The sequence below is a fragment of the Engraulis encrasicolus genome, chromosome 18, assembly GCF_034702125.1.
Source record: "Engraulis encrasicolus isolate BLACKSEA-1 chromosome 18, IST_EnEncr_1.0, whole genome shotgun sequence".
Taxonomy (NCBI): Eukaryota; Metazoa; Chordata; class Actinopteri; order Clupeiformes; family Engraulidae; genus Engraulis; species Engraulis encrasicolus.
The window spans coordinates 21924129-21995188 of NC_085874.1; the positions used below are offsets into that span (position 1 = coordinate 21924129).

The window sequence follows — 71060 nt, forward strand, 5'->3', positions numbered from 1 at the left end:
ACATGCGCATCCTCACACCATCGCTTATTCACAAACATACACACACCACCACCCTTAGTCTTGCCTGATTCAGGTGTTCTGTCCTGGCGAAAAACTGCGAATCCCTCTGGTAGAATAGCCGAGTCCTTCACAGTGGGTTCCAGCCACGTCTCAGTGAAAGCGATGACATGACAGTCTCTGACTTCGCGGTGAAATCGCAGTCTAGCTCTGAATTCGTCCAGTTTATTCTCTAGCGACTGCACATTGGCCAGTAATATAGATGGAAGCGGAGGGCGATGTTGTCTGGATCGATGCTTCACTAGAATTCCAGCTCTTTTCCCTCTTTTCCTCCGACGCCTCGGTAACCAAGGTAAACAAATAGGAAAACAGCTCTGCTCTCGGTGAAAACTGGTATGTTCCATGCTTATTCCCATATTTTGGCAAATGTCCATAAGGGCCTGTCTTCCATACGAGATTATAGCCATAGGCATGGTGGAAAAAAAATTGAAACTATTGCAAAGTGATTAAAAATAATTAAAAAGTAAACTTTCTTTGGGAGCAGTGAGCAGAGGCAGCCATACACTCCGGCGCCATGGCAACACCTACACAGCATTTGATCTGACAATCATGTACAGCTGCATTTCAAAAATATGTCACTGTACCTCATGCTAAGTTCTTAAGTGAGTGTATGAAATGGTACTAATAACTGTATGTCCTTGCTGACTTGAAATGTCCTGAGTTTACTGAGTAGGTGAAGGTGTTGCTGTGCTTTTTAAAATATCGAGTCCACGTGCTGTGAGAAAGACAGGGAGCTGACCATTTCGGTGCCTATACCTAAAAACGTCCACTTACTCCACTGTCTGCCCTTGGATGGAGAGTGGCTGGAGCAGAGTTCATGTCTTGTCTCTGCCCTGGCTCCTTTGTCTTTGATGCATTCAGCTCAAAGGAACGTTCTACAAAAGTTTGGCTCAGGTTGCAGTTGGAGCATCAGGGTCAGACATATGTGCCACTAAGGCAATGCCATGAGCACATTTAAAAAGTGTCATAGCTTCCCTATGACACACAATGTAGTTTGTGTACACACACACAGAAGAGGATTGGTGATAAAATACAACCTTGAGGAAGTCCAGAGTTCAAGGCGATTTTTGAAGACGCGCCATTGAAAAATACCTGCTTGTGGTCTGTCCAGCAGAAAACATTTAACCCACTGGGTTAAAGTTAAAGTGCTGGGTGGATCTGAAGGTTGGAGAGCTGCTGCAGGAGTGTGTCAATATGCACAGTGTTGAATGCAACAGGATCCTGGTGTGTGGGTGTATTGAGTCCAGGTTCCTGGCTACTGTGTCCAGAAGTGAGAGGCTTGGATTCTCCACACCACGGCATTCCCTGTAGGCAAACTGGTGTGGGTCCAGCTGGTCTGACACCATACAGGAAAGAAGGCCACACATCACTCTCTCCATACACTTGCACAGCACAGATGTTAATGTCACTGCTCTGTAGTCCTGGAGATCTTTAGCAATTGACTTCTTTGGGATGGTGATGATGGTGGATTCCCTCCATTGGTCAGGGGCCAGGAGATGCAGAAAAAGCCTGGTGAGAACACCACTTAGCTGGATGGAGAATTCTTTCAACACTATCCCACCCTGTCCGGGCCAGAGGCCTTGTATGGGTTGACTATACGCAGTATGGAGGTCAATAGCTGCATTAGCTTACATATCTCTGCACGGAGCAGACATTGTTTTTAATATTGGAACCCTGCTGTTGGTGGTCGAACATTTCATTTTCCTACCTGGCTATGACCTGACTCTGACTTTCGTTTTTGTGCATTGTGCATCTGCACCATGTTTGGCAGTAAAACACAACAAGGTCTTGTGAAGAGCTGTGTCACCAGACACTTTGCTGTTTTTGAATATGATAGCTATACCCGTGGGTCCAGTTATTTAAAAGTCGTCATCTTTGCCATGGCAGTTAGCAAAGTGTCATTTCTTCTCCATTGAAAATTCAATCAAATGACATACAATACTACCCCCCCCCCCCTCCAAAAAAGTGAGAGAGAAAAACAAGTGATCCTCAAACTAAAATACCTAACTGAAGTTAGCACAAACCACGAACCACCTCCTGAAAATAAGAACCTCACTCACTTTCCACATACACTATACTACAGCATCTAAAGTCTCTACCTTAATTCTATGTCTTTGGCAATAGATGTAGCTCATCTACTTCATATAGTAGGGGCATGGGTAGAAATAATTGAAATAGGTAAGGTTTATGGTATGTAAATTACCCAAAAATGTTGCTAAAATCAGCTCATCAAGGTATAAAATGTGTCTACCCTTGACACTAAGAGGAATTTTGAATCTGATAGGCATTTAAAAATGTCACAAATGACTTCAGTATCCTCCAAAACCCCCCAAACCCCTGTAATAAGGCCATAAAGGTGATTATGCTAATTTTATGCTAATTATGCTAATAAAAAAATTGCTCAACATTTACAAAGTAGCATCTGGCAGTTTCTATGTACTGGGGACCTATACTATACATTTTCATCAAAAAACTTTGGGGAACCAAAATGGTACCAAAAGGGTACCTATGGGCTGGCAAGTAGACTATATAGGAAGGTCATCTGGTGGGAAAATTAGGCCTTTTGTCCTACCAAACTTTTCTCTGTGGATTACTGACCAGAAGGTCTATTGGAAGAAACTAAAACATGGGGCCACCTCAATGTTTGCCCAGAATTCAATATGGCCGCCATTTTCCAAAATTACTTGTTTTCATGCATTATTACAATATACTATAAGGATAACTATTTTCAACACTATTCTGTCCTATTTACTTACATACATGTTTACAAAGGTTGACTGAACAAAAAAAAATGAAAATAATGTTTGCCACCTTGCAATATCCAAAGGGAAGTGCTGAAATTAATGATTGAAATGCACAAAGAGAGTCTATGGCTGGGTAAATTAGGCCTATCGTCCTGTCAGGGTTTTCACAGTGCACAACAGACCAGAAGGTCTATTGCAAAAGTTTAAAACTTGGGGCCACCCCAGGCCCTGATGAAGACCAGACGGCTGAAACTGGTCAGCGTTTTTAACATGTTAAAAATATATAAAAATATTGTGATACCATGAGAGGCTGGTTATCAGCGAGGCAGCTCAAAGTAGTGCAAGGACACAAGTTTTCAAAATGAAATGTAAATTTTAATGTTACTGGGAGAGTTAACAATAGAAAGGGGGGGGGGGTGGTGACTCAGAATCAAACGTTCAACTAAAGCTTCTTCTTTAAATGTCCAACATAAACAGGGCCCGTGGCTCTTCAAAGGAAACTAAAAAGTCTTGTCTTGTCTTAATCAGATGTCTCAACAGAAATCCTCTTCACAAGGGCATTAACAGAAATCCTCTTCACAAGGGCATCAACAACAGTCACTCACAACTTTCCTCTTTTGGTAGTCGTCTTCAGGTAAGTATCTTCCTTTACGCTCTCCAGGTAAGTATTTGTTCACAGAAGTCCACAACTGAAGTCCTTCTCAAAGAATTCTCTCTTCAAGGAGAGTGCAGCCATGAGCTCCCCAAGCACCACACTGAATCACAGGCAGAGTCAATCTTCTTTTGCCTGCAGCTGCTCAGCTGCAATCATTACCCACACCTGTGCTGAGGTGGCTTGTGCAGAGGTGCGCAGTCCCCAACTGCACCAGCAGATGGAGCCATACCTGGCTGCGGCCCGAGCCATCTCCGGGGGATGTAGCGCCCCTCCAGGACACAGCCTCTCATGACATCACACATCCTCCCCCTCAGGACCGGCGCCCCCGTCGGGTTGGAGCAGGTGAAGAAGGCATCTCGTCGGGAGAGGGCATCCACGTTCCCATGAAGCTTGCCAGGCCTGTGAATGACAGAGAAGTTAAATGCTTGCAAGCTAAGAAACCACCTGGTGACCCTCCTATTAGTTTCCCTGTTCTTGGCCATCCATTGCAAGGGAGCATGGTCGGACACCACCGTGAAGCGCCGTCCCAGGAGGTAGTACCGCAGAGATTCCAGGGCCCAGGTGACTGCAAGGCATTCTTTTTCCACCGTGGAATAATTCCTTTCTCTGGGTAGTAGCGTCCTGCTGAGATAGAGAATAGGGTGTTCCTCACCTCCATGTTCTTGGGCAAGAACGGCTCCCAGACCCACCTCCGAGGCATCAGCTTGCACTACAAATTCCTTGCTGAAGTCGGGCGCCACCAGTATCGGACCGGAACACAGGGCTTGCTTCAGGTCGACGAAGGCCACTTCAGCTGCAGGGTTCCACTTCACCATTCTCGAGTGGCGCTTGGTCGTCAGCTCTGTGAGGGGGGCAGCTATAGTAGCAAAATTAGCAATAAAGCGTCTATAATAACCAGCAAGGCCCAGGAATGACCTCACCTGTCTCTTGGTGAGTGGCCGGGGCCAATCCAGTATGGCCCGCACCTTGGCCTCCTGCGGCTTGACCAGGCCTCTGCCGATGGTGTACCCCAAGTAATTGGTCTCACTAAAGGCCAGCCTGCACTTCTTTGGGTTTGCAGTAAGACCTGCACTCCTGAGGGAATCGAGCACAGCCTGCACTCGGGGCAAGTGAGTATCCCAATCTGAGCTCTGAATCACAACATCATCTAAGAAAGCTGCTGCGTACCTCTTATGGGGGGCGAGGACCTGGTCCATCAACCGCTGGAATGTGGCTGGTGCACCATGGAGGCCAAATGGGAGTCTGGTATACTGGTACAGTCCGTCGGGTGTGGCGAAGGCAGTCTTTTTCTTGGAATCTGGGGTCAGTGGCACCTGCCAGTAGCCCTTAGTGAGGTCAAGCGTGGTTAAGAATCTGGAATGTCCTAGGGAGTCAATCAAATCATCAACCCGTGGCATTGGGTAAGCGTCAAACTCAGACACTTCGTTTAGCTTACGATAATCATTGCAAAATCTTACAGTCCCGTCTGGTTTAGGGACCAGTACAATGGGGCTTGCCCAGGCACTCTTAGATTCTTCTATCACCCCTAGCTTAAGCATTTTCCCTACCTCCTCCTGGATGGCCCTCTTGCGAGCCTCTGGCACACGATATGGACGCTGGTGTATCGTTTTGCCAGGCAGGGTGCGTATCTCATGTTGTACTGCGTTGGTGTGTCCAGGTAAGGAGCAGAAGACGTCTTGGTTTCGATCAACAAGTTCCAGGGCCATCTGCCGTTGCTGTGGCGACAGGTCCGGACCGACTTGTACTTCTTCTCTTGCAGGATCCTTGGATTCTGTGGGGGGCAGACAGCTGAACAACGCCTCCCTGGCGTGCCACTTCTTTAAAAGATTAACATGATATATTTGTTCAGTTTTCCTCTTATCAGGTTGCCTCACCTTATAGTTCACCTCACCTATGCGTTCAATAATCTCGTAGGGGCCTTGCCAGGTCGCCAGGAACTTGCATTCCACAGTTGGCACCAAGACCAGCACTCTTTCTCCTGGCTGGAATTCTCTGGGTTGGGCAGGTCGATTATAGGATTTCTGCTGTTGTCGTTGGGCAGTTTCCATGTGTTCTCTTACAATTGGGTAGACAGCCTTCATCCTGTCCCTCATGGCACCAACATGCTCGATCAGGGTCCGCTGTCTGCATGGCTGCTCCTCCCAGGCTTCCTTAGCGATGTCCAGGAGCCCTCGTGGTCTGTAAGAAAGCAAGAGCTCAAAAGGTGAAAATCCAGTAGACGACTGAGGCACCTCTCTTATCGCAAACAGAAGGTATGGTAAGAGCTGGTCCCAGTTGCGCCCATCTTCTTCAATCACCTTTCGTAGCATGGATTTAAGTGTTTTGTTAAAACGTTCAACCAGCCCATCAGTCTGAGGGTGGTAGACTGACGTCCTAAGCTGTTTGATCTTGAGCAGGTTGCAGAGGTCTTTCATCACCCTGGACATGAAAGGGGTGCCCTGGTCTGTGAGGATCTCTTTTGGGATTCCTAAGCTAGTTGAGAGGAGGAACAGCTCCTTGGCAATTTGCTTGGATGTGGCTTTTCTCAGCGGGATGGCCTCTGGGTATCGGGTCGCATAGTCCAGAATGACCAGAATATACTGATGCCCCCGGGAACTTTTTGGCAACGGCCCAACAATGTCAAGTCCAATTCTCTCAAACGGGGTCTCAATTATTGGCAGGGGGATTAGTGGGTTCCTGTAGGCGGGCTTGGGCGCTTTCTGCTGACACTCAGGGCAACTTCGACAGTAATTTTCAATCTCCTTATGCACTCCTGGCCAAAAGAAGCGTTTCAGAATTCTTTCCTTGGTTTTGTCTACGCCAAGGTGAGCACCTAGAGGGTGCGTATGTGCTAGACTGAGCACAGTGGCCCTGTGGGGTTGTGGCACAAGCAGCAACTCAAGCACCTCATCATTCTCCTTGACTACTTGATATACCAGGCCCCGCTTCACTGCAAAGTGGGGGTAGGGGGGGCTTGTCCTACCTCCTATTACTACTCCCTCTAACACCTGCACATTTTTGAGGGCATTGGCAAGGGTGGGGTCCTGTAACTGAGCAGTACCATACTGGCCTGTGAGAAGTGGGTGCTCTCCGGTGCTTTGGTGGTCCTCCTCACTGGGACTGGAAGGACTTCCGGGTTCCACGTTCTCTTCTCCGGACTCTGGACCGCTCTCTGTATCAGCCAGGTTGCCTGCTATCCCTGCGAGTGCAGAAGGGGTGATCAGTGACTCTGATGGTTGTACTGGTGTATTACGCTTACCAGGCTTACCTCTCTGTCTGGGAGGGGCCCGGTGTAGCCTTTCTTGTGTCTCCCGCCACAATGGGTGGAAGGCTGGACAGTCTCGTCCGATAAGCACTGGTACGGGGAGGGAGTCGACCACACCAGCCGTTGTGTGTATGGCTCCTCTGGTGGTGGTCACTGTGAGTTCAGCCATTGGGTAGTTCCTGGTGTCTCCATGAACACACGAGACAGGGAGAACCCGGTCCGCCGTCAGGCTTGAGGGATCCACTAGATTCTTCCGCACCAGCGTGACCCTACTACCAGAGTCGAGCAATGCCTCCACATCATGATGATTCACGGTCACTGGGCACACAGGAGGCTGATCTGGGGCAACCTCTGTTACCCCCACGAGAGATGCGAAAAGATGGGAGGTTGGCGAACTCGAGGACCCTGCAGTGGGCATGGGCTCATCTGAGGCTTTTCCGCACTGCCAGGAGATGTGTCCCATCTCACCACATCGGAAACATTGTAGAGTCTCCCCATCTCGCCGGCCTCTTCCTGGTGTCGGCTGGCTCCTAGCTCCTCCTGGAGCGTAGCTAGATCCGGTGGTGGCTGAGTGGGAGACTTTTGGGCTTTTTGGACGGCCTCCCGCCAATGGGAGTGGGGTTGCACTCCTAGGCTCCTTCCTAGAAGCGCGGAGCATCTCGGTCGTGGCTTGATACTTCTCCACCGCCTCCACAGTGAGTTCGGCTGTAGTAAGGGCCTGTTGGCTGATGATGCGCTTCGCCTCATATGGCAGGGCCCTTATGTAGTGATCTACCACCACTGACTCCACTATAGCTGTCGTTGTACTCTTGTCTGGATCCAGCCATTGTCTCGCTATGCGGGCGAGTTCATGCATTTGTGCACGGGGAGGCTGGTCTGGCTGAAAGGACCAGCTGTGGAATCGCTGGGCCATCCCGAATTTAGTAAGCCCACTTCTGCTCAGTATCTCCGTCTTCAAGGCCTCGTAGTCGGACGCTTTATCGGGTGGCAGGTCCTGGACCGCGTTCAGTGCTTGTCCGGTTAGGAAGGGGGCTAGCAGGCCTACCCACTGTGCCTTGGGCCATGCTTCTCTTGTGGCTGTGGCTTCAAACGTGTGCAGGAATGCCTCCACATCGTCTGTGGGGCCCATCTTGGCTAAAAAGTTGCTTGCCTTTATTGGCCGAATATCCCGGGCAGCCATTTGTTTTTGCATTTTTAACTCTTCTGTTTTGAGAAGGTTTGCTCTCTTTTGTTCCTCCAGCAGTGCTGCACTTGCTTGTGCCTGGGCCTGCTGGCTGGTAATAAGGGCTCTTAAAAGTTCTTCCATTTTGGTGGTTGGGGACACTATGGTCAATTTGGAGAGAAGGGTGGCTAAATGTTCAGTGTCCTCTTCAATCATGCACTATGAATGTTTGAACTGCCCGCGTCCTCCACCATATGTGATACCATGAGAGGCTGGTTATCAGCGAGGCAGCTCAAAGTAGTGCAAGGACACAAGTTTTCAAAATGAAATGTAAATTTTAATGTTACTGGGAGAGTTAACAATAGAAAGGGGGGGTGGTGACTCAGAATCAAACGTTCAACTAAAGCTTCTTCTTTTAAAGTCCAACATAAACAAGGCCCGTGGCTCTTTAAAGGAAACTAAAAAGTCTTGTCTTGTCTTAATCAGTTGTCTCAACAGAAATCCTCTTCACATTGGCATCAACAGAAAATCCTCTTCACAAGGGCATCAACAACAGTCACTCACAACTTTCCTCTTTTGGTAGTCGTCTTCAGGTAAGTATCTTCCTTTACGCTCTCCAGGTAAGTATTTGTTCACAGAAGTCCACAACTGAAGTCCTTCTCAAAGAATTCTCTCCTCAAGGAGAGTGCAGCCATGAGCTCCCCAAACACCACACTGAATCACAGGCAGAGTCAATCTTCTTTGGCCTGCAGCTGCTCAGCTGCAATCATTAGCCACACCTGTGCTGAGGTGGCTCGTGCAGAGGTGCGCAGTCCCCAACTGCACCAGCAGATGGAGCCATACCTGGCTGCGGCCCGAGCCATCTCCGGGGGATGTAGCGCCCCTCCAGGACACAGCCTCTCATGACATCACAATATAAACATAACACCCCGATGGAAAATAAAGGGTTATTAATACTTCAACTACCTTGACTCAAAGGAGAGTGCTTTGGATATACTTCAAAAGTCTGCAAATAAACATTGCTGTATGAAGGACAGCATTTTTAAAAATGCTTATACAGTGAGGAGAATAAGTATTTGATCCCTTGCTGATTTTGTTGGTTTGCCCACTAATAAAGACATGATCATTCTATAATATTAATGATAAAATGTATTATAATGTAGAGAGACAGAATATCAAAAAGAAAATCCAGAAAATAACTTTGAAGAATATATTTTAATTGATTTGTATTCCATTGAGGAAAATAAGTATTTGACCCTGTCGTGCCAAAAAGCGAGTCCCTGCCAAAACACGAGTGCCCTCATTGAAACCAATGACATTTTTTGACAGAAAATTATACAATTTTTTGCAGAATGAATTACATAATTTATGAACTAAAAATATGCTTATGAAACATTACTAGTCATCCACTTAATATGAGCTATTTGAATGAAACATTTGTTATGACAATTCTTCGATTCTTTTATGGAAATAATACTGAAATTGTAACCAGTTCTTTGTAATACTTCCAGAAGGAATGTAGATGCTTTATTGATAGGCTTTCCATCTTGAATTGTGTCAGATTTATCTGCAAAAATGGGTAAAAACTATCTGAAAAATTGGTAATCGGTTTCCATTGGTTTCAATGAGGGCACTCGTGTTCTGGCAGGCACTCGCTTTTCGGCACGACAAGCCCTCTAGTCAAAGAAGACATAATACTTGGTGGCAAAGCCCTTGTTTTCTTGTACAGAGGTCAGATGTTTCTTTCAGTTAATGGAAATGTTTGTGGATATATTAGAAAGGATTTTTGTCCACTTTTCTTTGCAGATAATTTCTAAATCACTTAAGTTATGGTTGTAGCTTGCCAAATTACATTACATTACATTACATTGCATTTGGCAGACGCTTTATAACCAAAGCGACTTTCAGAAGAGGACATAATCAAGCCAACATCACAAGCAAATACAAAGTGCACAGGAGATATACAGAACAACAAGTGCAATTACAAAGAGGGGTTAGTTTTTTTTTTTTTTTTTTTTTTTTAATAATAAAGAGGAAATAATGAGAATACACACACACAAACACACACTCACAAACTAAACTAAACTAAACATAATGTCAGNATTCTGCCCTGGGGCAAGGCCAAATGGGAACTTCTGTTCCCTTCACAGGATTATTATAGGGTTAATGTTTGGAAACTGTCTAGGCCACTTCATGACCTTAATGTGCTTCTGCTTGAGCTACTCCTTCGTTGCTTGGGCTGTATGTTATGGATTATTATCATATTGGGAGGCCAATCCATGACCCACCTTCAGTCTAGTGGTGGTGGGAAAGAGGTTGGCATGCAGCATTGTACGTTTACATGTCTCCCTCCATCCATCTCTTGACGATGTGAAGTTGTCCTGTGTCTTGGCCAGACAAACAACCTCAAAACATAATGTTACCACTTTCATTTATGATGTTGGAGAAGGTGTTGTTCTTGGGATCATAGGCAGCATTTCCCTTCCTCCAAACACATCGAGTTGTGTTAATGCCAAACAGTTTGATTTTGGTGTAATCTGATTCCAGCACCTCCCAATCATATCCTAATCCAGTTTGATGTTCATTGGCAAACCTCAGGTGAGCCTGAATAGGTTCCTTCTGAAGCCGGGGTACCATACATGCACTGCAGGAGTTTAATTCGTTGTGGTATCAAGTGTTTCCAATAGTTTTCTTAGTGATTGAGGTCCCAGCTGCCTTGAGATCATTTCCTAGCTCCTCCCATACAGTTTTAAGGTGCTTTATCTCCTTTTTCCTGGTTATTAAATTCCCACAAGGTCAAATCTTGTATGGAACCAGAGACAGACCTAAGATTGATGATTGATGATCATTTTGTATGTCCTAAAATTGGGAAGAAATGCACCAACAGTTTGCTCTTTAATATCCAGGAGCCCATTTCAGCCTTGTCGAGTTCTAAAATCTTGTCCCTGACATCCTTTGACAGCTTTTCTGTCTGTCCCATGTTGGCGAGTTTAGTTTGATTGATTGACTGATTCTATGGACTGATTCTGCAGATTCAATGTGTCTTTTGTGCAGGTTACTATTAACAGGTGTGTTCAATTCAGATAACAAGTTGATTGGAAGTGCCATTTGATCTGTGGCATCAGAACTCTTAATAATTGAGTTTTACCTTTCTCATGTACTTTCAACCATTATCTGAGTACGGCAGTGCATATTTTACCTCCAAGCTAACAGTTAACATTGACTCCTATGAGACCAGTTAGCCGCCAGCTTGTCTCATAGGACTCAATGTTAACTGCTAGCATGGAGGTAAAATTTGCACTGCCATACTCAGAGAATAGTTGAAAGTACAAGAGAAAGGTACAACTCAATTATTTAACTCAAGGGAAGGTGTAATATGAGCTAATTTCCAAAAATGGGACAGTATCACTATAAGTTCTTAATTAATATGTTCATCCGTTCTCAATTTGTTGTGAGGATGCCACATCTTCACACTTTGGTAGGTGGTAGGTAAATGCCAAATCTGCTACCCACCTAAAATAACAGACTGGTGAACATTACAAGGCAAGCACTATACTTACCTCGGCACTAGGCTATAGCCTACTTACGGTAACCTCAGCAGGGCAATATAATCCTCCTCCCGTAGCAGTGAACCGGAGACAGTGAACGTTACCCAGTGGTTAATTTTGTTTGATTCATTGACTCGCGTCACTATTCTACTGTATCTCCCGCGCGACTAGTTGTAGTTGCTAGGTAACTTATTATGAAGACATTCGAGCGTGTGCTGCTGCTCAACATACTGAAACCCCAAGTTCACCATTCACTAGACCAGTGGTTCCCAACCTATGGGTCGGGACCCAACCAGTGGGTCGCCAAAGATCCACAGGGGGTCGCGAAGCCCTCTTGATTTTAAGGGGTTTCATTTTAAATATCATATATAGCCCATTGTGAATAAATGACAATGCATTTAGCTAATATATGCATAGAAGCAACCAAGTGTTAGTGCTATTAAACATTTATTCTATATTTCACCGAAGACGAATTGAGGAATAAAATGACAAAAATGAGTTTTCACAGGAAACAGAGGGTATCATGTGACTCCCTCTCATGCAGGCGCTCGCGCAGTTGGGTCACCAAAGCTTACAATGGTAAAAACATGGGTCCCTGAAGAAAAAGGTTGGGAACCACTGCACTAGACCCACTTCAATTTGCCTATCAGGAAAATGTGGGAGTAGAGGACGCTATCTTGTATCTGCTGCACAGGGTGCATTCTCACCTGGATAAAGGAAGTAGTGCTGTGAGAATCGTGTTTTTTGATTTCTCCAGTGCCTTCAACACAATTCAGCCAAACTACTGCAGATGGGAGTGGAGACAGGGCTGGTGAACTGCATCACAGACTACCTAACAGAACGGCCCCAGTTCGTCAGACTAGGTGACTTCACATCAGGGTCTGTAGTCAGCAGCACCGGAGCTCCACAAGGAACGGTGATTTCCCCGGTGCTGTTCGCCTTGTACACCACTGACTTTAGAGTGATTCTACGATTCGCCTACGCTTTTGGCAAAAGCAAAATGTCAATTATCAGTATTTTTTTTTTCAACTAAATGACCTAGATGTTTACATAGTGTATATAGTTAAGTTTCCAAAAAAACAAATTGGCAAGCTTAATCTTATATCATTTGATAAATACTCTAATGAAAGCAAACATTTGCTCGATTATTTTGTCAACAGTGTTATGGACAAATACTATGTCATTTCAAACATATATAACAATACTACAGAGTTGAAACAACATTGAAAGTGCTTATGTCCCTTAGCAATAATGTTGACATTAATCTGTGCAACTGATATAGAAAATGTGATTGTTGAGCTTCATAAGTAGGATTTCATGACACATTTTTCATTATAAATCCCTGTAACGTCTGATTTGAATTTAGTCACCCTCCTTACACAAGACTTCCTTCTCCAGAGATAATCCCTAGTGTCTGTTCATAGGATTCTTCCAAAATATAAGGGATCAATAGCTCAAAAACACTTTCAAAACAGTCAACCGTGTTACTCAACTGTGTTACGGTCAACAGTGCAGGGGAACAAGTCGGCACTTTTTTAGGAGAAAAAACAGAGCAGACAAACCCATCTCCCTAGAACACAAATTATTTTGTTTGTTTGTCTGTGAATATGGAGATAAATTGGCAAAAACATACTCCTCCTCAACTGTCATCAGTGTTGCCAGATTGGGGTGGTTTCCGCCCAATTGGGCTGCTTAGGATGGCCGTGTGCGGGTAAAAATGGCATTTATCAGGAAAAACCCCAATTCTATTGATTTCTATGGCAAAAAGTGGGCGGGTTTTTCCTGATAAATGCCATTTTTACCCGCACACGGAATTTTGTGCTTCTAGACGGGTTTTGAACATTTTTTGGGCTGGAAATCATCAGCCTCATCTGGCAACCCTGACTGTCATAGCTAATTGTAACACCATTGACGGTAACAGGGCTTGACATTTCAGCCTTTTTTACGGTGTTGTGCTAACTGAGGACCTCAGAAGTTCCACCACAACACCTTAATCAATTCATGTATTTGCTTTATCTGTGTTTTTCTACATGTGATTTCTAATTCAGATTCTTATGAATATGTTGATAACACAGTTGACAGGCAATTTTCCCGCTATGAGTACATGAAAAAGAATGGATTAAATTATGGAAGGATGGAGCTCAAAATTTACCAAAAAGTCTTCCCATATCATGCCAAAGAGGTTATGACATCACGTGATGTTATTCGTATGGCCTAAGACCAAACCATTACTGATTTATGGAGGGGGTTCACTAGTGGACGTGGTCGTGGACACACTATGGTTTAACGACAGTCACAAACCATGCTCAAAAAACCATGGTTAATTGTGGGTTGCATTGTCACCCAAAAAACCATGAAAACTTGTTTGCAGCCATGGTGTAATGGTTAGGGAGTTGGACTGAAGATCACAGAGTTGCAGATTTGAATCCCACCCTTAGGCCTACCTCTCCCCACACCTCCATCCATGACTGAAGTGCCCTTGAGTAAGGCACCTAACCCTACATCGCTCCAAGGACTGTCACCAATATGTGCGTTGGATAAAAGAGGCGGCAACTTAGTGTAATTTAATGAATAATTATAAATTGTGGTAAAACCATAGTTAGTTTTCAGGGTAAGACCATGGTTCATTTTGTAGTTTAACCTCATCAAACCAAAAACCATGCTCAAAAAAGCATGAAATCATGTTATACCATGGTCGATTTTCGTAAGGGACATGACTGGCGAAGTGGGACATCTAAAGCAATGTGGACAGGTAATGAATTTATGACCAAAAGTAATTGTCTATATTGCATAGAATACAAGGTGACTTGTTAAGGACTTGGAAAAAATAAGACTTGGACTTGACTTGGCTTTGGCACGACTTGGAGTTGGACTTGACATGGTCAAATGTGTCTTAACTTGTGACTTGACTCGGACTTGATTGGAAGGACTTGAGACTTACTTGCGACTTGCAAATTAGTGACTTGGTCACACTCCTGCAGATGTTTTACCAGTCTGTCATGGCCAGTGTGCTCTCCTACGCTGTGGCATGCTGGGGTGGTAGTATCAGGAAGAGAGATGCTGGATGCCTTGACAGGCTGTTGAGGAAAGCTGAGTCTGTTGCAGGCACAGAACTGGAGGCTCTCACTATCACAGCTGAGAGGAGACCTCTGACCAGATTGGACTCTATACAACCACGAGCACCCCCTGTACTCAGTCTTTGATAACCAGAGAAGCTTGTTCAGTTACAGACTGCACGCCATCTACGGAGCTACGGAGGTCCTTTCTACCCAGAGCCATCCAGCTATTCAACATCACACAGAAGGACACAAATGGAGAGAGCATCATAGGTGACTGGACTGCATAAACAAACCCCACTCCTGCACACTTTATCTGCATGCGTTTCGTGCTTCTACATGGACTTTTCTCCTTCGCCTTCTCTTCACTTGGAATGTACACACACTGCTCAAGCGTGGATTGACACAGCGGGCCACTTGTGTTACCCCCATCTTTCAAGGGATACAATGGACATTGTACTATGCAGAGAGACTTCTGACACTCCTGGACACTTTGTTGGCCACTTTGTCTTGGCTTCTATGTGCCACTCAGCTAAGGCACATGTGACACCGTGGACACTTTATAATTTGGTGTGTGTGTGTGAGTGTGTATGTGTGAGTGTGTGTGCGTGTGTATGAGAGAGTGAGCTGCCTTGGTTTAATGTTTGTAAGAGTGAGCTATAGTATATGCTTAATTTATGTGTAAGTGTAATGTCTCGTGGGTAATGTCTTTTTGTATTTATGTTTGTGTGTATGGTACCTGACACCTTAATTTCCCCCTGGGATCAATAAATGATACTCTACTCTAGTACTCTACTCTACTCTACTCTGTAACCGGTAGTCATGGAACGCCCATAGACAGTATAGAACTATTAATGGGAACGACATGAAGAGGCAGACCAGCAAGAGATAAATAGAATGTTGCTCAACAATAATGTCTGTTGTCTGTTGTCTGTGTCTGCCCCCCCCCCCCCCAAAAAAAACCCCATTCATTCATTACAACTGTGAAAATTAGGCCTACATTTTTTTTAACATGAAAGGTGGATTTTCACAATTGTGAATTTCCAGTAACTTATTGCTGCCTACTTTGGGCAGCATAGTTGCAATGCTATGGCCACATAGCCTACTACATAGGCTACTCTCCTGAAAAGGTTGTGATCATCAGTGTTGGGCAAGTGACTCAAACACTGTAATGCATTACTGATTACATGTTACTGCCTTTTCAAAGTAATTCCTTACACTACAATATTAGGCTACTATATTAATGAAATGTAAGGCATTACACCGAATTAGCTATTGAAGTTACTCTCTTTTCACACATGACAGCAGAGCCATTCACAATTCCAATACCATCATCAAGTTTGCTGACGACACTACGGTAATTGGCTGCATCACAAATGGAGATGAGTCAGCCTACAGGGCTGAGGTGGCGGCATTGTCAACCTGGTGTGTGGATAACAATCTACTCCTGAATGTCAGCAAAACAAAGGAGTTGATCGTGGATTTCCGGAGGACACAACACCAGCCACACCAGCCAATTTACATCGCTGATACTGCAGTGGAGAGGGTTAAGAGCTATACATTCCTAGGAGTCAACATCAAGGAGGATCTCAGCTGGTCTCATCACATCAATTGCATCACTAAGACGGCTAGACAGCGACTGTTTTTTCTGAGACGGCTGCACAGATATGGAATGGAGAGTAGGATACTGGCCAACTTCTATCGCTGTACAATAGAAAGCATATTAACTGGTAATTTCACTGCCTGGTATGGTAACACCACTGCCCAAGACAGGAGACCTCCAGCGAGTCATCAAATCTGCTCAACGGACAATCAAAGCAGATCTACCCAACATCCAGGATCTCTACAATCAGCGGTGTCTGAGGAGGGCCAAACGAATTATAGCTGATCCGCACCACCCCAGCTACACACACTTCACCCTTCTACCATCTGCCCGGAGATACAGGTGCTTACGTGCTCACACCAGCCGACTCAGGGACAGCTTCTTCCCTCAGTGTATCAGACTGTTGAATTCAAAAACACAGACATAGGAAGGAATTCACTCATCACATCTCCCCTTTCTCCAACCTGCCAATTTTTTTATTTATTTTTTGCAGCTTTCAACTTTTTCAACTTTTTAAATATATATTTTTTTCCTACTTTTTTTTTTTGCCTTTTTAACATTCTTTTTTTACCTTTTTTGGGACTACCAGAGCAGGGAAGCTTTTCATTGTATATATATGTTTCATATATATACACATGACAATAAAAAAATATCTTGTATCTTGTATCTTGTATCTCTCTTACTGTCAATGTGGATCTGACAATTTACAGTAGGCCTATAAATTGAGCTCATGAGTCATGACTCTTGGCGTTTCGGCAGCGTGCAGACAAAAAAAGGAGCAGGTTCAGGAATATCTTCTTTCTGACTCACCACACTGAACAAAATGCAGATAGTGAAATGTAGTAGCCTAGGCCTATTGTAACTTAAGATATAGCATTGAGTGAACTATTAGGCTATTACAGCTTTCTCTTGCAATGTCTTAGGCTACTGCAAAAAGTAGGCCTAATGCATTATAGTAGGCTAAGTAATTTACTTTTGTAATACGTTACTCTCCCAACACTGTAGTGTGCTACTGGTTGTGATATGGAAAGCATACTCCAGGGCAGGCAGTATCCTACTAGAACTAGTTCTACTGTAGTGTCGCTGCCTTCACGCAAAATTGCAAAATACAGCTACGTAGCACTAGTTGGCGCTGTGGTGTGACACATTAGCCGATTAGCTCAGTCGGCTCGTCAGCGATTCGCCGTCCATTACTTCGGAGATCCAGGAACTGCTGTGCCTTCAGCAGCCATGAATCGGCTCGGTGCGCTGTTGATTTTGCCAGTTTTGCTGGACTCGGCGCTGTCAATTTCATTTCATCTACCAGTCAACACAAGGAAGTGTCTGCGAGAAGAAATTCACAAGGACGTGCTTGTGACGGGAGAATATGAAATTAGTGAACAACAGAACACGAAAACGAACCTGAAGGTGAGAGACAAGCTAACATTAGCTAAACCCTTTTGATGAACTGGCTTTAATGTTGGCAAATGTCTATCTGCTCTTGTTGGTAGTATGTTGGTTGAGGAATGACTTGTAATGAGAACTGATTGGCTTTGGGATTGACATGATTACTACTTAGAGAAACCACAACGGCATACGTGGGCTGTAGCATTGGCTAAAAGATGTGGTGAAACCATTGGGTGAAGCTAACCCAACAGCCAACATTTTGCTAGCTAAAGAGTTGACAGCCGTGGTGTCTTCCTGGTTTTCCTTCTGTGCTATGCTGTTTAGAGCTCAAGCTCGTGCGCCTGTCGTCTCTCTAAAGCTGACAAGTACTCTAGAATATGCATTTGCAGGGGTCAACAACATGTATATTTCTCCCGCACTGAAACAATCAGCTACTTTGTAAATATGCAGTGTTCATATTAGCAGCTGCTCTCTAAACTTAGCATTGAGGCCCAACAACTAGCCGTATGCTACACTCCGGATGTTACACGTCAGTCTTATTTCTGCTAATAGAACTAGAACTAGATGCTGGTAGAGGGACATCCTTGGATTTCTCCTCTTCAATCCGTACAACAGTGATGGAATTAAACCAGTCTATTTTTGCACCAGACATTGCTACAGCTTTCATGGATTGGTACACTTGTGATAATTGATTTCGAGGTATACGTTTCTCTAGTCGGCATCTCGTAGCCTACACCTGCTTGCTTCTAGACAGTGTTTTACAGTGCCAGACGTTACAGATTAGCTAGTAGCTCTATTTGCAACAACTGGTTGACCAGATGTCAGAAGCAACACTGATTCGTCACAAGTAAATGTCTCTATTATTTTCACATCTGAGTAACCACTTGTTATTGGGCCACTAGCTATCATTTCACACCAGCTGCAGCCTTTCCAGTGTTCTTGTTCAGACAAGAAGAATACAAAAAAAATGTGCTACAAACCCATTTCTCTTCTTTTAGATCACAGACTCCTCAGGCCATATTCTGTATTCTAAAGAAGATGCCTCCAAGGGGAAGTTCGCCTTTACTACTGAAGATTATGACATGTTTGAAGTTTGCTTTGAAAGCAAATCCCCAATGGGTGAGTTAATAAATTACGTTTTGTGTGCGACTGTGATTTCCATAGCGTTAGTCAAATGATGAATGCCATAAGTCCTTTGGTTACACTTGTCTGAGGTGTTCATGACCTTATTTGATCTAGAGAAATGGAAGGGACGTGATCATGCATTGACACCGACTGCACAGGGCATTCCATTTTTATCCACTAATCGTATTGTATTTCATTAACTTGCCTTCTTTTTTGTATCTCCAGGGACTGGTAGGGTTCCTGACCAGCTTGTGAACCTGGACATGAAACACGGCGTGGAGGCAAAAAACTATGAGGAGGTTGGTATTGGTAACTGCTCAGAAAAAAACAATTCCTCCTCACACTCATTTGCTGCTTTAACCCATTTTAACCTAAGCCCCATTTGGGAAAAGGTGCCCTCTCCCTATTCAAATCTAAACATATCAGCCTCCGAAGCACATAAAAACATGAAATAAGTTGCATTTAAAAGCTAGACACTAGGCTGTGTTCATTCAGCTTCAACATTCCCACATTTTAATATAAGAGCTCAAATCTCAAAAACCTGAATGTAGGGTATATGTCGCTCCAGGACACAATGGGTTAATGTGGTGCGGGTTTAGGGACTAACACAGCTCTGGTGACTGAATGGGTTGTTCAACTACTAATGGATGTATCCACACGGCTCATTCTAATTAGTCCAAAAAAAACAGTTACAGGACTCTTGTTCTGCTTCATCTACCACTTGGTCAGATTCAGAATAAGACATTGTGCACTCAGCAAAGTGATTGAACAGTTCTCTGAATAGACCCCAGATTGGCTTGAAGGGAAAGTGATGCTGCATTACAGCACACACGGAAAATAAACACAAAATTGTAAAAGAGAGAATGGCACAATGGATATAATGGTTTGGCTGACATGAACTGGCTTGCTGCATTGTTGACGAAACTTGAATAATACAGTCACGTTTAAGTTTTAACCATGAAGATATAACTGAGAAGTTCCTACTTAATTTGGAAAACAACACTTGAAATTGTGAAAAGTTGTGTCGTTCCTGCATGCATTTCTGAGCAGAATTTGTGCAAATGGCCTCAAGGTTGCGCAAGGCCTTTTTCCCTCCCATGGGAAACAAACCATGTGGTCACACACACACACTTTTTTTCAACACCACATTGCTAAACACATACACTTGCACTTCACACACACACACACACACACACACACACACACACACACACACACACACACACACACACACACACACACACACACACACACACACACACACACACACAGACCAAGGCTGAGCATGTCTTGCTGAGCATGTTTTCTTTTTGCAACCCCAGATTGCCAAGGTGGAGAAGCTGAAGCCGCTGGAGGTGGAGCTGCGTCGGCTGGAGGATCTGTCTGAGTCCATCGTCAACGACTTCGCCTACATGAAGAAGAGGGAGGAGGAGATGCGCGACACCAACGGTAAGCCGATGGAGTCACTCTTAACCAGCATTCACGCTGGCTCTCAACGATGACTGATCCTATTGACTTGCATGGGTGGATGCAAAATGCATTGTGGGGACCGTTGGCGCATGAAAAAACAAACCCGCCATTCTTTCAGGCAAACCTTCTGTCACCCGTCAATGATCAGTGGTCATCTGAATGCTGGGTAAAGACCAAGGATTCAAGTCACTGTGAAACATGATTAGGGTTTCATTACTTTCTTTGTATTTGAAAACTGAACAAGTCACTGCCTCTCAAACAAAAGATGATCAGTTGTAAGGGTTTTAAGTTACTTTTAAGTGCACAAGCGATATACACACTTTTTTATGGGAAATGTATATGCACACATACAATACAGGCCAAACAGTCTCATTCAATCCAGTTACTTTATGTCACCGAGGGCTAGCCTAGCAAACTAGTAGACAATCATCTAGTATTTTGCCTGGTAAGTTGGTGTAGTAGGTGTAGTGGAAACCACTAGTTATTTATACATGTTTCGCACCAAAATGGAACTTGTCTGTGAAAAAGGGCAGTTGAACCATATCAATTTCAATTGAAGAGAAAAGGGTGCACCTTGATCAAATGTTTTGTTTTTTTTGTTTTTGTGCAGCACACAAAAAAAGAAAAACATCAGATGCAAGGTTCGCCCTTTCCTGTTCAATTTGAAGTGTTTTCTTTGGGCCAGCACCCTCAAAATAATTAAGGAACTCTTGAGTGAAGCCTGCTACCTGCTGTAATTAGCTATATCAATTTGATTAGCGTGGTCCCACCTACAGCCCTCAGCAATCTGAACCATGCCTAAACGGTTCATGTTAATCTTGCTTGCCAGGCCAGCTGAAGCCTTCATAAACACAATTGCATATACATAATAAAACGTCTAAATAAAAATAACTGAAACAACTGTAAAAAATTAACTGTAAATGACTAGCCTGATAGACCGGAGTAATTTAGTCTGGCCCCGATGAACGATACCTCCGAAGATTGTTGATGAGAACAACCTGTTGTTTTTCAAACCGTGCCGGCGCTCTGACCAATTGGCGATCTTTGCCGTTGATGTGCTTTCCCAACGATGTTGCGAGATTCGTCGTCACTCCCTCAAAACCCTGCCGCTTTGATTCAAAACAAATCTCTGCGTTGTGATTGGGTTTGCCAGACCCAGGGCACAGTGTTCAAAATGTTCTCAGATCTGAGGCCAGACTAGCCTCGCGAGCCATCCTACGTACTTCCGCCAAAGGATTGGCTCCACTACTGTAGTCTGGCCGTGCTTCTCTGTGGAGTGCTTGCAGCAGTAGAATTTTGATTGCAACGCCCCCCCCAGAAAACAGCCAATAATCGAATACGCCCCCCACGTGGGCGCGAAAGGCGCGAGGACGCTCGTGACAGTGACGTACACATCTGCGCCAGAGCCATTGGTCTGCGCTATGTTGTTGTTGAGTAACTGCCAGCGATTGGGTGAGAGGTGTCCAATAATTTCAAACTATAACTGAGTGCAAACTTCCTGCTTTCTACAATCGCTTCAGAGCAAACAAATGCCAGACCATAAATACGAAATGAAATGGTAGTATTATGGGATGGTCAGGACCAGGCTAAGGCCAGACCCACTCGCAGCTGGAAAAAATCAGCGTCCAGCGGGTGGCGCTGGTTTACCAGGCTAGTAAATGACGTAATTCCTACATCTAAGATTACTCAAAGTAACTAGCTACTGTTCACTATTTAATTAGCGTGCAAATCCTTTTTTCTCTCAATGAGCTGGTCACCTGTGATCGGGACAATCAGTTGAGGTGTGCAGAAGTCTGGTTGATAGACAGCGGCCAGCCCTATTGGACAAGTGTTAGAATTCACATTTTTTGTTAAGTACACAATTCAATATGTGTTCATTCATGGTTTGATGTTTTCAGTGAGAATCTACAAAGTAAATAGTCATGAATATTTTGCCCATAATACACTCAGTGATTGAAAACAGGACGATACCAGAAAGCTGGCTACTTCATAAGCTAGCTACTTATATAGGCTGGCTACTTTATTGAACTTAAAATGATAACCTATAGAAAACTTTTCCCTGTGAGTGGTTAGATATCGGTCAATTTTCCTCACAATGTGTTTGTTTGTTTGTTTGTGTGTGTCTAGAATCCACCAACACCCGAGTATTGTACTTCAGCATATTCTCCATGTGCTGTCTGATCGGGCTGGCTACCTGGCAGGTCTTCTACCTGCGACGCTTCTTCAAGGCCAAGAAGCTCATTGAGTAGACTGCTGGGACTGGACTGGTTCGCACCAGGAATTCCCTTTTTATCCCTCCACGCTCCTCATCCCTGTTACCCCCCGCCCGTGTCCTCAACTGGTGGAACACTCCGCCAATAAAGGAGTTGAAGAGAGGGACAATCCAAGATCCCGGAGAACAGGAATGCACTATGGGTTGTTCTCCTTTTACATTCTTTGGTAGTCAGTCGCCCAACACCACACACACACAACCCCCTTTTTTTTCTTCTATGTGCTACAGGATTCTGTTTTAATGGACCCTCAAACAATTGTACAAAATCATTTTAAGCTACAGCTTGAAGTCGCATCTGTGAAAAAGATGCCTGTTTAGGTATAATTGTTGTTTTTTTTTGTTTTTGTTTTGTTTTTGCTTAGGCTACGACTTTTTTTTTGGATCTGGCTGCGGGTTTGAATTTGTTTTGGATCAGTGTAAATGATTTGCATACTGGTGGGGTTCTCTAGATAATGGTTTAGGGTATTCTGACTCGCCACAACTTTAAGTTTGAATTGTTTGTTTGTGAAACTCTCCAGGTCAAAATACATATAGTTTTTTTTATTATTATTATTTCAAAGATACTGCATCCCCTTCTTCCACAGATTTTTCTTTGGCAATTTGCTTTTGTTGACATTGAACCTTTTTGTAAACTTCTACTAATGAATACACACTATTGCAATGAATATGTTTGTGTAAAAAAAAAAAGTCCAGACAATGCATTCACATCCTGAAATTCGATGGCCACTTCTTGCTGGCTAGAAAGAGGTTTTGAAGAAGCTTTTTTGCTCCTTTTGCTTCATGCTTGAATAAAGATGAGGATGTATTAACAATGTTACACCGTAAAACCTCTGGTTTATCTTTGCCATAAATTCCAACAACAGAAGTGGGTAACACTTCACTTGACGCAGGTGTCATAGGCATGTCATTACAGTGTCAAAACAGTGTCATGGCACAGTTATGTACGTGTCTTAAACATTATGTCCATGTCATACACATTTTATGACTGTTGGCCTTAAGTGACATTCGGTTATGGTAAAGACAACCCATTACACTGTAATGACATGCATATGACACCGGCGTCAAGTAAAGTGTTACCCAGAAGTGTATGAAAACACAGTGGTACACTTCCACTGAGTTACAGTGACGTTCTCAACTGCTTCCTGAACTCTGTAATTATTCTATTTGAATGTTGATAATGGGGGTTTCTTTAAATAAAGATAAAATGTTATTTCTTTGTAAATAACATAAACCGATTTTTTGGTTGGTTGCAGTTCATTTCCACAAAGTACTTTTACTAAGTATTGTACTTGTAAGTACATTACCAGTCAACAGTACTAGAATATCCTATTTGTTCCTAGTTATTTATTGGTTGCATTTTATTTCCTTAAAGATACTTGAAAGGTGAAAAAGTGGATCGCACTCTGGGTTCTTCTTTTTTTTCTTTTTACACTGACGAAGGCAACAGCCGAAACGTTTGTCTACACTTCTGCTGCTATGTAAATACAAAAAAAAAAAGAAGAAGAAGAACCCGAGTGCAATCCACTTTTTCACCTTTCAAGTTATTCAACTGGAGACGCACCACACGGAAGAGCTTGGTGTATGAACTACTACTTAAAGATACTAATTCATAACTTTGTAGCATCTTCAGTAAGCACACGAACCTGGATCGAGAGGGGTTTTTTATGTACTTTACTTAAGTACATCATTGGTCAAAAACTGTAGAATACCCTAATTCTTCCCGGTTATTTATTGCATTTCCAGTTGTGTACATCCAATAAATAGCATGAAATGGTAAAAAATGTAAGTACTGAAGAGTCAGAGGTGACTTAAGGTCTGACAACTCATCAAGCTGGTGAAAGCAAAGGCACTTATTTATTATTACATGGGAATTTATTTTAATTTCTTTGATGTATTGGAGGATGTATAGGACCATTCTGCCCTACAAAGGCAAAGTGCAGTAACTACATATTCTGTATTTTGAGTTTAGACAGAAAATGGTCTTCATAACTGCTCCTTTATCTTCTGACAAAGCAGTATGGTCCAAATGGGCCCCGTTTCAAAGATATTGCTATGTCAAATTTGCAGTAACTTCAATATCCAACCTGATATCAATAATTTGAAAGCCTCAAAGGACTAGGGAAGATTTTCAAATATATAAGGGACATTAAGATGAATGTCCACACACTGCTAAAAGAAAAGCATCATGGGAGCAGTGACAGTGTGCTGACATTATGTTAATAGTTTTGACCTTTTTGTGTTCACAGCTACTTCACAAAAAAATATAAAGGGACATCTGAGCCCTTTTTGAACTACCTTACACAATACATTATACTGTAATACATAGGTAGAAATTCATTCCTTTGATTTATTCCACTTCACTTAAGTTATTTATTTTTTCAAACAAGGTGCTCTCCCTTCTTGGTGCATCTCTGAAATTCTCAAACAATGTGAAGTGAAGTAAAAGCCCAACTGGGAAAGTCCAACTCCCTCATTCTGACACAGCACTCCACAGCACACACGTGTTCAGTGCACACTGCACACAACGAAATTGCATTTATGCTTCACCCGTGCAAGGGGGCAGCCCCCAAGGGAGCAGTGCGGCGGGACGGTACCATGCTCAGGGTACCTCAGTTATGGAGGAGAGCACTGATTACTTACTTCCCCACACCAACCTGGCGGGTCGGGAGTCGAGCCGGGAACCTTTGGGATACAAGTCTGACGTCCTAACCTCTTACCAATGAATGCCCATAAATGTAGGGAGTAGATTGCACTCAGATTTTACTGTTTTCCTATTGTTCAGCCATTGCAGGTCCCCCTGAAGAGAATCATGCATTCTACGAGAATCCAATGTGAAAATAATTCCTAAACATTTACATTCAAACCCGTACAACTTTTTGCAGAAAGATTGTAGAATGTGTAGATCGTTTCCATTTGTTCAACAGTTCATCACCTAGCACACCAAGGCAGTACTTCAACACCAGAACGACATCTCAGTTCATACTTTTGAAGGGTCAGGGTGTCTGCTTATTTCACCTTCGCATAACATGTCACATATTTTCTTTTTCGCTTTTTGGCCCATTTTCACAGGCTGAATCCTTTCACAGACTGTGTTCTGCTGTGTGTTTGGCTGTGAGTTCTGCTCTGACCGTTTCAGTTTTTGCCGTAGACTCTTCACAAGGTCCTTCAGTGATCTGACCTTCCGTTGCAAACGTCTAGACTTCTGTTGAGAAATTTTCAGTTTCTTCGTCAAGTGCTTAACTCTCTCTGTACTCTTCTGAAGTTTGCAGACAAACAATTTGGGGTCCCTGATGCAGTTCTCCACTTCGTGTTCATGTCTGTAGTACAGATGATCGAGTATGTGGATCCCAAATGGCTGTGGCACTTGATGACCAGGCCGATCGTTTGTTGTACAGTGTGTTGCCATTGGGAGCGTCACGTCATTGCAGTCAGATTTGGGGCCATTGTCTTCCATTTGCTCAGGTTGTTTCACTGGTAGTTGGTGGTTGGGTGTGGTAGTTGGTTGTAGTTTCCATGCCTGTCTTCTTACTTTCTAGATGCCAAAACAAAAGATATCAGTTATTATGGTATAAGAGAGTTCTCAATGAATAAGCATAATAGTACCACATTTATGTCAAATTTGTAATGGCTGGTGCTTTACAGTAGGTTCCATTTTTTAGTCAAAAGGGAGTTGTTGGAGTAGGAGTAGTTGCTCCTACTGCAGAGGTAAGATGCAACACATGAGCAAAAAAAACAGAATACATTTGGGTGCTATCCATTAAGGTTTGAAACTACAATATTGTGGCTGTATACTTGCTGTCAGGTTAGTCAGAAATTTCAAATCAACGTTTTGAATTTCATGATGAGCCATCACACACACACACACACACACACACCTTACACTTTTACCATTCGGATCTTTTTTGGGAGGTTTTTAATTCGAGTTGGGTTGGCGTTCTCTCTCAGCCTGATGATCTGGCCAGTTCTGTCCATGTGACTTTCTGTGAAATGATCAGAGCAGACACGGGCATGTACTGAGGGTTCGTAGTTTGGCCGATGGAGATAGATAAGCCAGACACTCTTCTTCTCTGGGTCTTTGGGGAACCTGTGAATTGATTGGGGAATTGATTATTCATTTAGTTGAAAGTGTATATAGCTTCATTTTAACAGCTTGGACAATTTGAGCAATTCAAAAAGTAAAATAATAACAATAAAAAATACTAGGCTACTGTAAGCATAGCCTACTCGAGTTAATAGCCTAGTCATCTTGCTTGGCCCAAATGAACAGCCTATAGGCCTAGGCCTAACAGGTCAATTTAATTAAATTGACCTGTCAATTAAACTGACACTCACGCATGAAATGTTCTTGGCTGGCTCCTCTTCATTACTGAGTCTTCATCTTCGCTTCCCTCACTATCACTTCTGCCTTCAAGGGAACCCTTTTGCTTTTTTCGCTTTCTGCAGCCATAGGCACAACACTGAGTGCCTCTTACATTTCTTTTGATTGTGCCCTCTTTGCGACTCATGGGTCCCATCAATATGGCGGCTGAAAAATGACAAAACAAAATATAACGGAATATTCCAATCAAATAATCCCCCAGATGCTATTTTCATGTATATACTGATCCTCGTGGTTTGCATAAATTATCCCGTCTTAAAAAAAAGACGCTTACGTTTCACAGTTCATTTGATAGAGAAATACAACAAACTGGGACCGTGTAGCAGCTGATGCAAAGATGTGACCCGGATGTGGTAAGAGAAGTTCCTGGGTTATGTCGTTGTCAACGCAGGTGGTGTTTTCCTTTCAGGACTAGCCTCCTGCGTGTTCATGTAGGATTTCATTACTTTATTAAAAGATAGTATGCCGGGTGCAGACAAAGAGACGGACCTTTCCGAACGCATAGAGGCGTTCCTCGCTGAGCTGAAACGTGGTGGAAGTGGGGCAGGACCTCTTCGAGGTGCTGGAGAGACAGCTAGAGAAACCACAGCCCTGTTGCGGAGGATCACCGCTCAAGCACGATGGAGCAGTGCTGGTCAGTTAAAAACACTATACACACACACAAACAATCGCAGGTGTTCGTCTATTATTTAAGGCCAATTTTAGAATACTTCAGATAGCATTATTGATATTAGTTACACTACACAGGATCGAGAGTCACGGGTGGATGTGCCACAGCAGTAGTAGGATGGGTGGCAGATGAACTCACCCTGGTGTCAGTTCCATGCTCCAGAAGTTCAAAACCATTGTCATAGCCTTCCAGCTGCCTATCAGCTGATCTTGATGATAACTAGTTTGTCGCCCTGTCGGTACTGATGTCTTACGTCACATGGTAATCAAACATTTCAAACAAGCGATTTTAGGGTTAGGGTTAAGGTTAGGGTTAAGGTTAGGATTAGGTTAACTCTGGCAGGTCAACTATTCAGTGAGGTCTGTGGTGTTAAAAGGGGTAAATGTTGATTTTGTACTTACTTTATAGACCAAGCAAGTATTCTTGGCACAATTTCAGATGTAGGATGAATGGGTAGGCTAAACAATGACACGTTCATAAATGTTAAGTTAAATTAACACCCATATGTGTTTGAATGGCCTACAGGGGATCTGATGGAGATCATACGCAAAGAGGGGACGCGTATGACAGCTGCTCAGCCCTCCGAGACCACAGTTGGCAACATGGTGCGCAGAGTGCTGAAGATCATTAGGGAGGAGTATGCCAGGTGCGTCGAGGATAAGCCCTCAGTAGTTACTATTGGACAATCGTAACAAAACTTCAAGCCTGCAGTTTGGAAAATGAAGTGACGTGTCTGTCTACACCTTTTTAAAATGATGATGATTATTATTATTATTATTATTATTATTAGATCTCGAGGGAGTAGTGAGGAGGCCGATCAGCAGGATTCCCTCCACAAACTGCTCACATCCGGAGGACTGAGTGATGACAACTTTAGACAACACTTCCCATCACTTAAGGCCAATGTCATCGAAGCCATCAATGAACTCTTGACAGAATTGGGTAATTCTAAAAGTCTGTCTCTCACACACACACACACAATGTCACAAAAACAACTTGATTCCGTATTTCATTCAGACTGTGAGTAGGATGTTTTGGCTTTTATAAAGAAAGGGAGGTTTCAAAGAGTGGGTGGTTGTCCACATCACAAAGTTGTCCACATCACCCTTTGGGTCAATGACGTTTTCAGGAGGGAGCGGAAGTGTGGCTAGTGGCAATAGTGGCATTAGCTGAGGTCGCAACACCCTAGTTCCGCTACTGAAAACGTCAATGACCCCTCTTCTGAATTCTTGGGTTGCTGTTACGTCAGAATCCCCCATCACGGGAGCGCACGAATTTGAAATGGTGGACTACCTGGGCTCCAAGCCAGGGGTAGTCCACCAGCAGCGGTAGATCACCACCAGGGGGCAGCACTATGACGTCAACTGCAACCCAAGAATTGTAGAGATGAGGAGGGGAAGCTGAGTTCCATAGTGCTCCTGCTCATTTTAAACTATGGCTTGTGATCGGTTTTGCAGAGGGAACTACAGACAACATTGCCATGCAAGCTCTGGAGCACATCCACTCCAACGAGGTCATCATGACTATTGGACGTTCTCGCACCGTGGAGGCCTTCCTAAAAGACGCGGCCAGGAAGCGTAAATTTCACGTCATCGTGGCAGAGTGCGCTCCTTTCTGTCAGGTACATTTTTACAATTTCTCCTTTCATAAATACATACAATAAATGCACATCTCAAATCAACATTATATGTATACCGTTTATTGGTAGAAGGAGAACAAATTCTTTTGATTAAGAAAGTATCTCTATCCCATCTCTAGTTCTACTCCAACAGATGTGCATATACAACATACACGTCCATATACAATTATACTTTTAACCTTTTGTACTAGTTTGTAAATCTTCTTGGAAAGGTTGGTGGTAGTGAGGAAGAGCTGGAGTGAGTGAGAGACTGTGTACTATGTCTTATGACTCTACATTTGAGGACACTATCGAAAACGAGATGTTCATGTCAAGGGGCAGTCCCCTGATAAAGAATTTGATTTAGATTTTGTTTTAACTGTTATACTGTATACTATTATATACTATGTTATACTGTTATACTAGCAGCTTGTTGAGCAGATAATAGGTTTGTTTCTCTTTGTATTCCAGGGTCACGAGATGGCTACAAGTCTTTCTAAAGCTGATATTGAAACAACAGTCATTGCAGATGCTGCCATATTTGCTGTAATGTCTCGAGTAAATAAGGTACAGCAGCTTCTATTATCTTGCATCTAATCAGACTTTTACCATTAACATCAAAATTAAAACCGGTACAGATATGATGATATTAAAATATACACTTCTGTCAGATCCACTCTAATCAAAAATGAGACAGGAAACAGAGATATTTCAGAAGCTTTATTTCTGAATGCATACATTTGTATTTGGGGGGTATGGCTCTGTTCGGAGGAAGTTCCCCGACTTCTCCATGAGCTCCATGGAAGCCAATACAGGGAACAGCAGCATCCTCAGGTGGTGTGCCTTCCATTTAGCTGGAAAGGCAAAATACCCCCTAGAACAGAGCAAGCAACAACAACATGACATTGTTTGACAACGATTAGTCTGGTGGAGCAGGGGAGGTGGTGGGAGCAAAACAAGCAGCCAAAAGCAATGACAGGAAAACAAATTCGGTAGTTTAAATAAAGCGCGCCATATGTCAGTATCCAATTGCGAGCTGCAGCTGATTAACCAAAGAGCAACCGATTAGTGGAGAGTTGTATGGGTTGGGTCGGCGTCAGCCAATAGGCAAAAGGGCGCGTTGACTATGTGGTCTGCCAGAACTAACGCAGATTGCTCGATTTCTTCTGTATTTGTGTGCTTTTGATTCTAATTATGACACTGTGTGTGGTATGTATGATCTAACCTAGAATATTTAATTACACACTTTTTTTTGTTCATTGTTTCCTTATTTCTCTTGGGGATACAGGATCTCTACTCTGCTACTAATGTAGTCTTAGGTGTTACGCCTCTGTCTTTTGAAACCCCGTAGTCTGAAAACCCCAGTTAGTTCTCCCATCTGTTGTAAGTGTGTTCTATTGCAACAGTTAAGGACAATACAAATGTCTGAGCACATTATTTTTTAATGAATTCAAACTACACCAAACTGTTCCAAGTTTGTGTTTCGGAACACTGATTGGATCGCCCACTCTATTGCACTTTCCCTAGGCGTAGGTTGGGATTTTGCAGAGTCCTAAGCATAAAAGAATGAACCATTATTATGAATGGGGTATTCAGTTCTCTTTTTTTCATTGTGCACCATACATAGGTCATCATTGGTACCCAGACTGTGCTGGCTAACGGGGGGCTTCGTGCGGTTAATGGCACTCACACGTTGGCACTGGCTGCTAAGCACCACTCCACGCCTCTCATCGTGTGCGCTCCAATGTTCAAGCTCTCACCACAGGTAAACAGTGGCACTCTTTAACAATAGCAAATGTGTTGAATGTAAGGGCAAAACCATGTATACCCTTCATCTATAATCAATATATATCCCTGCCTTTATTTCCATTCAATGATAAAATTAAAATATTTTTTCTAGTGATCACCCTATGTAGGTGTTCAGTTTAGGCAGCTGTATTTGTGTCAAATTATATATTGTATCCATTCACCTGACACAGCAGAAGGTAGAAAGTAATGTGTTGTTAAAAAATAATTTGTTCTGAATTGCTCCCACTCTGTCCCTTTTCAGTTTCCTAACGAAGAAGACACTTTCCACAAGTTTGTGTCACCACATGAAGTTTTGCCTTTCACTGAAGGTAATAACACCAATGTGTGTGTGTCAGGGTTTATTGTTTTTGAACAGTGTGTACAGTATGTCAAAAACAAAAAACCCGGTAGAGGTAGTACTGTAATATTAAACTGTTAGGTAGATTTGTCAACTTTTCCACAAAAGATTAGCTAGCTGCAGAGCATGTTGTTATTACATTTGTTGTCTCCTGTTATGTTATGATTCATGTCTTCCATGACGGCCAAAGCAAATGTCCTTTATAATCAGGACAAAGTAAAGTAATCTTGATCTTCATCTGAGTAGTTGGTTAGAACAGTGGTTTTACAAAGTGGAGTCCAGGGGCCTATACTACAAAGCTAGTTCAGGATAAGTTAAGGTTAAGTTAATAGGCAAATCATACAATAGAGCGTTTTCTTAAGAAAATGAGGACTCCAGGCTCTTCTATTAGATGATTTACCTCTTAACTTAACCTTAACTTGTCCTGAACCAGCTTTGTAGTATAGGCCCCCCAGGTGTCCGCAGCGTGTTGCCAAGGGTGTGTGAAAAATGTGTTGTTGCAATGCAAAGCACATAAAATGGCACAGCAATTGTATGCTGTTATTAAACTACCAGTATATTTCCATAGGCAGAGTGATCTATACTAGTCTATAAGGCCAGTGTAATAATACACTGTATCTGTAATGTGTCCGTCAATCAGTCAGTCAGTACCTCCAGCAAACTAACATGATATTCTTATCAGGGCTTGACACTGGCACCTGCCAACCGGCCAAATGCTGGTAAAACTTGGCTGTGGCTGGTAACAATTTCAGTGTCACTAGCCAATTTGGCAGGTAGCTTATTCTATGGTATGACATATCAGAATAGCCTGCAATATACTGCACTTTTCCCCCTGTATATCAATTGTTTATCAATTGTTTGTAGAAGTGTGAGAAAAAGCTCAGTTACTCAGTTTCTATTTGTATGATTTATTTCCATGTAGAAAGCTGTGCACTCATCTTCTTGCTTTAGCACCTCATCTTCTGAAGTTAGAAAGAAAGTGATAAGTAAAAAAAGAAACAATATCAAATTTGTGGCTAGTAGAATAGCTGAATGCCTAGTGACTTGGGAAAACCACTAGCCACAATGGCCAGCAAATGAAAAACTTAATGTCAAGCCCTGATTCTTATCTCCGAGACTCCTCATCATTGTGTGACTTTTATTGTGAATAACACTTCAGTGTTTATGTTTCATTTTTTCAGGCGAGATTCTCTCCAAGGTGAACGTCCACTGTCCCGTGTTTGACTACGTGCCGCCTGAGCTCATCACCCTTTTCATCTCCAACATTGGTGGGAACGCTCCCTCATACATCTACCGTTTAATCAGTGAGCTCTACCACCCTGAGGACCATGACTTATGAGACATGTAAATAAAAAATAAAAAACAACACGGCCGGCACATATAACTGTTTGTCTGGTGTTTTGTTCATTGGGAATCTGAGGCATAAGAGGGGATGGAATTTGTGGTCCTCCCAGTAAACTTCAGTAAACAAGAAAAAGAGCAGAGGTGGAGGTACTAATGTATATGAAAATACATAGTAATTTGTGTCGAACATGATGGGTAGTAGTCAAGGCTTGACATTAACTTTTTCGCTTGCCGGCCACTCTGGCTAGTGGTTTTCCCGAGTCACTAGCCATCCAGCTATTTTACTAGCCACATTTTTTTTTCTTAAATCATGACACTGTACATCTAACCTCAGAAGATTAGATGCTTAAAGCAAGAAGATGAGTTCATGGGTTACTTGGAAATAAAACAAACAAATAGAAACTGAGTACCGGTAACTAAGCTTTTTCTTGAACTTAAATACAAACAATTGGTACACAAAGGGCAAAGTGCAGAATATACACTATACTGATATGTCATACCATAGAATAAGCTACCTGCCAAATTGGCTAGTAACATTGAAATTGTTACCAGCCACAACCAAGTTTTACCAGCATTTGGCCGGTTTGCAGATGCCAGTGTCAAGCTCTGGTAGCAGTAGTATCCTCAATTATGGTTGGCCGGGTAGTTCACAAAGAAGTACTGTATGTTTCAGTGGACATTTGCAGAATAGTTGTGAGAGTGTTGCAACCAACCTAAAAGCAATGAAGTGTCGAAAATGTACACTTTTCTTCCTGTTGAAATAAACGTACCTTGTCATCTTATTTCAGAAACTCAGACATCATTCAGGGATATGTTTTTTCCACATGCTGTAATTTATTTCCTGCAGTTCACTGGTAAAACAGAATGTGAATACTATTGTTTGGTCAGTTACAAATCCATTCACCAAGTTGTACTTTTCAGGCAATATTGCTCCATGTTTGCCCCATGCAGTTAGGCAGTGCTGTATTGAAACGGCGCCCACATCTGGTAACTTCTAAAATTGCAAAAGAAATGTACTTGTAATTACAATAAGCGACCAGTTGGAGGTGCTCGACACGAGCATAACTTCACAGCTTTCTGTAGTCCTTTTAATTGTTCATTTGGGATAAAAACTAACAAAATGTTTTCGCATAGTTGTACACAAGCGTATTCTAGATTGATTCACTGCCCACAGTTTCTAAAATTGCAAAAGTCAATAGTGTAGCGTAAACTGAAAGATAACTTGTCAGAGTAGTGAGTGAAAATTGTGTGTTTTCAAATTAGATTTTTTTTCTTTACAAGTGTAGGATGCTCTCACATTCTTGTTTTACCAAGAACAAAATAGAAATGAAATCCTAACAAGACTTTCAACAGGAGTAACATGTTTGCAATAAAATGTGGACTACTTTGAATTCGATATAGAAGCAGGTTTTTGTCCTACAAAGTGCAAAAGACTGGGTCTCGCTGTATTACTCAGGCTGCACTGCAGCGTCTATTCACAGGCGCTATCCCACTACTGATCGGCACGGGGGCTTTGACCTGCTCCGTTTCCGACCTGGGCCGGTGCACCCCTCCTTAGTCGACCTGGTGGTCCCGGGCTCCCCCAGGAGCACCATATCGATGTCGAACTTAGTGCGGACACCCGATCGGCACAGTCCGATGCAGCTCAGAACTCCTGAGCTCAAACGATCCGCCAGACTCAGCCTCCCAGTAGCTTGGATTACAGGCGCACGCCACTGCACCCGGCGAAAGCTGTCGCTGTTTCCAGTTATCTTGAACCTAACTTTCATACTCCGACGTCACATGGCATTGTAGTCCAGTCGAGATACGATTTGCAACTGTTTCTTTAGTAATTGCAAGTGTATGCTGAATATATCATACACATCCAAATGAAATACATTTCAGTATCTAAAGATAAAGTTGTATCACAAAATACCGCTTACTAAATCCTGACAGATCATTATATCTCAAGATTGCATTTGTCTCAGTACTCTCAACGATTTGACTTCAAGTCCCACAATGCATTTCCTGAGTGTCTGCTGCTGTTCACGGAGGGCTGTGTGGGGTAACTGCTAAAGTGGTTGCAATGCGGCTAGTTAAGTGTTGCGCATAGTTTTACCTCGAAATACATTTTCTTCCCCGTCATCTTTTCAACCGGGCAGTGTTTGCATCGGGATATACTGAAATCATGGAGATTGGAACTGAAATTAGCAAGAAAATACGGGTAAATATGTGTGGCAAGGCCACCCACTCAAGCTGACCTGGCTAGTTTATTATAGCTGGCTAATGTTAGCATTGCTGAGAAGCTAGCCATAGGTTGTTAGCTATTTGGGTTTAAGTTCATTCATTGCGTTATATACACTTCTGTTTCTTCTTGCTTATTTTTATCTGCACAATACTAGATTTGCACGCAATTGCTTTCTTGGTCGTATCCATTGCATGCTTAGAAGTGTTAAGCTTATATCTTGCTCTTTGCGGAGAGACCAAGACGTCTTGACAAGACAAGGTACAGTAAATTTGCAAATAAAGCCTGTTTCCCTCAGTGCAGAGGCCCCAGCATCGCAACTTGCTGTGATTTGCCATAGCTGGTCAAGTGGCAACATTATGAGGGTGTTCCATGCATCGTACATAGGCCTAGTCCTACAGTGCGCAGGTTTGAGTTATCTTGCCCTAAAAATACAATGGTTGTACCAAAAACAAGGAGTGAGAATACCTGTCATAGCAAGATTTTGCCATTGCAAGGGCATTAGGGAAAAAGCTTTGTGCACTGTCAGTATCGCAGAGAAGCTGTTGCCAGCCATCGACAGATACTGGAAATGGATTTTAACACAGTTGCTGTCCCTTAGGCTGCCATCAAAGGAAAACTACAGGAGCTCGGAGCCTATGTTGGTGAGTAGAAAAGTTGAATTTAAATTAGTGTGTCATCATTTAGGGGTGAAGAAGTTGGTTTGGTTTGTTCATACAACCCACCTCTGCCTCTATTCCCAAAGTGGTCTTGACTCATGAAATTAAGCAATAAATATTACTTAGGTTGCTGGTCTCTGTTCAGACTTATAATCTGTAAAGTTGCTGACGTGGTGTCAAAATGAGACTGTACAATGAAATGACGTTTGGAGAGCTTAAACTGTTGTGCTGCTCACACTGGTACATTAAATAGAGAAATCGAATTCAGTAAAAAGTGTATTTACTGTTCAGACAATGGTGTTCTTTGACCTTCTGACCATAATTTCCTCACCAGACGAAGAACTTCCAGACTACATCATGGTCATGGTGGCCAACAAGAAAAATGCACAGCAGATGGCAGACGACCTGTCCCTTTTCCTTGGGAACAATACCATCAAGTTCACAGTGTGGTATGTCCAACTATGGAAACAGTTGTAGTCTTGTTTGCCTCAAAACAGGGCATGTTTCAGGAACCTCTGAGTTGAAACAATATTTTAACATGATGGGAGTTGGCTTCCGTCCTATTGGTCTTTCCATCCCCCATATCTGTACTCTTACTGTACAAGTCTTTGTCATGTGTTCCATGCAGGCACACACTCACACACACACACACACACACAGACAGACACTCTCACTCACTCACTCACTCACTCACTCACTCACTCACTCACTCACTCACTAAGTACACAGCACTTTTTGACATACAGTATGTGCTCAGGTCACATTGACCCATATCATATTGACTCATATCATCTAATCTGCGTAACTGTAGGATGTTTTCTTCCATTTTCTTCCATCCGTTAGTCCTTTCTTCTGTATGGATTATAGACTATCCCTCTCTGTTAAGTATGAAGCACAACACATCTCATACATATGCTCAAGACGGCCACCCCCTCCCCTCATTTTCCTCCTCTTCCTTATTCATCCTGTTATTGACCACGCTTGTGCTCTGGGGGCTGCTACATTGTTTTCTTTTTTGCAAACATTTTTACTTTGAAACAAACTGTCTTTCTCTGCTGTTGGTGCACATTTCAAGATGGGTTAACTCTTTAGATGCATACGTATGTTTCACGTCTAAGTGTGATGTTTTCATTGTGATTTTATTCACTTTTACATTTATTTTTACTATTGTGCACAATTTATTAAAGGATAACTTCAGTCAATTTCAACATGCAGTTGTAATGCTCACACTATGCAACATCAGCAGACAACTAGCAAACAGCAATACCTTTTGGGAAAATATTTGGAGTAGGCCTATGTTGAGATTTTTTTAAATGTAAACAAAAGCTGCCCCCATTAGAATAGTTAATATCTTTGAATGGGCTGAGCCGAAAAATTCAGCATCACTGGGTACTGACAAGTCAAGGGTAACGTGAGCAATACAACAGCATATTGAAAATGGCTGAAATGGTCCTTTAAATGCCTGTAACAGATGTTTTGAGAACCAAACAACAATGTAGGTGACATTCGCTTATACCCTACTGCATGTTGTTTTAACATTGATCATTTTCTGTATTGTTTATAGGTTGCATGGCGTCCTGGAAAAACTAAGATCAGTTGCTGTTGGTAAGTTCTGAAAAGATATTTATTTCTTTAAATTAAAGAAATGTAGTCAGTTATTTTTCACCCTAGGCCTCCGCGGAAAAAAAAACTCACGGCACGCTACTGCTTGGAATACCCTCTAATATGTACTGTACTGTCTTTTCAGAGCCAACCTCTCTCAGGCCACAGCTTGACTCTAACACGAGTGGCCAGGTGTCCAAGAGCCGTGACAGTGAGAAGAGAGGAGAGGACTCCAGAGCCCTGACTGTGTCCAGCTCGCGCTCCGATAAGACGGAATCTAGAGTCTCCAGTTCTGCCCATGACAACCACAACAGGTGGGTGTTAAAGCAACACTAGGTAGTTTTCCATCCCCGAGTTGTTTTAGGTGGTTGACTCTCTTTAGGGGTATTCATGAAGCTGTGCACTCATCCATTCATGCATCCTTCCAGTACTCTACTCTACAACTATACAACTATATTTCAAAAAACTATGCAACTACATCTGTATTTCAAACTGTATTCTCCCGCCGCTCTCCCTCAGGCGAGGGTCTTCGGACAAGAGCAACGCGTCTCGCCTGACCTCGGCCGTGAAGCCCCTGGTTGAGGCTTACTCGTCCTCCGAGGCCGTCATCGACATCAAAGCCGACCTTGACGACAACCTTATGACAGAGGAGCACAACGTGCCGAGCTTGCCACACATGGGCCGGCCGCGGTTCACATCTGGGCGCTCTGCAGCTTCGTCGGCAGCGGCGGAGGGACTCAGATCGCGCGTGCCACCGGGGTCTTCTTCGCTGCGTAGCTCCGGTCGCACGGCGGAAGGGTACAGGCCCTCGCAGGAGCGCTCCAGCTCGGCGTACGGGCGGGGATCCAGGAATGGCAGCAGCAGCGGTGGTGGTGGTGGTGGTGGTGGCGGCGGTAGCAGTAGCAGGGTGAGCATCACACAGCTTTCTTTTGCACTTAATATTTGTGACGGGTAGAAAAAGACAGATGAGGTCCTGTCGTGGTTTGACGATGGGGTACTCGTCTGCTATGCGGCTGGCCCGGGTTCGATTCTGGCCCGGGTCCTTTGCCGGTCGTTCCCTGTCTCTCTCTCTCTCCCAAGTGTTTCCTGTCTCTCTGTCATAGCTGTCTGGTGAATAGTGAAGTCTAAAAGTCCAAAAAAAATATCTTTAAAAAAAAAGACAGAGGAGCTGTCTTTGTTTGTTTCTACTACGGGCACACGACAAACAAGTACCTCCCATCCTCTCCTGTTGCTTGTGCTCTCGTGATGCGAGGCAAGACGCAATTGATGATCAACATTTTATATCTTGCAAAAGCACAATTCAAAGGTCATTGTCTCATGTACAGGTGGAATGTTGGATGGGGAAAAGCCCCTGAATTGTTGCTCTGCCTAGGCCGACAACTGGAAAACTTGATTGTTTTCTCCACGGAGGTGGGGTGACAGAGGCAAGAGGCCACAGGCAAAAGAGAAGGATGAGGCGGGGTTGGGGTCGGGGGGGGTACCGTACTTGTTTGGCTTGGACGCTATTTGTGATAGAAAAAGACAGACATGATGACCTTTTCCAAATGCAAACGGCCACTGTTGAGTAGTAATTAAAAATCCAAACTGCTCCAAAAAGTGTCTTTGGGTGCAAGCAACTGAATCAGTACATTTGTTGTAGAAACTACAATTCAAAGACCGACGTTTCAGCCTAAGCTTTCTTCCTCTTCCTGAAGACGCCGACGAAAGCTTAGGCCGAAACGTCTATCTGTGTGTCATGCTGAAAAAAGGAAAAAAACAAACATAGAATTGTTGTCGAGAGTGCTGCTTTTCTACAGTAAACATTGTGTGCATTCCAATATGTAGACTTGCGTCCTCCACTTGTGCTTGTTGCCTCGTACCAGGAAGTGATACGTCGTGATGACATCACTGACAACAGCATTGTATTTCAAGATCTCGCAAAAGCTCAATTGTAAAGTAATTTTCTCATTTGCAAACTGGATGGTAAATGAAGAATAGTCCCCCAAATTGTTGTGGCTAGCTTAATTGTTTTCTCCATGGAGGCGGGGCGTCAGCAGAACGTGAGGCCACAACCACAAGCACAAGTGGAGGAAAGTCTGCATATTGAAACGCACCCATTATTCTTATTATTACCTGCCCACCCTTTGTTTCCTGGTCCAGGACGAGCTGTCCCGCAAGAGGAAGGCCCCGGTGGCGAGCTCGGTGGTGCGGGTGCAGCGGCGGGGGGAGGAGGCACAGGACAGTGATAACGTGGACGAAGACGAGGAAGAGGAGGAGTACTACAGCTCAAGGGGAGGCCTCTCCAGCAGGGTCTCCCTGCCCTCCAAACCCGAGCGCAAGTACGCCAGCCTCAGCCGTAGCTTTTACTTTGATCTTCCCCATTTTGACTTTCTTGACGTAGCCTGCGGGTGGCGCCAAAAACACAAGTGCATCCAGCATTGGACAGGTTGCCATGTCCGATGCTGCTGTTGTTTTTTTATGATTGTAAATAAAAAGTAAAATATATGATTATGGTATAACTGTGATGTGCGCTGAGGTAACTTTGTCTTCCCGTAGGCCCTCCCTTCCCCCAGCCAAGCAGGCCAACAAGAACCTCATCTTGAAGGCCATCTCAGAAGCACAGCACTCCATCTCAAGGACCACAAGCTACACATCAGCAAGCCATACAACAGGTAAAAGCTGTTCTCACAATTCAGACTTGCTCTTCCGAGCAGAGACACTGTCCAAGACACTGAAAAAGTTACTCAAGCCACTTTCTTGACGAGGTCCCCTGAATAGGTTTTGTATTGCAAAAGTAATTTGTAAAATACTGAAGTTTTATTTCTGGAAGGGTCATGTACTTGAAGCTGCATAACATGGCCTTCAACTGATGATGGTTGCACTTTAGTGATGCACGATATGAAAAATTTCAACCGATACGATAACCGATAATTACCTGCTTCTCATAACCGATACTGATACCCGATATGTTCACATTTTCATATTTAACCTAATATATTGATATAATCTACTCCTCAGTGGTGAAGAGCATCTTAACAGGGTCCATCATCACCTGGTATGGAAATGTCACAGTGCGTGAGCAGAATAATACTCCTAGAATACCTGTCACAGGCTTGTTTCACCTACCTGGACTGAATGAAAAGATAAAGTAAAAGTTGCTACTCGGCTTGAACGCAGTTCCCACGTTTTCATTAAATTAACCGATATTTTAATCGGGAAAACATTATATCGGGCCGATATTAAAAAAGCCCATATCGGCCGATATTTTAGTGGACCGATATATATCATGCATTACACTTCTCCGATAAGCAGCAAATCCCACCTTGACTAATACATGCTCTGCCGTAAAATACTGGGTGTATATGAGGGGACGGGCGCGCATCATGCATTTGCACAGACAGTGGAGTGATCACTCTGTGTTTTTTGGGACAGAGGGTTGATTCAAACTGCCACAATCTGGTTTGAGATAGACAGTAAATTACCATGGCAGCATACATCAGTTTAAACCAGGGCTTCGAACCGGTTCAAGGAACGAAAACGAAAACCAGGAACCACTTTTTGTATTTTACAGGGAACAGAAACGAAACCGGAAACGTTATTATTTTTTATGTTCTGGAACGGGAACACTTATTTAAAAATAATGGTAACCGGTTAATACCGGTTAATACCGTTCCTTAAACTAAAAAAAAAATAATTGTTTTCCTGCGCACGTTACCATGACGGCTGAGGTTCACGTCTTGTGTGACATCGGACATTCTCTGACTGAATGGAGAGAGAGCTGTAGATTACAAAGTCTTCACTCCACATCTTAATTGAGAGAAACCACTGTCATACAAAAGGACAGAGTTTGCATTGCATTATTGTAAGACATTGCAGGGAAGCGCGTGTAAAGCGCACCGACAATGTTTCGGCGTTATTGGGCATCCATGGCCGTTTCAAATATGCACAAACTCACAATGTCCATCATAGTGCTCCCCGTGACCCAAGTCAGCGTAGAGCGCACATTTTCATAATTGAGGTTTATTCTCTGCTTCTCCGCTTAGGTCGTCCCTGAATGATAAAATTCTGGAGGATATTCTTTTCATCCGCTTGAATAAGCAGTTTTGAATGTAGGCTGACTCATTTGCACTTCCGTCTTTCTTGGTTAACGTCAGTTAGGCCTATTGGGAGTAATCAGCTGACAGGAACGAAATGAACCGTTCCGGGAACAATATTTTTTGGTTCTAACCGGTTCGGGAACGTCAATTTATTGGTGGAACTCAAAACCGGAAACGTTATAATTCCGTTTCTGTTCGGAACGGAACGTTTGGAAAAAAATAACGGTTCAAAGCCCTGGTTTAAACATATCCACTTTTTGGAAGTACGGGTTTATCAGGAAACAAACACATGATCAAGTTACTCTCAAAGTTAACCCTGATAAGCCAATAACTCCGCTTTGTAGTACAGGCCCGGGTGACCTGTGAGTGTTTTTGTCGTTGTCCCCCTTAGCTCCTCAGCGTCAGACGGTGCCGGTGCTGCCCCGGGCCCGCAGCAGTGAGGAGATGAAGAGCGCCATCCGCTTCGTACAGGAGCAGCTGCAGGGCCTGATCAACCCAGAGGCACAACTCGGTACGTCTGGCAACCAACCAACACCTCCCACTGTACCTACAGTATACATGTGGTCTGGCAAACCAACCAACACCCCCTACTATACCTATACAGCAGGGCTTGACACTGGCACCTGCCAACCGGCCAAATGCTGGTAAAACTTGGCTGTGGCTGGTAACAATTTCAGTGTCACTAGCCAATTTGGCAGGTAACTTATTCTATGGTATGACACGACATATCAGAAAATTGTATATTCTGCACTTTGCCCCTTGTGTATCAATTGTTTGTATTTAAGTTCATGAAAAAGCTCAGTTACTCAGTTTCTATCTGTTTTATTTCCATGTAGAAACCCATGCACTCATCTTCTTGCTTTAAACACCTCATCTGAGGTTAGATGTACAGCGTCAGGATTAAAAAAAGAATAATAATTTGTGGCTAGTAGAATAGCTGGGTGGCTAGTGACTCGGGGAAAACCAGTAGCCACAGTGGCCGGCAAGCGAAAAGGTTAATGTCAAGACCTGCTATACAGTCTGGCAACCAACCAATACCTCCTGCTATACCTATACAGTCTGCCAAACAACCAACACCTCCTACTATACCTATACAGTCCGGCAACCAACCAACACCCCCTACTGTACCTACAGTTTACATGTGGTCTGGCAAACCAACCAACACCCCCTACTATACCTATACAGTCTGCCAACCAACCAACACCTCCTACTATACCTATACAGTCTGCCAACCAACCAACACCTCCTACTATACCTATACAGTCTGCCAACCAACCAACACCTCTAGGGCTGTCCCGACTATTCGACGTAATCGATTACGTCGATTGCGTAAATAAGTCGGCGTGTTCAACATACCGTCGATTGCGTGATTTGCGGCAAAAAAAAAAAAAATTTTTTTTTTTTTTTAACTTTTTTTTTTTTTTAAACGATTTCCGTTTTTGTTAAAAACGATTTGAATTACGATTTCCTTAGCATTTTCCTCCTGGAGTAAATACATCCTATAGAGAAAACCACAAGTGCTTGAAAGACAGGGATCACAAGTCTAGTCAAGTTGTTGTAGTTAACTTGGGTTTGGGAGCGATATAAAAAACCTTCAGAGAAGTCATACTATACTCATTGTTTTGCGTTTACGCTAAGTGAATAAGTGATTTGAACTGAAACAAATAGATATATTAGGCCTGTATTTATTAGTCTGTGACTAATTTATAAAATGTCCCCTTTTTTAGAAATCATTGTCCTAATAGGCCCTAGGTGCACTCTGCTTTATTTGTCTATTATTTTTCAGGTCAAAATTAAGTGGCATATCACAGTTTTTGCCTTCCAAAAAAAATAAAAATAATCGCGACTATTCGAAAAAAATAGTTGATAGAATAATCGGGAGAAAAATAATCGTTAGGGACAGCCCTAAACACCTCCTAACTATACAGTCTGGCAACCAACCAATACCTCCTGCTATACCTATACAGTCTGCCAAACAACCAACACCTCCTACTATACCTATACAGTCCGGCAACCAACCAACACCCCCTACTATACCTATACGGTCTGGCAACCAACCAACACCTCCTACTATACCTATACAGTCTGCCAACCAACCAAACACCTCATACTATACCTATACAGTCTGCCAACCAACCAACACCTCCTACTATACCTATACAGTCTGCCAACCAACCAACACCTCCTACTATACCTATACAGTCTGGCTACCAACCAACACCTCCTACTATACCTATACAGTCTGGCTACCAACCAACACCTCCTACTATACCTATACAGTCTGGCTACCAACCAACACCTCCTACTATAACTATACATGCGGTCACCTCGGTCCGTCTGGCAACCAACCCTATATACTAGTGTTGTAGCGCTCGAGACCAGTCTTGGTCTTAAGACCATTTTTCCGTGGTCTTGGTCTCGGACGTAGCGGTCTTGAGGGGATTTGTGTACAAATCAAGCCACTCATGCTCACCACAAAACCTTATCATGGCACAATGTTTAAAAAGATGTCCTATGGTGTATTTTGTCTAGTTTGTATTAAAACATGTTTATTTCAGGCCATAGAGTTCAACTTAATTATGGTAGCCTGCACTAGTTCACAGTTCACAATCTCTAGCACTCTAGGGCTAGTCTTGACTTGGTTTCGCCCTGTCTTGGTCTTGGCCTCGACAGGTCTGTCTTGGTCTTGGTCTCGATACCCTCCGGTTTTGGTAATGTCTTGGTCTCGGACTAAGCGGTCTTCATCACTACATCACTACTATATACACAGTTTATGGTATATCAAGTGACTGAAGAAGACGCGCACTGTGTCGAAACGTCAGTCATTATGTTTGCACCACAATAAAATAAATAAAAAGTATCTGAGTGCTCCAGTCATGCCTGGCCTAGTGTTTCTGAAGTGGACCAGTTTGCCTTCCAAGTTGTATTTGTTGTTGTTGTTGTTGCTTTAATTGCATGTTGCCTATGTCTCCTCAGGTCAGTCCAGGTCCCTGGCATCTCGGCTGCAAGACGCTCCAGAAGTAGAGGCGTCGCCGCAGCAACAAGGCTATGGTACGGTGTCCTGTTGGTTCATAGGCACCCAAACGTTTTTTGTATTTTTTTAAAATTAATATTCAATGCAACGTTTTGAGCCTTCGTGGCTCATCCTCAGACTGGTAATGCTATGTTAAGCCTCATCACATACACAAATGTGGTAGAGAGTTCAAGGTTTGTTTGTTTTTTTGGCATATGTTTAGTATGTACATGAAACAAGATTACCAATGTGAATATGGCGTTGTGGTTGTTTTACTCGCTTTTTTGTTGCCATTAATCAGTGGCAATCAATTCTTTTCTAATTTGACAGAATGTATTTTCAATGAAGGGGATGGAAAATGTAGTAGTTTAAAATTTGTCTGGAGCCTTTACTCAGATTTTACTGAATCATGTCAATGACAGAGCAGGTAGCAGGCAGGTAATGTAATGACAACCTTTGGCTTTCACATTCACTTTCCCTTTCTATGGGCACAGAGCGCTAGCTGTTTTGTTGTCTGAACGCTCACTCAGATCTGGGAAAGGCAGATAAACGTAACAGCGGTCTTTGCATTCCCTCTCCCCTTCTCCTCTCCCAAACACACACACACACACACCCTTTTCCTCTCCTCTCCTCTCCCTCGCTCTCCCCTAGATGCGCAACTACTTGAGATGAACAGGCTCAAGGCGTTTGACACGCGCTCCTTCATCGTGACGCGCCCGGAGGTGGAGGAGGCTCCTGCGTCCTCGGTGAGGCAACGGTTGGGGGCGGCCATGCAGCAGCGGCTGGGGGCTGCCGTGCAGCAGCGACTGGGGGTGGCCGTGCAGCAGCAAGAGGAGGGCCCAGGGGCCCCTCTGGCCTCCAACACCACTAACACCAACACCACAGTCAGCAGCAGCAGCAGCAGCAGCCATCATGGCAGCCACGGAGGCAGCAGTGTCCCCATCATCCGCACCGTCCAGCCCAGGTACGCTTGCTAGACCCTTGCTAGACAGAGACAGCGAACAGTTACAGGAAACTTTTGTGGGGAGAGAGAGACGGGGAAGGACCGGCAAAGGACCCGGCCGGAACCGAACCCGGGCCAGTTGCGCAGCAGAAGAGTGCCCCAACGCCAGCGCCATGGCAGGGCCCACTAGCTAGACATTTAAGGCCACAGTACATTGATCCCGAGAGGATTGCTGTGCAATGGCTCCGCAATGTATGGCTTATGGATTAAAAGATTTTTCTTTGGTTTTAGTGGAATGTCTATGAGGCTTTTTCTGTTTCATGTGTTACAGACAATAAAGTGTTATCTTATCGTAGCTTATGTTATACTCATAGCAGTACAATAATTAGCATTTACTTCATTTATGGGCATTAGCTGTTTTACCACCTAATATCTGAACCCCCAAAAAAGTAATTGACCTATATAATGTATCCTGCACATTAACACTGTGTGTGTGTGTCTGTCTGTCTGTCTGTCTGTCTGTCTGTCTGTCCAGGGAGCGCCTAGAGACAGCCCCTGCCAGCCCCAAGTTCATTGTGACTCTGGACGGGGTGCCGAGTCCTCTGGCGAGCCGCGGGGAGCAGGAGCAGGAGATGGAGGTGGAGGAGGAGGGGATGGGGGTGCGAGGGATGGGGATGGGGGCCGGGGACGGGCAGCGGCCCACTCAGCCCTTTGGCCTGTTGCATGCGTCATCCAGACATCTAGGCATCCAGCGCATCAGCGCCCACCAGAGGCTGCAGAAGGTGGCCAACACCAGCTACTCTGACGGTAGGCAACCGGTCCCCAATTCGCACAGGAAAAAGTACAGATCCTGGCCATATAATTAGAATATCATGAAAAGTTTATTTATTTCCATAATTCCATCAATAATGTTTAACTTTCATGGATTGAAGATGCATTGCCCACATTTTGAAGTATTCCAATCATTCATTTGTTTATTTTTTATATGTATTGGCCTTCCGGCTCCAAAACAAACATGAATTGAGGAATTCACATTATTAGAATATTGTCATAAAAACACAATTTTATTCAGAAAAAAAGAAAAAAGAAATTCCTTCACTCTTGTCAAACTTCATTTAAAAATGCACCTTAAATGCATGTATCTTTCAAAATTGTATGGGTTTTAATTCATTAATTTTCTCTATTTTCACATTTTATGTCTGGCTTGTAAGATGACCTTGTCCTGTTTAATGAAATGTTTGTTGTATTTATTGATTGAGCATTTGGGTGAAATCAATCAATCACCACATAATTCATCACATTGGTGTGACCTTGCATTATGATGTCATAATGTTCTAGTGGTCATTGGCACAATGTCTGTATGACATCATCACTGTGTGTGTTCTAATGTTATTGTGTTCTTATGCCATTCATGTGTTGACTGTCAGATGAAGCAGACATGGAGGAGGAAGACATGGAGATGATGGAACAGGGGCCTGTTCCTGTGAAGAGACCCAAAGTTCTGGAACGCTGCAAGTTCTGGCCAGTGTGCAAAACTGGAGATGAGTGTCCCTTTCATCACCCGACTACCCAGTGCAAGTAGGTGTTTGACTGATTTGGGGGGTTGGGAAGTGTTGCATTACGAAAGCAAACAGCCCAGTGTGTCTCTCTTAGGTTCTTTTCTTAATATTACTGTTTACAACCAAGTGACTTACTGGCTAGGCCTGAAGAATAGAGCAAAATTGCAAAAGTTTGCCTTTCACAGTGACACATGTAGAATGGAGTAGCTCTCTGGCTACTTGAGTTTTAGGGCTTAGGCCCTAAATATTGTAAATATGCTTGAGCAATAATATCATCCTAGATGTCTTAGGTCTTCAGAATCTCCTCTACTGGTTGTGCCTATAGGGTCAAGTCTAAACAGGGTGAAATGGCATCAAGTCATTATGCTGCAAAATGCTGGAACCAACTTCCTGTCCATATTAGAACAGCCCCAACAGTATCTTGTTTTCAAAGGAAATTAAAAACAGCCTTATTCTCATCTGCCTTTGATGATAGTTAATTACACACTATCTATAGAACAATTTAGTTTTTTCTTCTCTTTTCTCTATTATAAAGCACATTGAATGACATTGATGTATGATAATGTGCTATATAAATATTTTTGATTGATGATGTTCTATGATGCGGTCGTGACTGGTGAGTGTATGCATCTGTCCAATTTTGATTGATTGATTGATATGTCTCTGTCCACCCCTTTGTGTCTTCCAGAACCTTCCCCAGCTGTAAGTTTGGCGATAAGTGCCTGTATGTCCACCCCAACTGCAAGTTCGATGCCAAGTGCTCCAAGGCCGACTGCCCCTTCACTCACGTCAGCCGCCGAGGTGCACCCCACCCCCCGCCTCGACCAGGTGAGTGTTCCGCACCACATTACCCCCACCATGCGTGTGTGTGTGTGTGTGAATTTGTGTGTGTTTGTTTGTGTCGCCACAGCAGACAATCCACAAGATGACGTATATCAAACAACTGAATACAACTGTGACAGAAAAAAAGAAATTCAAAAGAAAGATGTTTCAATTAAAAATATATATAGATATACAGTATATGCATAATTAAAAGCAATTAAAAACCTAATCAAAGCTTCAAATTGAACTGTGCCTGATAATGAGCTCCTGTGTCGTGTTTGCAGTTGCCCCGGCGATGGCGACGGTGCAGCCCAAATCCACCTGTCGCTTCTTCCCCAACTGCAAGAACATGGAGTGCCCTTTCTATCATCCCAAGGTAAGGAGGCGTTTTGCTACTGAGGCCCTTTCTCATGTGCAGGATGCTGACAAGAGGCAATTTGGGTCCTGTTGATTGTTGTCCTACATTTTTTTAAATGCCTTTAACATCTTAAATTCGTTAAATGATTTCTTGTTGCATACATGACTAAATTCATTGAATGATTTATTGTTGCATACATGACTAAATTCATTGAATGATTTATTGTTACATACATGACTATAATTGTGTGTGTGTGTGTGTGTCTGTGTGTGTGTCTGTGTGTGTGTGTGTGTGTGTGTGTGTGTGTGTGTGTGTGTGTGTAGCCCTGCCGTTTTGCAGGGCAGTGCAAACGTTCTGGCTGCACCTTCTACCATCCTTCCAAATGTGTGCCACCTCGCAGTGCCCTCAAGTGGACCAAAGCTCAAACCAGGTACGCCAGCTGTCTATTTTCATTCTGTGTTGATTTCTGCGTGCGTCGTGTTGTGTTGGTACTGAGCTCTAACAAAGATGTTCTCCAAACAAACTGCTAAAGTACTGTCGATGAGCTGTATGAATGAATCTGTTACCATTATAATGATTATAGTTATTATTGTATAGAGTCAGTATCCTGACGTTAAGAGGCATATAGACTCTACATATCACTGTAGTTGTGTGTTGGGATTAGTAGAGGCACGGCTGAGGATTCATATTTAGTGACTTAATCTTATATTTATTTATTATTTAACAGTTCTCTTTGTAGCTTAATGTTAAGTAGTGCAAACAATTATGAACGAACATTTCCGTAGTTTTTACCGGTTTTGGAAAAAGGCTTTTGCTAAAAGTAGTCCAACAATACGTACTTGTGTAAAGTTCATCAATTAATGTTATTTTCTTGTCTCTTTCTCTTTTTTTTTTAGTTGAAAAAGAATGGAAATCGACTGCAGAAGACAATGTTGGCATGCTTCAGCCCCTGTTTGTTTTCTAGTTTTGTTAGATTTTATTTGACTGGAAAGTTGTCTTATCCTGATTTTATTTTGCCAGATTTCTAAGAGGTTATGGAATGTTTTTTGTTTTATATAGCTGCACATGTTTTCAGAATGTTGTTTGTGCAGTAAAGCGTTATACAAAGTACACTCTCAGTCTGGGCATTTTTCTTTTTAAAAATATGGTACATTGCTGTTTCCATATGATGTCGAGGAAAAAAAATCATTGATGCCAAGGACTGATTACTGCACAGGCCTAGCCTGGTGAACCAGCGCCACCCGCTGGACGGCAAAATGTTTTGTCTACGGGTGGGTCTGGCCTCGCATAATGATTCAATGAAGCCAGAATGCCATGAATCTGGCAAACCAATTACAACGCAAAGATGTGTTTTGAATCAAAGCGGGCAGGGTTTTGAGGGAAGGTTGTTCTAATCAACAATCTTCGGATGTATTATGCATCGAGGCCAGACTAAATTAGACATCCACATTTAGTCTGGTTTATAAGGCTAGCACAGGCCTACACAAAAGCCAAGGGGGTCCGGAAGCCCAAGCCTCCGTGCTACAAGAAAAAAACAATTCCATTATTGGTCTAGATTTGTGTTCAAATTGGTCAATGAGTTAAAATTGCAATTTAAATGACTGTATTTTCAAAATTTCTCAATGGAGAATCCTGAGATGCCCCAACAATGAAGGCTCTCTAACGTCTTCACTGAACCCTAAATATTTTGTAGCCTTGCGATGCCATGGAGGGGAGGGGGCTTTCTTGCTATCTGGCCCAGGGACCCATGGAGTCATAATCTGTCCCTGATTGATGTAGCCAGGCCGTGCCCTAGAGTGCGTTTTAATATGCGACCTTGCCTCCTCCACTTGCTTCTCGTCATGATGACATCACTGACAACAGCATTATATTTCAATATCTTGCAAAAGCTCAATTGTAGTCTTTTTCTCTTTTGCAATTGGGATGGTGAATGAAAAACAGTCCCTCAAAAGTTGTTGTGGCTAGGCTGACAGCTGGGAAACTTTATCGTGTTCTCCACGGAGGAGGGGCCAGGAGGCGGGACGAGGAGACAAGCGCAAGTGGAGGAGGCAAGGTCGCATATTAAAACGCACTCCTAGTGACGCAACAACTTCAGCATTGCTACCAGTCAGGTCAAGAGTCAATGCAAGTACTTTCTGAGTTCCCGCAAATTTGTATATGGGAACTCCTCCCACTTTGTTGGGAATCAAACAATCATTAGCAAACCAAGGGAGGTCATTTGGGAAATGCCGTTTGGGAAATGCTAATTGTTATGCACTTGGTCAGACCAAGTCTCGAAGAGATTTGAAAGTCGGTGATAATCAGGCTATCAAAAGAATACTAAAAGAACTGAAAGTAAAAGCCTGCATTAGAGCAGCAAATAATATTGTTTGAGAAATGAAATTCTATAATTCGGATAAAAAAAATAAAACTGCGCCCTCTACAGACGCCTCTTTTGAATAGTTCTGCAAAAGACCAGCAGTTACTCTTAAATTCCTGCAGGAGTCAGCGTGCGTTGCATGGCCACGAACTGAAGTGTCTGACGTGCTTTGAATTTTTCCCCATTTTTTTCATGTTCAGTTTACTGTATGAAGCACTTTGGAAAGTACAGATAGTGATAAAACACAGCGCATATTTTAAAAGGTTGGGTCTCGCTGTCTTGTTCAGGCTGCACTGCAGCGCCTATTCACAGGCGCTATCCCACTACTGATCGACACGGGGGCTTTGACCTGCTCCGTTTCCGACCTGGGCCGGTGCACCCCTCCTTAGTCGACCTGGTGCTCCAAGGCTCCCCCAGGAGCACCATATCGATACCGAACTTAGTGCGGACACCCGATCGACATAGCCCGCTGCAGCCCAGAACCCCTGAGCTCAAGCCATCCACCAGCCTCAGCCTCCCAGTAGCCTGGATTACAGGCGCGCGCCACCGCACCCGGCAATTGCTAGAGCGGATTCAACAGCATTTCAACATACTCTGATATCATCCTATGAGGCCTAATTGTTGATTTTCGTTTTTTCTTGACTACAACTGTCTACATTCATCCTCCTGTGTCAAGTTGAACTAATGTAGCTAAAATCTAGAGGCAAAATAAACCATTGGCAATCTCTTGAGATTTTGTTGAGATTGAAGCATAAGCAACTGAAAGTAAAAGCCTGCATTACAGCAGCAAATAATATTGTTTGAGAAATGAAATTCTATCATTCGGATATTCCAAATTAGTGCAAAATGGCGGACAGGTGTTCAAAAATCCCGTCAGGAAAAACTGCGCCCTCTACAGACGCCTCTTTTGAATAGTTCTGCAAAAGACCAGCAGTTACTCTTAAATTCCTGCAGGAGTCAGCGTGCGTTGCATGGCCACGAACTGAAGTGTCTGACGTGCTTTGAATTTTTCCCCATTTTTTTCATGTTCAGTTTACTGTATGAAGCACTTTGGAAAGTACAGATAGTGATAAAACACAGCGCATATTTTAAAAGGTTGGGTCTCGCTGTCTTGTTCAGGCTGCACTGCAGCGCCTATTCACAGGCGCTATCCCACTACTGATCGACACGGGGGCTTTGACCTGCTCCGTTTCCGACCTGGGCCGGTGCACCCCTCCTTAGTCGACCTGGTGCTCCAAGGCTCCCCCAGGAGCACCATATCGATACCGAACTTAGTGCGGACACCCGATCGACATAGCCCGCTGCAGCCCAGAACCCCTGAGCTCAAGCCATCCACCAGCCTCAGCCTCCCAGTAGCCTGGATTACAGGCGCGCGCCACCGCACCCGGCAATTGCTAGAGCGGATTCAACAGCATTTCAACATACTCTGATATCATCCTATGAGGCCTAATTGTTGATTTTCGTTTTTTCTTGACTACAACTGTCTACATTCATCCTCCTGTGTCAAGTTGAACTAATGTAGCTAAAATCTAGAGGCAAAATAAACCATTGGCAATCTCTTGAGATTTTGTTGAGATTGAAGCATAAGCAACTGAAAGTAAAAGCCTGCATTACAGCAGCAAATAATATTGTTTGAGAAATGAAATTCTATCATTCGGATATTCCAAATTAGTGCAAAATGGCGGACAGGTGTTCAAAAATCCCGTCAGGAAAAACTGCGCCCTCTACAGACGCCTCTTTTGAATAGTTCTGCAAAAGACCAGCAGTTACTCTTAAATTCCTGCAGGAGTCAGCGTGCGTTGCATGGCCACGAACTGAAGTGTCTGACGTGCTTTGAATTTTTCCCCATTTTTTTCATGTTCAGTTTACTGTATGAAGCACTTTGGAAAGTACAGATAGTGATAAAACACAGCGCATATTTTAAAAGGTTGGGTCTCGCTGTCTTGTTCAGGCTGCACTGCAGCGCCTATTCACAGGCGCTATCCCACTACTGATCGACACGGGGGCTTTGACCTGCTCCGTTTCCGACCTGGGCCGGTGCACCCCTCCTTAGTCGACCTGGTGCTCCAAGGCTCCCCCAGGAGCACCATATCGATACCGAACTTAGTGCGGACACCCGATCGACATAGCCCGCTGCAGCCCAGAACCCCTGAGCTCAAGCCATCCACCAGCCTCAGCCTCCCAGTAGCCTGGATTACAGGCGCGCGCCACCGCACCCGGCAATTGCTAGAGCGAATTCAACAGCATTTCAACATACTCTGATATCATCCTATGAGGCCTAATTGTTGATTTTCGTTTTTTGTTGACTACAACTGTCTACATTCATCCTCCTGTGTCAAGTTGAACTAATGTAGCTAAAATCTAGAGGCAAAATAAACCATTGGCAATCTCTTGAGATTTTGTTGAGATTGAAGCATAAGCAACTGAAAGTAAAAGCCTGCATTACAGCAGCAAATAATATTGTTTGAGAAATGAAATTCTATAATTCGGATATTCCAAATTAGTGCAAAATGGCGGACAGGTGTTCAAAAATCCCGTCAGGAAAAACTGCGCCCTCTACAGACGCCTCTTTTGAATAGTTCTGCAAAAGACCAGCAGTTACTCTTAAATTCCTGCAGGAGTCAGCGTGCGTTGCATGGCCACGAACTGAAGTGTCTGACGTGCTTTGAATTTTTCCCCATTTTTTTCATGTTCAGTTTACTGTATGAAGCACTTTGGAAAGTACAGATAGTGATAAAACACAGCGCATATTTTAAAAGGTTGGGTCTCGCTGTCTTGTTCAGGCTGCACTGCAGCGCCTATTCACAGGCGCTATCCCACTACTGATCGACACGGGGGCTTTGACCTGCTCCGTTTCCGACCTGGGCCGGTGCACCCCTCCTTAGTCGACCTGGTGCTCCAAGGCTCCCCCAGGAGCACCATATCGATACCGAACTTAGTGCGGACACCCGATCGACATAGCCCGCTGCAGCCCAGAACCCCTGAGCTCAAGCCATCCACCAGCCTCAGCCTCCCAGTAGCCTGGATTACAGGCGCGCGCCACCGCACCCGGCAATTGCTAGAGCGGATTCAACAGCATTTCAACATACTCTGATATCATCCTATGAGGCCTAATTGTTGATTTTCGTTTTTTCTTGACTACAACTGTCTACATTCATCCTCCTGTGTCAAGTTGAACTAATGTAGCTAAAATCTAGAGGCAAAATAAACCATTGGCAATCTCTTGAGATTTTGTTGAGATTGAAGCATAAGCAACTGAAAGTAAAAGCCTGCATTACAGCAGCAAATAATATTGTTTGAGAAATGAAATTCTATCATTCGGATATTCCAAATTAGTGCAAAATGGCGGACAGGTGTTCAAAAATCCCGTCAGGAAAAACTGCGCCCTCTACAGACGCCTCTTTTGAATAGTTCTGCAAAAGACCAGCAGTTACTCTTAAATTCCTGCAGGAGTCAGCGTGCGTTGCATGGCCACGAACTGAAGTGTCTGACGTGCTTTGAATTTTTCCCCATTTTTTTCATGTTCAGTTTACTGTATGAAGCACTTTGGAAAGTACAGATAGTGATAAAACACAGCGCATATTTTAAAAGGTTGGGTCTCGCTGTCTTGTTCAGGCTGCACTGCAGCGCCTATTCACAGGCGCTATCCCACTACTGATCGACACGGGGGCTTTGACCTGCTCCGTTTCCGACCTGGGCCGGTGCACCCCTCCTTAGTCGACCTGGTGCTCCAAGGCTCCCCCAGGAGCACCATATCGATACCGAACTTAGTGCGGACACCCGATCGACATAGCCCGCTGCAGCCCAGAACCCCTGAGCTCAAGCCATCCACCAGCCTCAGCCTCCCAGTAGCCTGGATTACAGGCGCGCGCCACCGCACCCGGCAATTGCTAGAGCGGATTCAACAGCATTTCAACATACTCTGATATCATCCTATGAGGCCTAATTGTTGATTTTCGTTTTTTCTTGACTACAACTGTCTACATTCATCCTCCTGTGTCAAGTTGAACTAATGTAGCTAAAATCTAGAGGCAAAATAAACCATTGGCAATCTCTTGAGATTTTGTTGAGATTGAAGCATAAGCAACTGAAAGTAAAAGCCTGCATTACAGCAGCAAATAATATTGTTTGAGAAATGAAATTCTATAATTCGGATATTCCAAATTAGTGCAAAATGGCGGACAGGTGTTCAAAAATCCCGTCAGGAAAAACTGCGCCCTCTACAGACGCCTCTTTTGAATAGTTCTGCAAAAGACCAGCAGTTACTCTTAAATTCCTGCAGGAGTCAGCGTGCGTTGCATGGCCACGAACTGAAGTGTCTGACGTGCTTTGAATTTTTCCCCATTTTTTTCATGTTCAGTTTACTGTATGAAGCACTTTGGAAAGTACAGATAGTGATAAAACACAGCGCATATTTTAAAAGGTTGGGTCTCGCTGTCTTGTTCAGGCTGCACTGCAGCGCCTATTCACAGGCGCTATCCCACTACTGATCGACACGGGGGCTTTGACCTGCTCCGTTTCCGACCTGGGCCGGTGCACCCCTCCTTAGTCGACCTGGTGCTCCAAGGCTCCCCCAGGAGCACCATATCGATACCGAACTTAGTGCGGACACCCGATCGACATAGCCCGCTGCAGCCCAGAACCCCTGAGCTCAAGCCATCCACCAGCCTCAGCCTCCCAGTAGCCTGGATTACAGGCGCGCGCCACCGCACCCGGCAATTGCTAGAGCGGATTCAACAGCATTTCAACATACTCTGATATCATCCTATGAGGCCTAATTGTTGATTTTCGTTTTTTCTTGACTACAACTGTCTACATTCATCCTCCTGTGTCAAGTTGAACTAATGTAGCTAAAATCTAGAGGCAAAATAAACCATTGGCAATCTCTTGAGATTTTGTTGAGATTGAAGCATAAGCAACTGAAAGTAAAAGCCTGCATTACAGCAGCAAATAATATTGTTTGAGAAATGAAATTCTATCATTCGGATATTCCAAATTAGTGCAAAATGGCGGACAGGTGTTCAAAAATCCCGTCAGGAAAAACTGCGCCCTCTACAGACGCCTCTTTTGAATAGTTCTGCAAAAGACCAGCAGTTACTCTTAAATTCCTGCAGGAGTCAGCGTGCGTTGCATGGCCACGAACTGAAGTGTCTGACGTGCTTTGAATTTTTCCCCATTTTTTTCATGTTCAGTTTACTGTATGAAGCACTTTGGAAAGTACAGATAGTGATAAAACACAGCGCATATTTTAAAAGGTTGGGTCTCGCTGTCTTGTTCAGGCTGCACTGCAGCGCCTATTCACAGGCGCTATCCCACTACTGATCGACACGGGGGCTTTGACCTGCTCCGTTTCCGACCTGGGCCGGTGCACCCCTCCTTAGTCGACCTGGTGCTCCAAGGCTCCCCCAGGAGCACCATATCGATACCGAACTTAGTGCGGACACCCGATCGACATAGCCCGCTGCAGCCCAGAACCCCTGAGCTCAAGCCATCCACCAGCCTCAGCCTCCCAGTAGCCTGGATTACAGGCGCGCGCCACCGCACCCGGCAATTGCTAGAGCGATTTCAACAGCATTTCAACATACTCTGATATCATCCTATGAGGCCTAATTGTTGATTTTCGTTTTTTCTTGACTACAACTGTCTACATTCATCCTCCTGTGTCAAGTTGAACTAATGTAGCTAAAATCTAGAGGCAAAATAAACCATTGGCAATCTCTTGAGATTTTGTTGAGATTGAAGCATAAGCAACTGAAAGTAAAAGCCTGCATTACAGCAGCAAATAATATTGTTTGAGAAATGAAATTCTATCATTCGGATATTCCAAATTAGTGCAAAATGGCGGACAGGTGTTCAAAAATCCCGTCAGGAAAAACTGCGCCCTCTACAGACGCCTCTTTTGAATAGTTCTGCAAAAGACCAGCAGTTACTCTTAAATTCCTGCAGGAGTCAGCGTGCGTTGCATGGCCACGAACTGAAGTGTCTGACGTGCTTTGAATTTTTCCCCATTTTTTTCATGTTCAGTTTACTGTATGAAGCACTTTGGAAAGTACAGATAGTGATAAAACACAGCGCATATTTTAAAAGGTTGGGTCTCGCTGTCTTGTTCAGGCTGCACTGCAGCGCCTATTCACAGGCGCTATCCCACTACTGATCGACACGGGGGCTTTGACCTGCTCCGTTTCCGACCTGGGCCGGTGCACCCCTCCTTAGTCGACCTGGTGCTCCAAGGCTCCCCCAGGAGCACCATATCGATACCGAACTTAGTGCGGACACCCGATCGACATAGCCCGCTGCAGCCCAGAACCCCTGAGCTCAAGCCATCCACCAGCCTCAGCCTCCCAGTAGCCTGGATTACAGGCGCGCGCCACCGCACCCGGCAATTGCTAGAGCGGATTCAACAGCATTTCAACATACTCTGATATCATCCTATGAGGCCTAATTGTTGATTTTCGTTTTTTCTTGACTACAACTGTCTACATTCATCCTCCTGTGTCAAGTTGAACTAATGTAGCTAAAATCTAGAGGCAAAATAAACCATTGGCAATCTCTTGAGATTTTGTTGAGATTGAAGCATAAGCAACTGAAAGTAAAAGCCTGCATTACAGCAGCAAATAATATTGTTTGAGAAATGAAATTCTATCATTCGGATATTCCAAATTAGTGCAAAATGGCGGACAGGTGTTCAAAAATCCCGTCAGGAAAAACTGCGCCCTCTACAGACGCCTCTTTTGAATAGTTCTGCAAAAGACCAGCAGTTACTCTTAAATTCCTGCAGGAGTCAGCGTGCGTTGCATGGCCACGAACTGAAGTGTCTGACGTGCTTTGAATTTTTCCCCATTTTTTTCATGTTCAGTTTACTGTATGAAGCACTTTGGAAAGTACAGATAGTGATAAAACACAGCGCATATTTTAAAAGGTTGGGTCTCGCTGTCTTGTTCAGGCTGCACTGCAGCGCCTATTCACAGGCGCTATCCCACTACTGATCGACACGGGGGCTTTGACCTGCTCCGTTTCCGACCTGGGCCGGTGCACCCCTCCTTAGTCGACCTGGTGCTCCAAGGCTCCCCCAGGAGCACCATATCGATACCGAACTTAGTGCGGACACCCGATCGACATAGCCCGCTGCAGCCCAGAACCCCTGAGCTCAAGCCATCCACCAGCCTCAGCCTCCCAGTAGCCTGGATTACAGGCGCGCGCCACCGCACCCGGCAATTGCTAGAGCGGATTCAACAGCATTTCAACATACTCTGATATCATCCTATGAGGCCTAATTGTTGATTTTCGTTTTTTCTTGACTACAACTGTCTACATTCATCCTCCTGTGTCAAGTTGAACTAATGTAGCTAAAATCTAGAGGCAAAATAAACCATTGGCAATCTCTTGAGATTTTGTTGAGATTGAAGCATAAGCAACTGAAAGTAAAAGCCTGCATTACAGCAGCAAATAATATTGTTTGAGAAATGAAATTCTATCATTCGGATATTCCAAATTAGTGCAAAATGGCGGACAGGTGTTCAAAAATCCCGTCAGGAAAAACTGCGCCCTCTACAGACGCCTCTTTTGAATAGTTCTGCAAAAGACCAGCAGTTACTCTTAAATTCCTGCAGGAGTCAGCGTGCGTTGCATGGCCACGAACTGAAGTGTCTGACGTGCTTTGAATTTTTCCCCATTTTTTTCATGTTCAGTTTACTGTATGAAGCACTTTGGAAAGTACAGATAGTGATAAAACACAGCGCATATTTTAAAAGGTTGGGTCTCGCTGTCTTGTTCAGGCTGCACTGCAGCGCCTATTCACAGGCGCTATCCCACTACTGATCGACACGGGGGCTTTGACCTGCTCCGTTTCCGACCTGGGCCGGTGCACCCCTCCTTAGTCGACCTGGTGCTCCAAGGCTCCCCCAGGAGCACCATATCGATACCGAACTTAGTGCGGACACCCGATCGACATAGCCCGCTGCAGCCCAGAACCCCTGAGCTCAAGCCATCCACCAGCCTCAGCCTCCCAGTAGCCTGGATTACAGGCGCGCGCCACCGCACCCGGCAATTGCTAGAGCGGATTCAACAGCATTTCAACATACTCTGATATCATCCTATGAGGCCTAATTGTTGATTTTCGTTTTTTCTTGACTACAACTGTCTACATTCATCCTCCTGTGTCAAGTTGAACTAATGTAGCTAAAATCTAGAGGCAAAATAAACCATTGGCAATCTCTTGAGATTTTGTTGAGATTGAAGCATAAGCAACTGAAAGTAAAAGCCTGCATTACAGCAGCAAATAATATTGTTTGAGAAATGAAATTCTATCATTCGGATATTCCAAATTAGTGCAAAATGGCGGACAGGTGTTCAAAAATCCCGTCAGGAAAAACTGCGCCCTCTACAGACGCCTCTTTTGAATAGTTCTGCAAAAGACCAGCAGTTACTCTTAAATTCCTGCAGGAGTCAGCGTGCGTTGCATGGCCACGAACTGAAGTGTCTGACGTGCTTTGAATTTTTCCCCATTTTTTTCATGTTCAGTTTACTGTATGAAGCACTTTGGAAAGTACAGATAGTGATAAAACACAGCGCATATTTTAAAAGGTTGGGTCTCGCTGTCTTGTTCAGGCTGCACTGCAGCGCCTATTCACAGGCGCTATCCCACTACTGATCGACACGGGGGCTTTGACCTGCTCCGTTTCCGACCTGGGCCGGTGCACCCCTCCTTAGTCGACCTGGTGCTCCAAGGCTCCCCCAGGAGCACCATATCGATACCGAACTTAGTGCGGACACCCGATCGACATAGCCCGCTGCAGCCCAGAACCCCTGAGCTCAAGCCATCCACCAGCCTCAGCCTCCCAGTAGCCTGGATTACAGGCGCGCGCCACCGCACCCGGCAATTGCTAGAGCGGATTCAACAGCATTTCAACATACTCTGATATCATCCTATGAGGCCTAATTGTTGATTTTCGTTTTTTCTTGACTACAACTGTCTACATTCATCCTCCTGTGTCAAGTTGAACTAATGTAGCTAAAATCTAGAGGCAAAATAAACCATTGGCAATCTCTTGAGATTTTGTTGAGATTGAAGCATAAGCAACTGAAAGTAAAAGCCTGCATTACAGCAGCAAATAATATTGTTTGAGAAATGAAATTCTATCATTCGGATATTCCAAATTAGTGCAAAATGGCGGACAGGTGTTCAAAAATCCCGTCAGGAAAAACTGCGCCCTCTACAGACGCCTCTTTTGAATAGTTCTGCAAAAGACCAGCAGTTACTCTTAAATTCCTGCAGGAGTCAGCGTGCGTTGCATGGCCACGAACTGAAGTGTCTGACGTGCTTTGAATTTTTCCCCATTTTTTTCATGTTCAGTTTACTGTATGAAGCACTTTGGAAAGTACAGATAGTGATAAAACACAGCGCATATTTTAAAAGGTTGGGTCTCGCTGTCTTGTTCAGGCTGCACTGCAGCGCCTATTCACAGGCGCTATCCCACTACTGATCGACACGGGGGCTTTGACCTGCTCCGTTTCCGACCTGGGCCGGTGCACCCCTCCTTAGTCGACCTGGTGCTCCAAGGCTCCCCCAGGAGCACCATATCGATACCGAACTTAGTGCGGACACCCGATCGACATAGCCCGCTGCAGCCCAGAACCCCTGAGCTCAAGCCATCCACCAGCCTCAGCCTCCCAGTAGCCTGGATTACAGGCGCGCGCCACCGCACCCGGCAATTGCTAGAGCGGATTCAACAGCATTTCAACATACTCTGATATCATCCTATGAGGCCTAATTGTTGATTTTCGTTTTTTCTTGACTACAACTGTCTACATTCATCCTCCTGTGTCAAGTTGAACTAATGTAGCTAAAATCTAGAGGCAAAATAAACCATTGGCAATCTCTTGAGATTTTGTTGAGATTGAAGCATAAGCAACTGAAAGTAAAAGCCTGCATTACAGCAGCAAATAATATTGTTTGAGAAATGAAATTCTATCATTCGGATATTCCAAATTAGTGCAAAATGGCGGACAGGTGTTCAAAAATCCCGTCAGGAAAAACTGCGCCCTCTACAGACGCCTCTTTTGAATAGTTCTGCAAAAGACCAGCAGTTACTCTTAAATTCCTGCAGGAGTCAGCGTGCGCTCCATGGCCACGAACTGAAGTGTCTGACGTGCTTTGAATTTTCCCCATTTTTTTCATGTTCAGTTTACTGTATGAAGCACTTTGGAAAGTACAGATAGTGATAAAACACAGCGCATATTTTAAAAGGTTGGGTCTCGCTGTCTTGTTCAGGCTGCACTGCAGCGCCTATTCACAGGCGCTATCCCACTACTGATCGACACGGGGGCTTTGACCTGCTCCGTTTCCGACCTGGGCCGGTGCACCCCTCCTTAGTCGACCTGGTGCTCCAAGGCTCCCCCAGGAGCACCATATCGATACCGAACTTAGTGCGGACACCCGATCGACATAGCCCGCTGCAGCCCAGAACCCCTGAGCTCAAGCCATCCACCAGCCTCAGCCTCCCAGTAGCCTGGATTACAGGCGCGCGCCACCGCACCCGGCAATTGCTAGAGCGGATTCAACAGCATTTCAACATACTCTGATATCATCCTATGAGGCCTAATTGTTGATTTTCGTTTTTTCTTGACTACAACTGTCTACATTCATCCTCCTGTGTCAAGTTGAACTAATGTAGCTAAAATCTAGAGGCAAAATAAACCATTGGCAATCTCTTGAGATTTTGTTGAGATTGAAGCATAAGCAACTGAAAGTAAAAGCCTGCATTACAGCAGCAAATAATATTGTTTGAGAAATGAAATTCTATCATTCGGATATTCCAAATTAGTGCAAAATGGCGGACAGGTGTTCAAAAATCCCGTCAGGAAAAACTGCGCCCTCTACAGACGCCTCTTTTGAATAGTTCTGCAAAAGACCAGCAGTTACTCTTAAATTCCTGCAGGAGTCAGCGTGCGTTGCATGGCCACGAACTGAAGTGTCTGACGTGCTTTGAATTTTTCCCCATTTTTTTCATGTTCAGTTTACTGTATGAAGCACTTTGGAAAGTACAGATAGTGATAAAACACAGCGCATATTTTAAAAGGTTGGGTCTCGCTGTCTTGTTCAGGCTGCACTGCAGCGCCTATTCACAGGCGCTATCCCACTACTGATCGACACGGGGGCTTTGACCTGCTCCGTTTCCGACCTGGGCCGGTGCACCCCTCCTTAGTCGACCTGGTGCTCCAAGGCTCCCCCAGGAGCACCATATCGATACCGAACTTAGTGCGGACACCCGATCGACATAGCCCGCTGCAGCCCAGAACCCCTGAGCTCAAGCCATCCACCAGCCTCAGCCTCCCAGTAGCCTGGATTACAGGCGCGCGCCACCGCACCCGGCAATTGCTAGAGCGGATTCAACAGCATTTCAACATACTCTGATATCATCCTATGAGGCCTAATTGTTGATTTTCGTTTTTTCTTGACTACAACTGTCTACATTCATCCTCCTGTGTCAAGTTGAACTAATGTAGCTAAAATCTAGAGGCAAAATAAACCATTGGCAATCTCTTGAGATTTTGTTGAGATTGAAGCATAAGCAACTGAAAGTAAAAGCCTGCATTACAGCAGCAAATAATATTGTTTGAGAAATGAAATTCTATCATTCGGATATTCCAAATTAGTGCAAAATGGCGGACAGGTGTTCAAAAATCCCGTCAGGAAAAACTGCGCCCTCTACAGACGCCTCTTTTGAATAGTTCTGCAAAAGACCAGCAGTTACTCTTAAATTCCTGCAGGAGTCAGCGTGCGTTGCATGGCCACGAACTGAAGTGTCTGACGTGCTTTGAATTTTTCCCCATTTTTTTCATGTTCAGTTTACTGTATGAAGCACTTTGGAAAGTACAGATAGTGATAAAACACAGCGCATATTTTAAAAGGTTGGGTCTCGCTGTCTTGTTCAGGCTGCACTGCAGCGCCTATTCACAGGCGCTATCCCACTACTGATCGACACGGGGGCTTTGACCTGCTCCGTTTCCGACCTGGGCCGGTGCACCCCTCCTTAGTCGACCTGGTGCTCCAAGGCTCCCCCAGGAGCACCATATCGATACCGAACTTAGTGCGGACACCCGATCGACATAGCCCGCTGCAGCCCAGAACCCCTGAGCTCAAGCCATCCACCAGCCTCAGCCTCCCAGTAGCCTGGATTACAGGCGCGCGCCACCGCACCCGGCAATTGCTAGAGCGGATTCAACAGCATTTCAACATACTCTGATATCATCCTATGAGGCCTAATTGTTGATTTTCGTTTTTTCTTGACTACAACTGTCTACATTCATCCTCCTGTGTCAAGTTGAACTAATGTAGCTAAAATCTAGAGGCAAAATAAACCATTGGCAATCTCTTGAGATTTTGTTGAGATTGAAGCATAAGCAACTGAAAGTAAAAGCCTGCATTACAGCAGCAAATAATATTGTTTGAGAAATGAAATTCTATCATTCGGATATTCCAAATTAGTGCAAAATGGCGGACAGGTGTTCAAAAATCCCGTCAGGAAAAACTGCGCCCTCTACAGACGCCTCTTTTGAATAGTTCTGCAAAAGACCAGCAGTTACTCTTAAATTCCTGCAGGAGTCAGCGTGCGTTGCATGGCCACGAACTGAAGTGTCTGACGTGCTTTGAATTTTTCCCCATTTTTTTCATGTTCAGTTTACTGTATGAAGCACTTTGGAAAGTACAGATAGTGATAAAACACAGCGCATATTTTAAAAGGTTGGGTCTCGCTGTCTTGTTCAGGCTGCACTGCAGCGCCTATTCACAGGCGCTATCCCACTACTGATCGACACGGGGGCTTTGACCTGCTCCGTTTCCGACCTGGGCCGGTGCACCCCTCCTTAGTCGACCTGGTGCTCCAAGGCTCCCCCAGGAGCACCATATCGATACCGAACTTAGTGCGGACACCCGATCGACATAGCCCGCTGCAGCCCAGAACCCCTGAGCTCAAGCCATCCACCAGCCTCAGCCTCCCAGTAGCCTGGATTACAGGCGCGCGCCACCGCACCCGGCAATTGCTAGAGCGGATTCAACAGCATTTCAACATACTCTGATATCATCCTATGAGGCCTAATTGTTGATTTTCGTTTTTTCTTGACTACAACTGTCTACATTCATCCTCCTGTGTCAAGTTGAACTAATGTAGCTAAAATCTAGAGGCAAAATAAACCATTGGCAATCTCTTGAGATTTTGTTGAGATTGAAGCATAAGCAACTGAAAGTAAAAGCCTGCATTACAGCAGCAAATAATATTGTTTGAGAAATGAAATTCTATCATTCGGATATTCCAAATTAGTGCAAAATGGCGGACAGGTGTTCAAAAATCCCGTCAGGAAAAACTGCGCCCTCTACAGACGCCTCTTTTGAATAGTTCTGCAAAAGACCAGCAGTTACTCTTAAATTCCTGCAGGAGTCAGCGTGCGTTGCATGGCCACGAACTGAAGTGTCTGACGTGCTTTGAATTTTTCCCCATTTTTTTCATGTTCAGTTTACTGTATGAAGCACTTTGGAAAGTACAGATAGTGATAAAACACAGCGCATATTTTAAAAGGTTGGGTCTCGCTGTCTTGTTCAGGCTGCACTGCAGCGCCTATTCACAGGCGCTATCCCACTACTGATCGACACGGGGGCTTTGACCTGCTCCGTTTCCGACCTGGGCCGGTGCACCCCTCCTTAGTCGACCTGGTGCTCCAAGGCTCCCCCAGGAGCACCATATCGATACCGAACTTAGTGCGGACACCCGATCGACATAGCCCGCTGCAGCCCAGAACCCCTGAGCTCAAGCCATCCACCAGCCTCAGCCTCCCAGTAGCCTGGATTACAGGCGCGCGCCACCGCACCCGGCAATTGCTAGAGCGGATTCAACAGCATTTCAACATACTCTGATATCATCCTATGAGGCCTAATTGTTGATTTTCGTTTTTTCTTGACTACAACTGTCTACATTCATCCTCCTGTGTCAAGTTGAACTAATGTAGCTAAAATCTAGAGGCAAAATAAACCATTGGCAATCTCTTGAGATTTTGTTGAGATTGAAGCATAAGCAACTGAAAGTAAAAGCCTGCATTACAGCAGCAAATAATATTGTTTGAGAAATGAAATTCTATCATTCGGATATTCCAAATTAGTGCAAAATGGCGGACAGGTGTTCAAAAATCCCGTCAGGAAAAACTGCGCCCTCTACAGACGCCTCTTTTGAATAGTTCTGCAAAAGACCAGCAGTTACTCTTAAATTCCTGCAGGAGTCAGCGTGCGTTGCATGGCCACGAACTGAAGTGTCTGACGTGCTTTGAATTTTTCCCCATTTTTTTCATGTTCAGTTTACTGTATGAAGCACTTTGGAAAGTACAGATAGTGATAAAACACAGCGCATATTTTAAAAGGTTGGGTCTCGCTGTCTTGTTCAGGCTGCACTGCAGCGCCTATTCACAGGCGCTATCCCACTACTGATCGACACGGGGGCTTTGACCTGCTCCGTTTCCGACCTGGGCCGGTGCACCCCTCCTTAGTCGACCTGGTGCTCCAAGGCTCCCCCAGGAGCACCATATCGATACCGAACTTAGTGCGGACACCCGATCGACATAGCCCGCTGCAGCCCAGAACCCCTGAGCTCAAGCCATCCACCAGCCTCAGCCTCCCAGTAGCCTGGATTACAGGCGCGCGCCACCGCACCCGGCAATTGCTAGAGCGGATTCAACAGCATTTCAACATACTCTGATATCATCCTATGAGGCCTAATTGTTGATTTTCGTTTTTTCTTGACTACAACTGTCTACATTCATCCTCCTGTGTCAAGTTGAACTAATGTAGCTAAAATCTAGAGGCAAAATAAACCATTGGCAATCTCTTGAGATTTTGTTGAGATTGAAGCATAAGCAACTGAAAGTAAAAGCCTGCATTACAGCAGCAAATAATATTGTTTGAGAAATGAAATTCTATCATTCGGATATTCCAAATTAGTGCAAAATGGCGGACAGGTGTTCAAAAATCCCGTCAGGAAAAACTGCGCCCTCTACAGACGCCTCTTTTGAATAGTTCTGCAAAAGACCAGCAGTTACTCTTAAATTCCTGCAGGAGTCAGCGTGCGTTGCATGGCCACGAACTGAAGTGTCTGACGTGCTTTGAATTTTTCCCCATTTTTTTCATGTTCAGTTTACTGTATGAAGCACTTTGAAAGACGTGTGATCAACGCAATTTAAAGTGGCCTTAGAGGCCATGCACCTTTAGGGATTGACACATGACAGGGCGCTTGCCCTATTTCGGACGATACTCCATCATATGTACGAAGTTCAAACACCAAACGCCTACAGGCCCATACCTCGAAAACCGCTGACCCAACCTGGAGTCAGGCTGCCACACAGCGTCAGTGCTGATTTTCCCTTCACCGTATTCTAGAGCATTGAAACATTTAAAACATCATCTTAGTATTGTGTTTTCGTTGTATCAAGGCAACATCACTGTAGTTGACTAGTGTACACGGGAATCCTTGCACTTGATTTAGATGAACATATACAACAGTGACCGAAACGCAAATCGATGTGAAAATCAACGCATCCAAATAGCATAAGGCGCCAACCCGGCAGAAATCGCTCACACCTTTAACTTCTGAAATTCCGCTTTTCTTTTTTTCCTCATTCTCATCCGTGGTAATGCACAATAGCTAACGCATAATTTCAATTTTTTGTTGTTATAAAGCACTGAAAGTAAGTATTGAAAACAATGTGGAATATTTAATTGGTCCTCTGTAGGCGCCGCGCCTATCCAGGCAACCCCAGACCAAGCGTTTGAGCCTCCACTGCCGGGACCTTCAGCACTGGCAAGGCTCCAGTACATTTCCATCCGATTAGGACCGACCAGCGTAAGCAAAAACCGGTAACTCACAGCTCCCTCGTAGCCTGATTCGCGGCCGCCCCAACTTGTAGACGGCTGCCTCACCTTCGATCACCAACCTTGTCTTCTGTGTGCAAACATCGAATTATCCCCTCATGCTGACAACTGAGCAAATAACCTTGCTCCATAGTTGTAAGGGCAGCACAAATAACCTGCAGCAGCAAAATATCTGAAAATATTATAATTCGGAATCCATGTTATGCACAGGGTCAACTCCTGTCAGAAAATGAGCTTAACTTGAATTTTCATGACTAGTTATTTAAATTCAGCAGAAAACGCGTTCAGCATATGTGGTTGACTTGAATTCCCATTGCATGTCATCGAGAGCAATGAGAATTGCCAGCGCCTTTTTAAAGTTGGCCCAGTTCTTTTCGGGCACTGGCTACAGCGATATGCGACGGCTTTGACTCCCTTTTCCGCTTCAACCCTTATCGATTGTAACCCCATCAAATGTACGACTTTGGGCACCCCGCATACCGGCACCAACCCTGACGCTTTCCTCCTTCCCCAGCCGCATTAGCCGCCCACCAATGCAACGATTCAAACAGTACAACCGATCATCCTTGAGGCTATGAACTTAAACCAACTGCTCCATACCTTGTCGGACAGCAAAATCAGAGCAATACCATTAAATCCTGAATTCTTGAGTGAATACTGTACCTTTACACAGCAAATATGTTTGAATAGAATAATCTTGATACAAATTGCAATCCGAAGTGTTAATACCAAAAAATAGCCGCACGCAACTTTTGAGAAAATTGAAACGATTTCCTTAAAATGGGCAGGTCTCCAGAAGGTCTGACGCCTTTAATTTCCCAAATTTAGTATTACTAGAGCACTGGGAGACAATAGTAACAGCTATTTAAGTTTCTCCGTTGTTAGGCACTGAGCATAGACCAACCTATCGAAGGGGTTCTGCTCCGTTCCGACCTGCGGCCCTCCTGTCGACGGCCTCCAGCTCCAAGCACGTCGTCACTTCGACACCAGCATCCCCCTGAGCGAACCCCTGGCTAAGCCATCCACCAGCACCTCATCCTGATAAGGCCGCACCGCCCCGGCATAGAGCGATCACGCTCACCACTTTATTATAGAGCAATATTTCTTTATACAACGTTCATATTCCTTGTCCATTGATATCATAATAAGAAATAACATTCATCCTGAATTGAGATGAGCTAAGCAACGAAAGAAAACCTGCATACAGCATAATTTGTGGAATGAATATAATTCGGATATCCAATTAGCAAAGGGACGTGTTCAAATCCCATCGAAAATGGCCTCTACGACGTTTTTAAAGTCTGAAAACCAGCATCTCTTAAATCCAGGAGTGGTCGTGCATGGCCAGAATGAATGTCGCTCTTGATTTTTCCCATTTAGTCATTGCACTTTAACGGTGAAAGCATTTAATTGCTCGGTCCACTCCTGAACAGGCGACCCTATCCGCGACCCCGTCCACCTTACCGCCTCACCCCCACCAACCCCAAGCCCCCGAATACGCCACCGACACACCACCCTCGACCCAAGCCCACCCCCGCATACGGTAGCAAAATTAGGATAAATTCCTTTTACTAGCTAATTGTATTGTTTTTAAAGCTCATCATTTAAAATAATTGAATTTGGAAAAAACTTAAATGTAGAAATACTGAAATAAAACTGCATAACCAAATATAAATGAGGTATCCGATCAAAATGTCAGACTGTAAATCCGCAACTCTTCAGAGTACTGGAAAATATCAAGATTCATGCAGCGAGCTGGTTTCCCTTTATCATTCGTGTCTTGTGAGGGGATAATTCGTCTTGCTCCGGGCCCTTTCCAGGCACCCCCGACACGGCTACTCCCGCCCCGCGCACCTCGACCGTCCAGCCCTCGCCAATACAACAAACCCAGCATCCCACCGCCCCGCCTCATCAGCCTTACACCCACACACGATTTTGATAACTATATATCACCATTGTTTTTTTTGGAAAACCTCTTGTTTTAAATAAAACAAGACAAATAATAATCAATTTGAAAAAGACAAGTAAATAAATAAAAAATTAAACGTTTTAAATTGAAAGGCATAATCTTAAAAGTCGTTGGCCCTAAGTCGACGCTTTATTTCCATTCCTGTGCTGATTTGAAGAACTAGATTTTAATTTTCCCTGTCTTATGCAGTATTAAGCACCAGAGACAGGGGGTCCGCCTTTCAGTGGCGCCCTAGCTCCGATCGCCCCGGCCCCTTCACTCCCGCCTGGCGGCACCCAAACCCTGCCAACCCCGAGCCACATCCCGCACCACCCCAAAGCGCCGCCCAACAGTCACATAACAGCTTCCTATAAGATCCCTTTAAACATCAATTCAATTACTTTGAATTATTGCTAATAATCAATTAGCAAACAGTGAATGATATTTCAGCAAATAAAATTAAAAATCTTAAAAAACAAGAACTATTAGCAAAAGGATTAAACCTTGGAAGTCCAAAGGTTTAAATTCCCACCCTTAATAGCTGGAGCGAATTACCTCAAAAATAAAGCCAAAAGCAAATAATTTTTTTGAGAAATGAAATTCTATAATTCGGTTTTCCCAAATTATGCAAAATGGGGGACGGTGTTCAAAATCCCGTCAGGAAAAACGGCCCCTCTACAGACGCTCTTTTGAATGTTCTGCAAAGACCGCAGTTACTCTAAATTTCCCTGCAGGAGTCGCGTGCTTTGCAGGGCCCACAAACTAATTTGACGTGCTTTGAATTTTTCCCCTTTTTTTTTCATGTTCGTTTCCCGTATGAAGCACTTTGGAAAGTACAGTGTGATAAAACAAGCGTTTTTTTAAAAGGTTGGGTCTCGCTGTCTTTTTCGGCTCATGCAGCCCCTTTTCACGGGCGCTATCCACACTGATCGCCGGGGGGGCTTTGATGTCTTTTCCCGCCGGGGGCGGTGCACCCCCCTTAGTGGCCTGGTGCCCAAGGCCCCCAGGGAGCACCATATCGAACCAACTTAGTGCGGCCCCCGATCGACATACCCCCGCTGCACCCCAAAACCCCCTGAGCTAAAGCCATCACAGCCTCAGCCCCCCAGTAGCCTGGATTACAGGGGGCCGCCCCCGCACCCGCAATTGCTAGAGCGGTTTTCAACAGCATTTAAACTACTTTTATCACCCTAGAGGCCTAATTGGTTTTTCGTTTTTTTTGCTACAATTTTTAAATTCATCCCCTGGTAAGTTGAATAATGTAGCTAAAATCTGGGGCAAAATAACATTGGCAACTCTTGGTTTTTGTGAGATTGAAGCAAAAGCAATGAAAGTAAAAGCCTGCTTACAGCACAAATAATTTTGTTTGAAAAATGAAATTCTATCATTCGGATATTCCAAATTAGTGAAAAAGGGCGGACAGGGTTAAAAAACCCCGCGGGAAAAAAAATGCCCCTTACGACGCCTTTTTTGAATAGTTCTGCAAAAGCCCAGCAGTTATTTTAAATTCCTGCGGAGTCGCGTGCGTTGCAGGGGCCACGAACTAAAATGTTGACGGTTTTGAATTTTTTTTCCCATTTTTTTCATGTTCATTTACAAAATGAAGCACTTTGGAAATACAGATAGTGTTAAAAAACACAGCGCTTTTTTAAAAAGGTTGGGTTCGCTGTCTGTTCAGGCGCACTGCAGCGCCTATTCACAGGCGTATCCCCTACTGACGAACGGGGGCTTTGACCTGCCCTTTTCCGCCGGGGCCGGTGCCCCCCTCCTTAGTCGACCTGGTGCTCCAAGGCTCCCCCCAGGAGCCCATATCGATCCGAACTTATGCGGACACCCGTTCGACTAGCCCCGGCAGCCAGAACCCTAGTCAAGCCATCCACCAGCCTCACCCTCCAGTAGCCGGGATTACAGGCGTGAGCCACCGCACCCGGCAATTGCTGAGCATTCAAACATTTCAACATACTCGATATCACCCAGACCCCCAAATTGTTGTTTTTCGTTTTTTTTGACTAAAAACTGTCTAATTCATCCCCCGGGTGTCAGTTGAACTAATGTACAAAAAAATCTAGAGGCAAAAAAAACCATTGGCAATCTCTTGAGATTTTGTTGAGTTTAAAGAAAAGCAACTGAAAGAAAAACCTGCATTACAGCACAAATAATATTTTTTTGAGAAATGAAATTCTATAATTGGGATTTCCAAATTAGTGCAAAATGGGGCCGGTGTTCAAAAATCCGTCAGGAAAAAACTGCGCCCTCTACAGACGCCTCTTTGAATAGTTTGAAAAAACCCCAGCAGTTACTTTTAAATTCCTGCGGAGCACTCCCGTTGCATCCCAGAACTAAAAAAGGTCTGACGGCTTTGATTTTTCCCCATTTTTTTCATTTTCATTTCCCGTATAAAGCACTTTTGGAAAGTACAGATATATAAAACACACGCAATATTTAAAGGTTGGGGTCTCGTGTTTGTTCGGGTGCACTGCAGCCCTTTCCGGGCGATCCCATATGTCGACCGGGGGTTTTGACCTGCTTTTTTTTTTTTTTTTTTTTTTTTTTTTTTTTTTTTTTTTTTTTTTTTTTGTTTTTTGTTTTTTTTTTTTTTGAGACAAGAAAATGAAAGAAAAACCCTGCATTACAGCAGAAAATAAATTTTTTTAGAAATGAAATTCATTTTTTGGATATTCCAAATTAGTGCAAAATGGGGAAACGGTGTTAAAAAATCCCGTCAAAAAAACTCCCCCCTTAAGACGCCTTTTTTGAATGTTCTGCAAAAACCCAGCATTCTCTTAAATTCCTGCGGAGTCACGTGCTTTTGCATGCCACAACTGAATGTCTGACGTTTTTTGAATTTTCCCCCATTTTTTTCATGTTCTTTTTTACTGTATGAAGACTTTGGAAAGTACGATATTTTTCTTTTCTTTTCTTTTCTTCTTTTTCTTTTCTTTTCTTTTCTTTTCTTTTTTTTTTTTTTTTTTTTTTTTTTTTTTTTTTTTTTTTTTTTTTTTTTTTTTTTTTTTTTTTTTTTTTTTTTTCCCCCCACCCCCCCCTCCCCCCCCCCCCCCCCCCCCCCCCGCCCCCCCCCCCCCCCCCCCCCCCCCCCCCCCCCCCCCCC

At 44.0% G+C, this 71060-nt stretch overlaps 4 protein-coding genes across 4 annotated transcripts; 3 read left to right on the forward strand and 1 right to left on the reverse strand.

The window, feature by feature from the left end:
* The first annotated feature begins 17239 nt into the window (after nt 1-17239).
* On the forward strand, nt 17240-23557 carry tmed10 (transmembrane p24 trafficking protein 10). The gene is made up of 5 exons (XM_063223271.1): nt 17240-17476; nt 18454-18574; nt 18806-18879; nt 19903-20029; nt 22178-23557. The coding sequence occupies exons 1-5, from the start codon at nt 17300-17302 to the stop codon at nt 22297-22299; spliced, it is 621 nt and encodes a 206-aa protein (XP_063079341.1). The 5' UTR covers nt 17240-17299; the 3' UTR covers nt 22300-23557.
* Nucleotides 23558-24976: 1419 nt separating this feature from the next.
* On the reverse strand, nt 24977-27048 carry LOC134469165 (THAP domain-containing protein 1-like). Its single transcript, XM_063223273.1, has 4 exons — nt 26975-27048; nt 26655-26847; nt 26211-26406; nt 24977-25854 (listed from the first exon to the last, which is right to left on the reverse strand). The coding sequence occupies exons 2-4, from the start codon at nt 26834-26836 to the stop codon at nt 25300-25302; spliced, it is 933 nt and encodes a 310-aa protein (XP_063079343.1). The 5' UTR covers nt 26837-26847; nt 26975-27048; the 3' UTR covers nt 24977-25299.
* A 3-nt stretch (nt 27049-27051) lies between these two features.
* On the forward strand, nt 27052-32518 carry eif2b2 (eukaryotic translation initiation factor 2B, subunit 2 beta). The gene is made up of 8 exons (XM_063223272.1): nt 27052-27334; nt 27896-28016; nt 28161-28312; nt 28828-28991; nt 29460-29555; nt 30616-30753; nt 31039-31105; nt 32316-32518. Exons 1-8 carry the CDS (start codon nt 27163-27165, stop codon nt 32471-32473), a joined length of 1068 nt encoding a protein of 355 aa, XP_063079342.1. The 5' UTR covers nt 27052-27162; the 3' UTR covers nt 32474-32518.
* Nucleotides 32519-34490: 1972 nt separating this feature from the next.
* zc3h14 (zinc finger CCCH-type containing 14) lies at nt 34491-48844 on the forward strand. The gene is made up of 17 exons (XM_063223275.1): nt 34491-34681; nt 35304-35346; nt 35696-35810; nt 36926-36966; nt 37109-37277; nt 37483-37870; nt 39103-39281; nt 39499-39614; nt 41431-41550; nt 44016-44090; nt 44704-45016; nt 45531-45802; nt 46423-46573; nt 47243-47382; nt 47661-47752; nt 48058-48164; nt 48631-48844. Exons 1-17 carry the CDS (start codon nt 34646-34648, stop codon nt 48632-48634), a joined length of 2361 nt encoding a protein of 786 aa, XP_063079345.1. The 5' UTR covers nt 34491-34645; the 3' UTR covers nt 48635-48844.
* Nucleotides 48845-71060: the final 22216 nt, after the last annotated feature.

Coding starts and splice junctions, on each gene's coding strand:
- eif2b2 (XM_063223272.1), top strand. CDS start 27,163: ATGCCGGGTGCAGACAAAGAGACGGACCTTTCCGAACGCATAGAGGCG. Junction 28,017..28,160: donor ATTAGGGAGGAGTATGCCAG/GTGCGTCGAGGA, acceptor TATTATTATTAG/ATCTCGAGGGAGTAGTGAGG. Junction 29,556..30,615: donor TAATGTCTCGAGTAAATAAG/GTACAGCAGCTT, acceptor CACCATACATAG/GTCATCATTGGTACCCAGAC.
- LOC134469165 (XM_063223273.1), bottom strand. CDS start 26,836: ATGGGACCCATGAGTCGCAAAGAGGGCACAATCAAAAGAAATGTAAGA. Junction 26,407..26,654: donor CAGCCAAGAACATTTCATGC/GTGAGTGTCAGT, acceptor ATCAATTCACAG/GTTCCCCAAAGACCCAGAGA. Junction 25,855..26,210: donor TCCCAAAAAAGATCCGAATG/GTAAAAGTGTAA, acceptor TTTGGCATCTAG/AAAGTAAGAAGACAGGCATG.
- zc3h14 (XM_063223275.1), top strand. CDS start 34,646: ATGGAGATTGGAACTGAAATTAGCAAGAAAATACGG. Junction 37,278..37,482: donor GCCCATGACAACCACAACAG/GTGGGTGTTAAA, acceptor GCTCTCCCTCAG/GCGAGGGTCTTCGGACAAGA. Junction 37,871..39,102: donor GCGGCGGTAGCAGTAGCAGG/GTGAGCATCACA, acceptor TTCCTGGTCCAG/GACGAGCTGTCCCGCAAGAG.
- tmed10 (XM_063223271.1), top strand. CDS start 17,300: ATGAATCGGCTCGGTGCGCTGTTGATTTTGCCAGTTTTGCTGGACTCG. Junction 18,575..18,805: donor TGAAAGCAAATCCCCAATGG/GTGAGTTAATAA, acceptor TTGTATCTCCAG/GGACTGGTAGGGTTCCTGAC. Junction 20,030..22,177: donor GGAGATGCGCGACACCAACG/GTAAGCCGATGG, acceptor GTGTGTGTCTAG/AATCCACCAACACCCGAGTA.